General features: G+C 38.7%; 3 protein-coding genes and 1 pseudogene across 4 annotated transcripts; 2 read left to right on the top strand and 2 right to left on the bottom strand.

The window, feature by feature from the left end:
- Positions 1-22,314: 22,314 nt before the first annotated feature.
- Positions 22,315-35,952, top strand: LOC116286925 (adaptin ear-binding coat-associated protein 1). Its single transcript, XM_031693520.2, has 8 exons — positions 22,315-22,438; positions 28,339-28,439; positions 30,496-30,603; positions 31,955-32,036; positions 32,457-32,568; positions 33,227-33,257; positions 33,879-34,140; positions 34,847-35,952. Exons 1-8 carry the CDS (start codon positions 22,347-22,349, stop codon positions 34,878-34,880), a joined length of 822 nt encoding a protein of 273 aa, XP_031549380.1. The 5' UTR covers positions 22,315-22,346; the 3' UTR covers positions 34,881-35,952.
- Positions 35,953-42,889: 6,937 nt separating this feature from the next.
- Positions 42,890-43,750, bottom strand: LOC116286924 (serine/threonine-protein kinase mos pseudogene; annotated as a pseudogene).
- A 1,787-nt stretch (positions 43,751-45,537) lies between these two features.
- LOC116286926 (uncharacterized) lies at positions 45,538-59,612 on the bottom strand. 2 transcript variants are annotated; one of them, XM_031693521.2, is made up of 4 exons: positions 59,342-59,612; positions 57,832-57,903; positions 52,905-53,529; positions 45,538-52,118 (listed from the first exon to the last, which is right to left on the bottom strand). In XM_031693521.2, the coding sequence occupies exons 3-4, from the start codon at positions 53,489-53,491 to the stop codon at positions 48,626-48,628; spliced, it is 4,080 nt and encodes a 1,359-aa protein (XP_031549381.1). In that variant the 5' UTR covers positions 53,492-53,529; positions 57,832-57,903; positions 59,342-59,612; the 3' UTR covers positions 45,538-48,625. The 2 variants fall into 2 exon arrangements, with proteins under 2 accessions (XP_031549381.1, XP_031549382.1); XM_031693522.2 differs by lacking the exon at positions 57,832-57,903.
- Positions 59,613-60,239: 627 nt separating this feature from the next.
- Positions 60,240-61,258, top strand: LOC148911209 (uncharacterized). The gene has a single exon (XM_089029912.1). The coding sequence runs from the start codon at positions 60,240-60,242 to the stop codon at positions 61,095-61,097; it is 858 nt and encodes a 285-aa protein (XP_088886038.1). The 3' UTR covers positions 61,098-61,258.
- The last annotated feature ends 1,935 nt before the right edge of the window (positions 61,259-63,193 follow it).

Raw genomic sequence — 63,193 nt, 5'->3', positions numbered from 1 at the left:
TACAGGAGCAGCCACATCACGACAACCGGGATTACTGGAACTTAAGGGCCTTCAGGAAGATGTTTCCGCACGCGGATGCTAGTAAGTTCGAAAGGAGGCCTGATGGGATTTACTTCAACGGCTCCAGGATGTACAGCAACGAGGATTTGAAGCCTACGCTGGTTAATCAAATAGACGATCAACTGAAGCATTCGCCAACGCCAACATATGTCGAGCATAAGCCAACGCCAGCGCCAACGCATGTTGAACCCGGTTGGTCAAAGGAATTATTGCTGGGTACCAGTACTTATCCGATACCCGCAGTTTCATTTGATAAACACCCAAGCTTGGGCCTAACGCTGAATATGCGGATCTCTAACAACCATTCCTTTCCGTTAAAGGTGCGAGATATCTTCAAAAACGTGCCCATTGTTCATACCACCGCTAAGGAATCTCATGAATGGTTAAGTGGTCCTAACATGCGTTATTGGCCGCAGCAACTAAACTTTGCGGTTTGGTGTGCCACTAGCGGTTGTGGTGTGAGTGCGAACTTGATGAAGAATTCGATATTTATGTTTCATTTTCACTTCACGGTTAGAAGAATACTGCATGAGATGGGCGTTACTGCATTACCAGGAGATGCTGCGTTCTATACAAGAGATAACAAATACGACGTTCCAGCCTATGACAGGCTTTGTAAGGAGTTCGGTGTTGTAGGGAAGGATTTTAGATGCACTGTCGGTGCTAACAATGGTCTAGGGCACATTTGGGCTTATTGGGGGATTGGTGGACACGAGCTAAGTGATAAGGAAGTTCATGCATTGAATCTACGATGGAACACTGGGTATCATAAAGAAACTCACGACAGTAGCACCTTCTTTGAACCAAATGCTAAGACCACTAAGGAAGTCAGAGACGGACCTCTGTTCAAAGACGAGGGTGGTAAGTATGCAGGGGCCAATCCACTGATTATTAAGATTACCAACGACGAGCAAACGAAGCAATATCTTAACTTTATACCCCCAGAAGGTAAAGGACTAACTAGAGCCGGCCTTGCCCGTTTGAACCGCAGCATAGAAGCTTACGTGTATTCCATTTTGGGAGCTCAGGTAAACACCCGATCCAGCATAATCGGAAATACGGGCGCCGCAGAAGAAACGCGAGCCGAAGCTTTGATTCTATTCGAAAGTTCAATCTTGGAGGGCGACATTAGCAAGGGCGTACAGCGTTACCAACTAGCCATACAAAATTCTAAGGCGAGGTTGGACTACGCAGTAGCCCCGGGTTGTTGGTTAATGCCCAGTAATTTATCTATAAATACTGGTTCTGTAGTAGGATACAACAATAAACTGCAGCGAGCTACCAGGGATATGAAGTTTGGGGCGAATGACGTGAACTCTGACACTCTTAGGAACATTCCTCACTTCGTAGAGAAGCCAAAAAAGTCACACGAAACGAAGCTACCCGTAGTTAAGAAACCATCAAAGAAGGTCCTGCCTGCGATACCTGAGGAATATGACCATAACTTACTAAAGGCCGGCTTAGCAGCTGCAAGCATTGGTCTGAGTTATTATATATGGCGATGAACAACCCCTACGTAGCTGGAGTAGATTGTGTTTATACGACTAACACAGGCGAGAAAAAATATAACCAGGCATCTTGGGTTGATGTCACGGGCATGTCCGTGAATTTGAATTACTCAGGAAAGAAATTGATCCTTTGTAGTATTTGCATTGGTACGAGCAGCCATGCCAACGTGGGCTTTAGGTTCCTGGATGAGAATGGCGTACTGCAGCCTATGAGAAATAAGACAAACAACAGGGAGCCTGCGCATTTCTCCGTAGAGCCCAACCCAATCAGCGCTGAAAATCATTCCGTTTGGACTTTCCACATGGTTGCCGATTGCCATGGGAAGGTAAAGCTGCAAATGCGCGTAGATGACACCGGGAGCGTTTGCGTAAATAGTATAGAAAATCAGAGAGATACGGTTTATAATCACAAGACCATTAGCACTCTTACGGTGATTAGCCTCTAGAAGGGAATTTATTCCCTGAAATATATGAACCCACACGTGAAGGAAGATTGGTTTTGTTATTATTTGGAGGAGAAGGAATACTCGGGTGATAACTGGCATGACACCAACTTACAGGCGAACGTTGGAGGCTTAGGAATGATTATGTGTACTATTAGCATTAATGGGTGGCATACCTGTAATGCCGGGTTTAGGATCGTCGATGAAAATGACTGCCCATTATTACCTTACAGGAAAAAGATAAATAACAGGGCTCCAACTCATTTTTCGTTTGAGCCTCCGACGAGAATCGCGGAGAACCTAACGTCGGTAACTTTTCATATAATAGCTAATTGCCAATACGCGAAGCTTCAAGTACGCCCTAGTGATGCCGGCGGCGGACAGGATAGCATTATTGGGATTAATGGTGTCGATCGTTCCGGCCCGGTGAATGCTGCCTGGAACCATAAGACCATTAGCACTATGACTGCCATACCCCTGATACCGCATTACCAAGGCGGCGCAAATACCATCTTTACTTATCCCCAGTCGAGGATGCCTCGGATGCCTGACGACGATAAGCCACCAGTAATACACAAGGATAAGATTAACCCTTCATCTTCTTCAGGAATACCACCCCAATAGCTACTACGAGGATCCACATGTTATTCCCCACGAACTTCAACAGTTCACCACCGGCCCTAAGTGCCAAGGAAACAACCGAACCCAGCAGCCCAGGAAGACCGGCTGCCATCTTTTTTCCCAAGTCCGTTAGTCCATTGCCTAATTTCTTTACGCCCGCGCCTGTAGCCTTAAGCGTGGATAGGATAACTCCTACTACGCTCGAAATAGCAACCGCAAATGCCAGCGGAATACCATACTTCACCAGAGCTCTTTTTACCTTTTCCTTGGTGGTAAGCCCCAGCTCTTTTTCCAGGTTTTCCTTTTGAGCCCGCAATTCCGCAAGGCGTACCTCTAGGTCTTCTGTTTCCCTTTGGGCAGCCTCCCTTTCCTCTTCAGTACGAGTTTGGTCCTCGATTACTTCCTGCTGCCGCTCTATTTGCCCCTCTAGGTCTTCGATGGCCTGATCTCTTTGCCGGATTTGTTCCTCCTTAGTATTGATTTCAGCCATTAACCGTCGCCTTTCCACCAAAGAGCCAGCTATGGTAGTTTGTAGGTTATCGGTATCGTCTTTAATTAGATCCAACTCCTGCAGGGCGAGGTTAAGAGCCCTTTGAGTTTGATTTCTTTCACGTCGAATTCGGGTTCTTTGGTCTACCAGCTCACTTATTTCTTGATTTTTAAATTCGACCTCCCTCCTATGCGCGTCGGCAAGCCGCTGGTTTTGCTTCATGTATTCCTCCTCCCTTTCTTCCAACGTTTCCCGCAGTGCTTCCACTGAGGCGCCAGAGCTTTGGGCTTCTCCTAAGTCCTCCCGTGCTTTGTCTAATTCGCGCAGGGCCTGATCCACCTGATTTCCTATTTCTTTTATTCTTTCATCTTGATGGGCGGACTTCTTTTCAGCATCGGCAAGTAGCTGACCTTGCTTTGCATATTCTACATCTTTTTCTCTTAACTCCCTTTGCAGATCCGCGGCACGTTTTTCCGCGTTGGTCCTTTCGGTTAAGTTGTGCAGCCTTTCTAACAGGCTTCTAGTAGCACGCTGAAAGCCTCTTAATCTCAAGACGTCACCCCTAACGTTGCCCTCCTCATCAAAGAGGTTTTGCGGTTTTGTCCAGCGGTCTTTGTCGGGAAATCTTAAGTCTTGGACGCTTATGAGGACTTTGTTTCCCTTTTCCGTGAGCTTTACGTCGTCAGCATCAAAGTTGTCGTAGCGCAGCTCTAGCTCCCGCGCTGCCCACTCTACGGTTTCCCGCGCGGCTGCTTCCGGCTCGCCCATGTTTTGAAGCTCTATGTGCTCACGCGGAAACGTGTACTTGCGTGCTTTGGGATGTCTTAGGGCCTTTGCAATCCTATCCCTTAGGGAATCGTCGACTTGTTGGGTGGGAAGCAGCGGTTCTTCATCACCGTCGTTAATGTCAGCCTGACCTTCCTCAGTGGTGGGATCGAAGTCGGGGTCTGTTCCTTCTACTTCCATTATATATGATAAGCTCAAAGTTAAATCCCAACGTATTACCTAAGCAGGTTGGCGGACTGAAAGCAGAACGCACCTTTCACCGGGTCACCTTTACCCCCAGCAGCGCTAAGCCAGGGGAAACCCTGTACGTAGGCGTGCCCCGCCTAACGGATAACCTAGTCTTAGTTCCTGGCACATTGGCTTTGAGGTTTGACCTAGCGGTGCAGTCAAGCCCCACAGATGAAAGGATTATCGTTAACAACGTGGGTCGCAACATCGTTTCTAAGATGAGAATCAAGTTTGCTGGGGAATCCTTGCTGGACTTAAATAGGTACGATCTGTATACCACCTATAAGGATCTATGGTTAACAGCATTTGACCGCGCGCAAAGGATAGAACAAGGAATTGGTAGTGTCATTCTACGTAAGGTCCGCACACCTACGAAAACGCAACCTACTGACGGCAGCGGAGAAACCGCAGTGGCAGACGCAAAGCGAATAAAGACCGCCTATGGTAGCAAGTATGTCATACCGCTGGACTTTGAAGTAATCACGAATCACGGTGTGTATTACCCAAGACAGTTATCCGAGTTACAGTTTGAAGTAACTTTAGCAGATGCTAATAACATCATTGGTGGGCTAAGCACTGCACTTACCACAATAACCCCATACTCTATTACCAACTTAGAGCTACAGTACGAAACGGTGTACAGCGAAGATTTAGCACGTAGCGCTGGCATGGAATACAGCGCCGGAAAGGCATTCCTTTACGACCACGTGGTGATGTATAAGACGTTCAGCTTCCTGGATAAGACGGATGAGGTTATCAACCAAAGCATTAACCTCCCACGAAGAAGTCTCACGGGGTTGATGCTGGTGTTTGCCAAACCCTACGAGGCCGGCAAGCGCGACTCCGAGGCCTTTCACAACCCCAACATTACTAACGTAGGGGTAAGCGTTAACGGCGTTCCAAACAAGGTCTACTCGCAGGGAATAAAGCCTGAAGACGTCTACAGGGAGGCAAAGCGCAAGTTTGGCGACCAAATTAGCCCCGAGGAATTCTTTAAGGATAAGTATGCGCTGTGGATTGACATGCGCACCATTAACGACGAAGACCTACATGGTCAGGGTTTACGTCTAGTAAATACGCAGGATGGCATAACATTGGAGATCAAACGCACCAAGAACACCGATGCCGGCGACGGCGACAAAATAAACTGCTACGTCTTTGTCGTGTCTGACGCGCAACTGAGCGTAGAAATGAATCAGCTAAAGAGCGTTGCCTATTGATCCACTCGCTCATCCTTTTGATAAAAAATATCGTTGGTATATAATGCTTCGCGTATTCGAAAACAACGAAACCAAACTGCAATGCATAGTGCAAGGCGATAAACTATACTTCAAAGCAAAGGAAGTGGCGCTGGCGTTGGGTTACGAACGCCCAAAAGATGCAATTAGGGTGCATGTTCGTGAAAAGTATAAGGTAAAGCTTAGCAAACTTAGAGTGGAGGTGAATCGCCTCCCCTCGTATTCACAGCCTAATTCCCTGTACGTAACCGAATCTGGGTTGTATCAACTAATATTTAGCTCTAAGATGCCAACGGCAGAGACATTCCAGGATTGGGTCCTCGAGGACGTTCTTCCCTCATTGAGAAAGACAGGTAAGTATGAAATAGAAAGGCGGTTCGATAGTCCTAACAAGTTAGTCTTCAAAATGGAAAATGAGTTCGACCTGCATAAGAAAGTCGTGGACTACATACGCCGCTTCTACCCACAGATGCTCATAGCGCCCGGCTTAGGGGAATTGCAGGATTCTGACAGCAAACGCATAAAATGCTGGCAGAAGGGTTATCAAAGGGGTCAACCCGACCTCTTAATACTGAACGCGCATTTAAGGTATGAAGGGCTTTGCATCGAATTAAAGACGCCGAAAGGAAATGGCATACTCTCCGCAGATCAACGCAAGATAATTTCGCAGTATGACGCGAATGGTTACCTGACCATGGTTAGCGACGATTATGACGTCATCTGTCGTGCCCTTAGCAACTACGCGGAAGGCATCCGTATTCCCTGTCGGTGGTGCTGCAAACGCTTCAAGACTACGGAGACAAGGGCAACGCATTTAAGAATATTTCATAGATATAATGATCGTCAACCAAATACACTGGCGTGACCTGATTTGCGGTAAAGCATACGAAATAAAAAATTACGTCGTCTTCGAAGACATCGACCGTTTACGGTTAGTCCTCAAAGACTTAGAAGGTAAGGAATATTCCCTTTGGGCGCCGGATTGCGTGCGGTACGTAATTCAGGGCGAGGAATTCACCCACTTACGCAGCTATGGTAAGGTAAATGGCCGATGGAAGTTTGACATTGAAAGAAGAGTCACTCCATCTCCTCTTTGTAGTTAAGCGCGTCTGCTAAAGTCCGCTGCGCTTTAGGATCCGCGGAGCACCAATGCCCCACAAAGGATCCTTCGGAGAATACCCTGTCGCAATGAAGGCAGGTGTATTTTTTACGCGGTTTGGGTATCGGTGGCTTACGAGGGGTAATGCAGTCGGCAGGTAGTTCGCAAGTAATACAGTCCATATATTGAAAGGGTAATTAGAATGCCTCCCAGAAAGGCAGCTGCGTAGGCTAGCATATATCCTACAACCTTCCTTAAAAGGGGGTTCCTATTATTCTTGTTGTTTTGTTAAATGTTGATGATACTTAACAAACAACAAGAAAAATAAGATTAGGATTTGAGACTCTTTGCGCAAACCCTGCTTTAACTATTAAAGGCCCAAGAAATGCTATTGCGTATCGTCTCAGAATGTTAACAATAAGGTTAAATCTTTGTTAAGACACCCCGGAAACTATTTCAAAAGTGTCTCAGAATGTTGACAATAAGGTTAAATCTTTGTTAAGGATGCCTGGAAACTATTTCAAAGAGTGTCTCAGAATGTTGACGTTTAGGTTAAATCTTTGTTAAGGATGTTAAATGGAGGCTAAGATATTGTTAAGTATATATGGACTGCTTGTTGTGTAAGAAGGCGTTCAGCACCAAACAAAGACTTCAATACCACGTTCGTCGCGGCGTTTGTACAAAGAAACCCCTTAGCCGCGCTTGTAAGGATTGCGGTAAGGAATTCAGCACCGTTCAAAAGATGCAACAACATCAGGATAAACGCATTTGTGGGCTTTGTAAGGACTGTAATAAGGAATTCCACAACCCCTTCGAAATGCAGCAGCATCTGAAAAGGGGCGTTTGTAATCGAACCAGACAGTGTAGTTTCTGTAATAAGATACTTAGTAGTCGTCAACGTTTACAGACGCACCGGAGAACGCATGAAGTGAATTATAGGTTTCTCTTTGGGGCGTATGACCTAGAAGGCGTGGATTGCTACCAATGTGCGGATTTGATGTGTCGCTGCCCGCATAAAGAGGATTACTTAAGGAATCGCATAGATTACCATAAGAAGATAGTCCGTACTTTCCCCTCTTTTGAACGCGCCGAAGGCATTCCGTGGACTAAAAGGGAGTATTGGAGGCAGGAGTGCGATCGTTGTGGTTGTGTTAGAGAAGAGGAACATATCTTCAACTGTCTTAACAAAGATTTAACCTTATTGTCAACATTCTGAGACACTTTTGAAATAGTTTCCGGGGTGTCTTAACAAAGATGTAACCTTATTGTAAACATTCTAAGACACTCTTTGAAATAGTTTCCAGGCATCCTTAACAAAGATTTAACCTTATTGTAAACAATCTAAGACACTTTTTAAATAGTTTCCAGGCATCCTTAACAAAGATTTAACCTTATTGTTAACATTCTACGGGGGATATCGCATGAAGTCCTTAACGGACTCCTTAGCCCACGTCGCCATCGTCACCAGCGCGCCAAACCGTTCTGCACGCTTCAGACCGCACATTTCATCGTACAATTCCTGCACGCGCTCTTTTAACCGGTCTATCTCCTCCCTTTGCATTTCTATGGTGTCTTTTTTATCCTTTGCGTCGGCGGCAATCCTTCTTACTGCGTCCACTGGGTCCATCGTATATATAATGGATCCGAACCATATTCCTTGTAACGCTCTGATCGTAGGACCCACCGGCTGCGGCAAAACGCAGTTCGTGGTAGAACAGCTATTAGGACCCTTTAGATACCGCTTTGACTACATAGTGCTGCTTTGCCCCACCTACGTGAATAACCGCACCTGGACGGGCATAGGAGTGAAAGACGACGACTTCTTCGTAGATATCTTAGACCCTAACGAGTTATCTGGGCATCTTAAGTTTTGGCATCGACAATTCCCTAAAGATACACAGACTTTACTCATATTGGATGACATTGCCTGTGGGGACGACGTAAAAAGACGCACTTCCGAGCTCGTTAAACTCGCCTTCAGCGGTAGGCATGACAATATCAGCGTTTGGTTGCTTTCCCAGCAGCTTACCAGTGTCTCTAAACCCTTCAGGGAAAACATAGGCTCTCTCGTAGTATTTTATACTCCAAGTAAGTCTGACCTGGAAACCATCTTAAGCGACTACGGCGGTGAGATATCCAAGGAACAGTTACACGAATACATGCGGCACCTAAAAACGCACCAACATTCCAAGATGATCTTCTCTTTGAGGTTTCCGTATTCCATAAAGATCGCAGATCTTTAAAGTCTTTGATTCCTAATGTATATGGACATTGAGCAACTCTTAGATGAAGTCCCCACGCAGTTAGATGAAAGTAACCTCAAGGAACAACTTAACATCCTCGTGTCTTCTGGGAAGTGTAAAGAAATGATAGGCAAGGAACTTACCCATGAGCAGGTTAATAAGTTGTCAGAAGAGGAAGTCAAAAAGTTCCATAAGAGGTACGAGGCTGCCCTTGCAAGTAAGACCACGGACGCCGTCGCAGACTCCGCCATCCGACTTGCCACCAAACTCCTTGGACTTGCGCTGCCCATAGACGACGTGGAGCAACTACGGAAGGACATAAGCGAGGACTATGTCATCGCCCAAGAACTTAAGATAACCTGCGGGTGGTTGTCTTTGAAGTGCGGTAAGTTAATGGCAGTCGCCTCTGCGGCACTTCACGTAGCTCAGCACGTCGACTTGAAGGAGGTACTAGGTTCCTTTGGAACATCTTGGAAGGACTTCAAGAAGGACAGAGAAGTCGAAAAGGTCTTCCAGGCGGCACTTGCTGAGGTACCTGATCACTTAGTCAAGTCGTCCTCAGGAATTACCCAGGTCGCCTCAAGTACTTAGTCAAGTCGTCCTTAAGTACTTAGTCAAGTCGTCCTCAAGTACTTAGTCAAGTCGTCCTTAAGTACTTGCTCAGGTCCTATTAAGTTACTTATCAAGTCCTTCAAGTCCTTAGATATAAATGGAACCAGAGTCGAAGGTAGAGCAGCCCCAAGAGGAGCAGAAGATTACCAAGGCTAAATCTCCGGGCAGAGTCGCTGCCGGAAAGAAGCTCGCGGAGATGAATAAAAAGAACAAAGCCAAAAAAGAAGAAAAGGTGGAGGAAAAAGAAGAGGAATCCTTCATTAATCCTGGGTACGTCATTGGCGCGTTAGGAGTTGCTATAGCAGCAGGCAGCCTTTACTTACAATGGCGGGCTACGAAGCCAAAAGTAGAACCACCAACATATCACGCGCCCGTGCACGCACCTGTGGAACCAGCTGTTAGAAAAAGTAAGATCCCTGAAATGGAGTAATAACCTTCTCGCTTTGTAATATAATGTCAACCGCGTTATTGAAAACTGTTGAAGAAGCAGCTATCATTACTTCCATCGTTGCGGGTATTGGTTGGGTAGGTAAGAAAGTGCTCAAAGAAGACTTTACTGAAGACCCAAGCAAGAGCTTCGCTAACTTTGCTAAGATGACCGCTGCCGTAGGCGGGGCTATCATGGTAAAGGATTACCTACGGAAGGAAAAGTACCTACCGACAACATAACTCGTGAAAATCCCTGTGATTTTCTAATATATAATGGCTAGCGTGGTCGCAGGTGGAGTTATTGCAGCTTTAGCATTCACTGGAGCCAATTATGGTGGTCAATATTTGGATAGATTAGTCAGAGGCGACAAAAGCGGAGAATTAGCCACCGAAAGGAAGAGACACGACTTAGCGCTGGAGAAATATCAGCGAGACGTGGCGGCTTGGAATGAAAGAAGACAAGCTTACAGGGATTGGTTGGACAAGAACTACCAAGACAAGATGCAGGCGGATAAGAACTTCGAAAACACAGAAAGCACACCCCGCGGCATTGACGGGGTTAAGAAAGCCTCAGTTTAAGAATTACTACCAGCCTTCTAAGAAACAAAAAGACAATGAGCTGGTCTTCGTAGGAGTCGCAGGGCTGGCCGGAGGCGTAGCTTTGGCGTATCTGCTCTAACGAAGGAAACTGTGTTTCCTGAAATATATGATCGTCTTTTTGGAAAGCGACAAGAATGACTTTACCACTTATCTGAATCCCCCCATCAAAGCCCATAAGGTTAGGCTGGTTAGTTGCTCTTTGTACAATTCTTGGTATAATTTAGTCAATGCCTTGATCACTGAGCATAAAGGCAGCGGCAATTATCAAGGCGTAATGCTGCCCGATGGACATTACACACCAATCACCCTTGCTAAGGAATTAGCAAAACACGGTTATACGCTCACCACAGGATTGCCGCACGAAATGACCCTCAAACATAATATGCCAAACTATTCAGTAACTTTTGGAAAGTCTGACCCATTGGGGTCATTATTATGTGCCTCAGGCAAGACAATTACCGACGCGGCCATACCCGTGAAATGGAAAGTCGCATCCTCTTACGAAGTCTATTGCGATTTAGTCCATAGTTACAACAATGGAGAAAAGTCTTCTCTTATGTCCAAGTTTCTGCCCAAAGGTAATCCATTTGACCTGGTAGAATACACCCCCATTTCTTTAAGCTATGACTTGTCCAATTTGGTAGAAAGCATAAACATCACCATTAAGGTGGACGGAAAGACGGTGGATTTTAACGGGCGAAAGATCAATCTTGTTTTGGAATTCATATAATGGGCCGCGTAGAGGACAAACTCAAGAGAATTTACTATGGGCCTGAAGGCTATTGGAGAGGAGCGTCAGCTATCAAGAAACTCGCGACCGCGGCCAGGGTATCAGAAGAAACGGCTAAGAACTGGCTAAGAAAACAAACCCTCTGGCAGGTTTATCTTCCTGTGCCTAAGTACATTCCCAGGCCCAGCTTTACCGTAAATGCCCCCAATGAAGTTCATCAGGCGGATTTGCTTTTCTTGCCGCACGACAAGGTGAGAAAAAAGACCTATAGGTACGCTTTGACCGTAGTTGATATCGCAAGCAGATACAAGGACGCCGAACCCATAACCAGCAAGGATTCTGGGGAAGTCGCAGAAGCCCTAGGTAGGATTTATAAGCGCGTTTTGAAATGGCCTAAGCTGCTGCAAGTGGATGCGGGGACGGAGTTCATGGGCGTAGTTACTAAGACCCTGAAAGACCACAGCACTAAGATTAGGAGAGCCGAAGCAGAGTACCACAGGGGTCAGAGCATCGTCGAAAAATTCAATAAGACCCTGGCCGAGCGTCTCTTTGGGTACCAGTATTGGAAAGAGCTGGAAGATCCCTCCAAACACAACAGGGAATGGACTCAGAGACTCCCCCAGGTCGTCGCGGCTTTAAACAACGAGGCGGCCAGGGCTACGGGAATGAAACCCAAGGATGCCATAAAAAAGAAACACGTGGAACACAAGTCCTACGTCAGAAGTTCGAGGGCGGTCGGACTGAAGGAAAAAAAGCTCCCCCGCAACATAGTGGTCAGATACCTCTATCAGCCGGGGGAACTCGAAGGTGGCAGTAAGAGAGCCACGGATCCTAACTGGTCCCTGGAAACGTATGAGATTTCCAAGTCCGTCACCAAGGAAGGGCAACCCGTGTTGTATTACCTAAATGGCTCAAGTCGCGGATTTGTCAAGGAAGAGCTGCTCATAGTCCCCAAAGACTCAGAGTAGTGCTGCTCCACGCGCCCGATTACACTCTAGGCATGTCAGTCTTACGTTACCCCTGCAATGCCCGCGTTTATTATTTATGCGATCCACGGAGAACTGCTGATCGTCATTTGGGTCAAACCTCCATAGTAGAGGTATGTTACATTTGGCACACCTTGCCCCTTTCTTATAGACGTCGTCCACGCATAGGTCGAACGTCATATTTTTTTCTTCGTCGTGCCGCTTGTAGCGAAGGAGTTTCTTAGCAATGTTTTCTTTGGCTACGTCTTCTAGGGTGCGGTCGTAACGCAGTTGCGGCCCCCAGGCTCTTTTTAACTGTTTGGCATATTCTACACGGCTTACGGCGGTGTAGATAAGGTTGCTCCAACACAGCCGCTGGTCTATGATCCATAAGGTTTCTTTTATGGTAAGCCCTTGCGCGCTGTGGACTGTCATGCAATAGCCCAAGCGCCAATCTGGATGGGAGGTTATTTTTTCCACCTTTTCTATAGGTACTCAGGCTTTATCATGCGTTACTGCGTTCTGCAGTTGGATGTCAGTACCAGGTACCCAGACGTCTCTTTTTTGCATGCGGGTGTCGTGGGGTTTGTAGCAAACAGGTACGGGATGCGTAGGGAAGCGCTCTCGGTGTATATTTAGCAAATCCTTTTGTATGCGAGACTGTGCTGCGCGTTTGCTGCTCAGCACCAGATCCTTTGGATGCCATGCGTAAAGGAAGTCCTCGTATTTCTTCGCTCGTACGCGTTTGCGCAGTGTTTTGCATTGCTCGGCATCACTAAGGCCCCTTAATTCCGCTTTCAGGTTTCTTACTTGATCCTTACTGCGGTAGTCGGTGTTAATTTCTTCAGAGTAGTCTACGAAATCTTTCAGCCACTCGTGGGGCACCTCTCCGGCTATTGGAGGAGGCTGGCAGGGATCTCCGGCGAATATTACTTGACCCTTTCCACGGAGGAATTCTATGAATTCTTTGAGGATTTCAGAAGGTACGGTGCAAATCTCATCCCAAAGTATCACCGGAGGTATGTCGTGGATGGCTTCAGGTACCCACTTTTGGCCATTCCAACGGAAGAAGCTGTGGTACGTTTGAGCGTCGTGGCCCATTTCGCAGAGTTCTCTTTCCAAACGGTGCGTTGGCGTTAGCACCTTTATCTTAGGAAAGAGTTCTAACACACGCGTCGTCTTACCGCTGCCTCCCGTACCGTAAAGGTAAGAGAAGCGTTGGTAGGAAATAGGGTCGGCAACTGAGGGCAGTGGCTCTTCCGTCGGCGTAATGGAACCGCGGGTGTGTTCTCCGTGATATTCTACACGTGCCCTCCAGGCTTTTATTTCTTCATCTTTGACGCGCCATTGGCCACTTTCTGCAAGTTCATCGGCAGTGTAGAATTCCTTCATCTTTTCCAATACGTGCGGTTTCACATATAAGGAATCCGTGGCTACGCGTGGAATGTCTTCTTTGTCAAACCGCAAGAGCATTGCGAGAAGGTTAATGTGCGCATATGCGAGCATGCTGGCACGCAGATGGTAATACTGCGGTCGATGGTCCTGGTAATAACACAGCGCATTCCATTCGTGTAGCTTATCGTCGACAATGTAGTCCCATTTCTCTACGGATACCATCGTTCCTTTGTCATGCGCACGTTTTATGAGGAAGCTTAACTCGCCGGCGTCCGTTATTAGGCGCCGCTGCATGTGTTTCTCTCCCTCCTTAGCGCCTTGCGTGAATTTGCCTATGACCACCCGCGCCGTGGGGTTGTGCTCCGGTAACCATTGCGTGAAGGCGCTGTGACAAAGTATGGCTTCGTGCGCCGTGTAGGTAAGCAGCCCGCGCTCTTCGAAGAACTTCAATAGCGGTATGGGTATCCATTCTTTCTCCTGCAGGTGCTTTCCATACCACGCGTAAATTATCGGATGTAAGCCTTTTGCAAGCTTCCAGCTGGTTAGCCTGACAAAGCCTGTTGCTGGGGCGTCGTAGCTGCCGTCTAAGGCCACGCGGAAGGACTGCGAGTCAGGATGTCCGTAACGGTCGTAATATTCCTTGCAGTCGCCGAGGCCTTTAAAACTGGCGGGGTAACAATGTTTCATATCCAGCGACACGTATTCGTCTTCGTCGTACTCCATGTTCCACAGTCCACCATGACCATGCTCCACGCAGGCTTTGGCTATGTCTTTGAACTCCTCCGGTGTGGATTTCCACCCGTTTCTTTTCTTTGCGGCTAAGAAGTCCAAACTGCGACTACTAAGGACCTCGTCGGAGAGGTCTTCTCCTAAAGTCTCACAGGCGCTTTGAATGCGCAGCTGTTCCACTTCAGGACGATACAAAGTACCATCTTGGGTCATAAATTGACTTCCCTCCGCATCCATTAACCAAATAGAATTCTCGGGCATTAGTTCTGCAAGCGGCGACTCCTTGTAAACGCGCGTCTCCTTCTTCTTTGGGAACCTTAACTCCCTCCACGCATGTGCGTTATGCTGGTAAATTACGATAGGCGCACCCCGGCCCCCATACTTGTGCGTCCCGGAGTAAATGAAGCCGTCGGTGATGTCTTTCACGTGTATGCGCCTTTCTAAAGCAACCTCTAACTTCTTGATGTTTTCAATGGTGGCTCCTGCCCTACGAGTAGCATGCTCCCATTTCCTGATGGCTTCTCTTCTCTTCAACGTAAGCTTACCTCCCCTAGAGGAATCCTCGAAGAACTCTCTAACTAACTTACCCACGCAGTTACCCGGATGCCGCATTGGTTTGAGCTTCTTAACGTCCGGGTTCTTAATTTCATACGCACCGTAAATAACCACGGTGACCGGGTAAGCAACTTCGTAGAACAACATGTCGATGCCCACCAGCGCCCCATGACGTGTGTCCTTGTTTAAAACGAACAGGTCCTTCTTGCCAGACGCCCGTATTGGATTCCTGCCCTTTTCTATTATCCACTCGCCGTCTAAATACTTTATGAACGTCAACTCCAGGCGGTAATTACCTTCGGGCATTAAGTCAATTATCCTTTCTGCTCTTTCCTCGCTCATCGTCTCATCTGTATCTCCCTCCATAAACGTTGTGAAGGCAAAGTCGGCGTCTAAGCGGTCCAGCACCTGAGTTCGCAGTCGGCGCACAGTCTTGTTACTAATGCTTTTGATGGTGTCCATCTATATCTAAGGAATATTTTATCCTCCGTTTGCGACACAAATATTTTAACCTTCGCAAACATAGCAGCAGTAAGGAAATCTTCGCGCAACATATAACAGAACACGGGTAATTCCCGCGGGGGACGCTAGTGTATAAACACGGGTTATTCCCGGGCAATTCCGAATGGTGACCGCGAGTCCCCCTTACTGCTGCTCTATGAAATATCTTAACCCTCATTTGCGACCTTGCCCATCGTTTCGGCTACCTTTGATTCCTAACATAGCAGCAGTAAGGGAATTGTCGCGCTACGTACAATGGGACACGGGTTATTCCCGCTGCCGACCCGTTCCTTAAACCGCCTGTAAAACCCGTAAATCTTCGACATTGACCGCGAGTCCCCCTTACTGCTGCTTGTTGCAACATTGTGCGCAACAAATGTTATCATGTGAACATCTCTGCAACATTACCTGCAACATTTTGAAATTTAAAGCGAAACAGCTTGTACCAAATTTATGACTGCGGACCAAATATCTTAACATAGCAGGCTGACACAAGCGATGTTGCATGATTTTATTCCAATGTCACTCCGATTCAAATTTGCTGCTTGCTGACGTTGAGTGCAATGTTGCACCGTGTTTCAGCAACTTAAACGCCATTGAAATCTTGATGATAACTTAAAGACCATAACTATAATAAGTATAGCTGAAGTTACTTGCACTACTTCAATCGTTTGTTGCATTGCACTGTGTAAAAATACCATTAAACGTCAAGGAAACAAAACACAACCAAACACTGGGTATCACTAGCACTAATAATGACTTCTAAAGTAATGTAAAACTTAGTTAAAAAGTACGATAGAGGCCAAACTACTTTGTGGCTGTATTTATTTCGATAAAAAATATTGTAGTTTTTAGTCAAAACTCTGCGCATGGGCAATTGGTGTAAGATATTTGTTATCAGTTTCAAAGAACATCATATCAACACAAGACTTAGTGAAAGATTACAATAGGCAACTATTACAGCGAGTGGTTGTAATACTATTTTTTAAATCGATTTTAATCCCGGAAAAACATTTCCTAAAAAGAAAACAGTAAGATAATGGTGTTCTCTAATCATTCCGATCCACCATATTGCACTTTTTATTTAAAACGAATAAAGAGGAATGACAAAAAATTGAATGAAAATATAGAGTTACATAAGGGAACTATCGAAGTAACTGGTTTTAGTACTCTTTTTATAATCGATTTTTATCTCCAAAAAACTTTCTCAGAAAGTGAACAACTATGATAATACTCTTCAAAAAGCATTGCGATTTACCATATCACCTTTTTTATTTGAAATATATAAAAAGAAATGACAGAAAATTGAACGTGAATGTTGAGTTACATAAGGGAACGCCTTGAGTTACAAAAGGGAACCTCCGGTTACATTAGGGAGCGTGTCAGGTTACATTGGGGAACATCAAGTTACATTAGGGAACTCGTGAGGTTACATTAGGGATCGCGATCCCTTTTGTAACCGTAATGAGTTACAAAAGGGATCAAATGTTACAAAAGGGAGCGTGTCAAGTTACATTAGGGCCCCATGAATCTAACTGTCTATTTATCTATCTATCTATCTATCTATCTATCTATCTATCTATCTATCTATCTATCTATCTATCTATCTATCTATCTATCTATCTATCTATCTATCTATCTATCTATCTATCTATCTATCTATCTATCTATCTATCTATCTATCTATCTATCTATCTATCTGTCTGTCTATCTATCTATCTATCTATCTATCTATCTATCTATCTATCTATCTATCTATCTATCTATCTATCTATCTATCTATCTATCGACGTTGTCGAAAATGTGTAAGCCTGCGCTGCTCGGCGGTCTGCGGTCTGCAAAGACTTTGGCAAACTCTCTACAGCATAACTGCGATATATTCAAAAAAGCTGTACAATTATCTGTATTTGTTCATCCCAATAAAGTGTCATATTTATCAAAGGAATGCAGGTCTCGTTATGCTAAATTCATTAATCATGTTGAGCACAAGCCTCGTGTTGTTTCGCGTGATCGAGAACCAAATAGAGTTCCAGTCAAACAGCTCACTGGTCTTTTGCACAAAAGCAGAAAAATAGCTTTTACGTAATGTTTAATAAACGAGCAGGAGTGTTTTATCGGGTATAAAACACGAGGCGCAGCCGAGTGGTTTTAGACCCGATAAACCACGATCTGCGAGATTATTGAACGGCTTAGAAAACTTATGATGTTTGTTCTCATTGTGTACCAATTTTTTTACGAAATGAACCAAGTTTGATAGAGAAAATCCAAGTTAAAGTTTATGCAAATGAAGACGAATCTTTATCAGATATAAAATCACCTTCATGGTCATGATTTCTATTGTGTTTTCTTCATGAATTATTAATGAGTTTTCTAATGTTAACTAATCCAAGTTCACAAAAATGTACTTCATGTAGATTATCCCATGTTTATCCCAATTTCTGCTCCACGACTTAAGGTAATATTGCATTATTTGGGCCAAATGCTGGTCGTCAATGTGTAGCCATGTCACTGTGTGCATTAATATATAAACATAGGAACTCAATAAGTTCTTCAGCAGATTTAGTAAGCATTATGTATACTGGGAATGAGTTATATTCTGTCCTGTCAAGATTGCACAACCTAGACTTTTTACTATTGACAGAATTGCCTCAAATGGTAAGAGTATTAGAAACTAATTACCAGATGGAATACAGCCCAAGTTACACTGGTAATATTCATTTAATTCATAATTCTTGATACGACTTCTACTTCCGTTTGTGTTTATGTCTCACATTTCATTTTATCCAATTGTCGTTTATATATTATAAACTATAAATGTGTATCGATATTCATTATAAATAACACTTAATCATATCTATTAATTGCAAATATTATTTTCCTTTTTTGGTCTTTTTTTGCACCATAATATTGTAATTATTGTAATTATAGATGTTTGTCTTTCCTTTTAACCTGCCTTGAATAGTTTTAAGCTACTTGCAGGTAAAAGTGTAAATATTAATGTATTAATTGAAAACAATAAATGTCAAAATGTCAAATGTCAAATGATAGCGGAGCCCCATAATTTAAGAAAAAATGCTAAACCATCGAGTTGATTTTTCATGGTTTGGCTGACGTCACTTCCGTCCGTACGTCCTTCCGTCCGTCCGTCCGGGCGTGTACACAACACAGGAATCCCGCTTGTTGTGAAAGCAAAACTACTCACAAATGCGGTTCTCAAATGTACAGAAAAAATCGCTTTAGGACAAGTTATAGACCAAAAACAATTTAAAAAACCCTTCCATGTAGTCAAAGATGGATCAAGAAGTGTTCTTCATGTTTTTAGCAAACAATCGTATATATATATATTTTTTGACAAGCATTTTTCTCGACGAATCGACAAATCAAAGACTTTCTCTCAAAACTTTTTATATTTCTATAGATAAGCTTAATTTATTTTAATGCTGGAGGAAATATAACATGAAGAGCATATTACAAAAAAATATTCGTCCTTTATTTAGCTTTGTAAATCTTTAACAATTCGGTCGTTTTTAACCAGCTATCGTATGTTTTTCGTTCAAGTAAAAGCTTTGTTCGCCTCCTATCGCGGGTCCATGCCAGTCGGCAAAACAAAGAAGACTTTCATTCAATAATTTTATATTTTTCTACACGGATAATTTATTTAATCATTAGATGAAATATAAATTTTTACCAAATATTCAACTGTTTATTAAGCTGTTCGAGCAAGTATGATTATAAAAATGAGCTTAAATTTGTGTTCTTGAAAGATGTGAAGACCTACTAGACTTTCACTCTAAAAAGCTAAAAAATATTTATTTTGTATTTTACATTATTTTTTATTTTGTCTCAGTTGTTCTTGTCAACTGTTTAAATGAATGTAAGCTTTGTTTTTTAAGTAAACCTCATTTTTTGCTCACCTTGACCAGTCTTCAAGTCTGTTTTTTGGTCTTGATTTGTCCTAATTTTCGATCTCAATGAAAGACATCCGAGGTAAATTTCACTAAACTTGATATTGTATTGGATTATCTTTAGTTAGCTTTCGTTTTTCTTTAAGTAAAAGAGATTCAAAGCCTAAAACTGTTAGCCTCCTTTGCAGCCGCTGTGAGCACAGGTAGCCCAAGCTTGGTTTCTGTGGTGTCCTGTTATAAGGAAATGTATGGAGATTCATCAAAAATTTCAATAAAATCATTGAAAGGTGAAATAAAGCCTCGAAATTTTACCCGATCATTGAGAAATAGCACTTCTTTCGCTCTGCATGGTCATTTTTTGAATTTAGCCCGTTTTAAGATTTTTTTCCCCACCAGTAAGAAGTAAGAGAAGGTTGGAAACTCGGGATCCAAAAGCGAACCATCACGGGTCTTTGAAACCTCGTACGTCTTCGAATTTTCTTTCCAGCGCCAAATTTGAGTCATGACCCTTCTCTCACATCCCTATAGAACCGAGAAAGTCGCATTAGAGATTAGTCTTCGCGTCTTTAAGCCATGAAATTTGCCTGTATTCACATACTACCTCGCTTGTTCTGACCCGTACTTGGAGCTCACTGTACACCAGTTCAACGGATTTCTTTCGGCAATCGACCCGAGGTCACGCCGGAAGTCTTCGTATCGTAAATGCGGGTTGGATTTGGATATAGTCTTTCTTCGAAATTATGGTGAGTGTATTTTTAACGGCCTAAGATACAAAAGTATTTAACTTATAATTTATAACTTTATGATCTTTCTTCGAAGTTATGGTGAGTGTATTTTTTATCTTAGGTCGTTAAAAAATACACTCACCATAACTTCGAAGAAAGATCATAAAGTTATAAATTATAAGTTAAATACTTTTGTATCTTAGGCAGTTAAAAATACACTCACCATAATTTCGAAGAAAGACTATATCCAAATCCAACCCGCATTTACGATACGAAGACTTCCGGCGTGACCTCGGGTCGATTGCCGAAAGAAATCCGTTGAACTGGTGTACAGTGAGCTCCAAGTACGGGTCAGAACAAGCGAGGTAGTATGTGAATACAGGCAAATTTCATGGCTTAAAGACGCGAAGACTAATCTCTAATGCGACTTTCTCGGTTCTATAGGGATGTGAGAGAAGGGTCATGACTCAAATTTGGCGCTGGAAAGAAAATTCGAAGACGTACGAGGTTTCAAAGACCCGTGATGGTTCGCTTTTGGATCCCGAGTTTCCAACCTTCTCTTATTTCTTACTGGTGGGGAAAAAAATCTTAAAACGGGTTAAATTCAAAAAATGACCACGCAGAGCGAAAGAAGTGCTATTTCCCAATGATCGGGTAAAATTTCGAAGCTTTATTTCACCTTTCAATGATTTTATTGAAATTTTTGATGAATCTCCATACATTTCCTTATAGCAGGACACCACAGAAACCAAGCTTGGGCTACCTGTGCTGTGAGGCGCTTCCGGTTCCCGTCTTCCCCCCACTAGCGTCTGCTCAAACTTGAACAACATTCCTTTCTTCATTGTTTTCTATTAGCCAATCAAATTGCTAGATGATATGCAAATTTTCTATTTTCCCGTGCAAAATGTCATAAGAAAGTTTGCAGTTTGCGCATGTATCACGTAAATGCGGAAAATACGCCCAAAAAAGTTTCGAATTTTAATGATATATGTTTTATATGTAAGAAAGAGGAATCTAAGAAAAGCCGTATAAGAATATTTGGTAGAAGTCAGTTGGATATTTCATGTATATTAGAAAGACTTGGTGGATTGAAAGATCTTCAAGACTACGCCGAATACAGTACCAAGGTCAAGGTCATACCCACAAGATTTTGTAGGGCTCTCTCTGATTGGTCAATTTTGAAGAAAGGAATGTTGTTCAAGAGCAGACGCTAGTGGGGGAATGACGGGAACCGGAAGCGCCTCACAGCGGCTGCAATGGAGGCTAAAAACTGTCGGCCTTGGAAAACTTTTTGTCGAACAATCTTCCATGAACAAAACTAGCCCCTGGCGATGGTGGTAAGTTGTGTACAAAATTCCTAAGTTGGAGAGTATACCACAGGTAGCCCAAGCAAAAATTCATCAAAAATTTCAATAAAATAATTGAAACGTGAAATAAAGCCTCGAAATTCTACCCGATCATTGGGAAATAGCACTTCTTTCGCTCTGCGTGGTTATTTTTTGAATTTAGCCCGTTTTAAGATTTTTTTCCCCACCACTAAGAAATAAGAGAAGGTTGGAAACTCGAGTCCCAAAAGCGAACCATCACGGGTCTTTGAAACCTCGTACATCTTCGAATTTTCTTTCCAGCGCCAAATTTGAGTCATGACCCTTCTCTCACATCCCTATAGAACCGAGAAAGTCGCAAAGTGCATTTCGAATAAAAAATAATTGAAGATTTTTTCGCCGATCTTATTTTTACCTTTCAGTTTCATTCAAATTGTTCTCCCTGTGACTTCCGTATCGGGAGCTCCGCTTTTAGGCAGTGCCCAAATATATATTATTTTATCTACTGTCGATTTCCTTTACTCTAGTGCATGCCCTTAGGTAATGCTTTGCAAATTTTAATTGAAGAAAATTACCAGTCATTTCTGTTAACTATTCAATGTAATACAGTAGCTATTTGCTGTAATGGTGATGCGAGATTTAGGATATTTTACTCTCATGCTTGTAATCCATCAGGTCTCCCCCATCCTCAAGGTACTTGTGTACTCCTCGATGTTGATGACTTTAATAAATTACTTCCAAAGTTTATATGACAATAATTTAACAGGTTTATTTGAACTCAGAGGAGTGTGTATTACTGAGACATGCATACATGGCAATGCTACTGAAAATCCTTTTAATGCACAAACCCACACTAAACAGAGTGAAGTGATTGGCAAAGTTGCAGATGATAATCATCAAAGAAACAACAGTAATATTACAAATTCAAATGCCAATGTAATGGTATTCCTTTGAGAAGTTGCTGTTTCCCATCATGCAAACCACACACCAAAAAACTTGGCTGGGGCTCCAAGTGCTTATACTTCATCAAATACACTATGGTAGCCCGAGTTCACGCCACGAAGGGCGTCTAGTTTTTCTTTGTTTTAAGATAGCCAATCAAAATGCTTAAACGAGCGGGAAAGCGCTAGAGGACTCTGGGTACGAGATTGTAATCAAAATGGCTGATGCTGAGTACGAGAGCGTTCTATGCGTTAAAAATGAAGTTTTTATCTACAGAATACCGCCACGTACTTCGAGTAGAGGATATAGGTAAGTTGCATACGCAATTTTGCTTCACCTACTACCCATAAGTAAACATAATCTCCTGATTCATTATAATTTAAAGTTGTCTCTGACTAGCGAAATTTAAAGTATAATATATCTCCTGATATAAGTTATGGCCATACCAATCCATCGTCTATCCTCATGGTGATCACCTCTTTGGAAAACTTCAAGCTTTACCACTTTGTTCATGATTACGTTCAGTTTCAGTTTATATCGCATTGAATATTTGGCTATTCTCTTTCGTCAATCAAACCGTTCGGATTTATTCAAGTTGGACGTTTTGTCTTTATTTAGAAAATTGACACCAAAGTAGTACAACTGCTTTATTGTTTATCGGCTAGTTCTTTAATTCATATATCTTGTTTCATGAAAATTATAAGCACTTTACACGTGAATATTAATATTTTGTGAACTACAGTCGACTCTCTTTGAACGACCACTCTAGTAAGCGACCATCTCCCGTATGTGATCACCTTTTGAAATTCCCGTTTTGATCCCCATATAAACTCTTTAAAAAAGCTCTCTCGTAAGCGACCGCGACCACCTTTGGGGTTAAAATTTGGAATATTTCAGTGTTTTTCCTCTCCCGTAAGCGACCACCTAAGAGAGCTAGTAATGGTGACAGATCCTTTAACAATAAAAAATTTAAGAACATAGAGTCATTGGGTATTAAAAACCTGACGAAATATTGACAATTACAGTACTGTAAACATATGACACATTCAAGGTTTTGATTAAAACAGTTAATCGTTAATACAGTAGTTTTAACATGTGAGTTACAAATTATAAATGGTTTAGGCTTCCTGTGTTTGGGATTCTCATTGTTTGGGCTTCCTGTGTTAACTCTCTCATAAGCGACCACTTTCTCCTGGCCCCAGGGTGGTCGCTTATGGAAGAGTCAACTGTAGTTATGCTAGAAAAATGATTTGGAAGACAACTAATTAAGTTAATTAGTGCACGAAGTGCCGCTAGGAAATTTGATCTGTAAGTTTAATAGCAGAAACTTACTTATTCATATCTTAAAGGAAAGCTTAAATTAAAATGTAAGCTTACATATCAAGAACACAAGCTTATAATCATAGAAGTTGTGCATTATGACTGCAGTTTTTTCTATGTTTTGGTAGAAACAAAATAAATAAACTACCCTCCAACTTTGGTGAATTATAGTAGATACTGTAAACACAAAGAAACGAGTTATTGTGAGGGATCTGAATATGCAAATGTGTCACTTATTCACTCACTAAGATATTAACAGATCGATAATTAAATGCTTATCAATATACATGTACCATTTTCAAGTTCCAAATTACTGCTGTGTTTATTATCAGAATCATCACACAGGGTTAGCCTCGATTTTGTGCAGAACATTCATGTTTTCCAGTCACTGCTCATTGAGTTTCAAAATGTTTGTTTTGTTGAAGTTGTGCATTCTTTACTTCATGAATTTGTGAATATTTAAGGTTTTAGGATACGTTTACGACCACTATGCCCGCAAACTTAAATAATGCGCTGGCTTTATAGTATAACACAAACAAAGCATACATTTTCTGAAAGCTGAGTAAACATAGTTTATGAAGAAATCTTCAAAAAACGATTTTTTTAATTGTTGTTCACATTATTGTCCTCGAAGCAAAATTTGACCATGCCTCAGTGTAAACACTAACGGACACATACATTTTAAGCTATGTTTGCGAAAAATGGCTTAACATACTCAGGAGATAATAAACTCAAAAAGGGTGTCCCAGATTTTGGATATCTGTTTTATATCTCTCGCTATTTTCAATCAAAGTTCAGTTATTGCTTTTGGAGTGTTGTTTAGATTAAAAAGCATCATAACTTTGGAAAGAAATTAAATTGCAAAAATCGGAGACACCCTTTTTTGGATCATGAGTTACTTTATAAACTCTCCAAATTTTAGAAAAATTGAATGAAATCCAAGGGACTTTTAGCTTTTTGAAGTTGAGGTTTTAGAGGCAAAAAAAAAATCGAGAAAAATGCATTTCTTTGTTTGGAGCCGGAAGCTGCAGGGAGCCACGATGGTGTTGGCCAAAACACCTTGAGCCTTCCATTTTGTCAACACTTGTCAAATTATCTGTTGTTCTGGACGATCGCAATGGGGGATCTTTTTACAAGGACAAAGGAGCATTTGGACTCAACGTTATTGCAAGTGACAGAACATTTCCGGTCTTGATAAAGTCACAATTTTGATTTTTCTCAAAATTTTGGCTTTTCCAATCAAAAATTGCAAGAAGTTACACAAACATATGAAAGACAAAAGTTTAAAGTTACGAAATTTTCAAAAAAACATTTTCGAGCAAATAGTCATTTTTTCGTATCCTAATACCTTAAACACTGATACAAGCACTACTGCTGTAAAACCCTATGAAAGCCTTATGAAAAGCCCATGAAATATTCATAGGCTTTTCATAGCCATTTCATATGGAGACCCAATGGAGTTGAATGACATTCATTGGTATTTCATAGGGTATTTTCATAGTATTTTCATATTTTCAATGTTCGCATGGGGGCGTAGCCCTTACCTTACCTGTGAAGCATCAAACAGCATGCAAAAGAAAATCTGTGAACTCATTCTTATATCCCATAAATGTGATTTTAATAAATATATAATTGTAAATGTGAATAAAATAATTATAAATATGTATTATACCAAAAAGTGTATAATGTATAATAATGTAAATCATAAAAACTATATTAATAATATCCCTTCCAAACTATAGCATGCATGTGCAATTTGGCACCTTTTTGTGCGTGCATGCAAAACTTTGCATGTCTGAATTGCATGCAATGGAAGAATAAATTTTGCATGCATGCACAAAATGAAATTTGCATTCATGCACAAAATGAAATTGGCATGCATGCAAAATGAAATTTGCAAATTGAAACTTGCAAATGCTAGCAAAATTGAAATTAATTTGGTAGTCGATAGAAAATGGCATGCAAAATAACAATTGCTGTCCAAAAATGAGATTTTCATGCATTTAGAATAGTAGTTTGATTTGAATTAAATGAATGATTTATTAAAACTCACAGTTATTAACGAAATTAAAACATTTTGATGAAAATAAATGCTTTGATTGGTGCCAAGAAAATTGTAAGTTACAATAAATGGCAATATAATTATGTTGACCATGAATACTAATTTTGAAATACAAAAAGTGTAAAAAAAATTGATTTAATGAAAATTGACTTATGAAAATAGAACATTTTTAGAAAGAAGCAAAATAGATTAATTAATTGAGTGCAGGAACTTCCTGGAAAATCATTATTTAATTAGACAATCAAGTCGCTTGTCGGATGCCGTCCAGCCCTGGTTTCTATTGCCACCTGTCCAATCACCCTGTTGATGCTGAAAGCATCATAACTTTTGGGGAAAATCATCCTTAAGAAATCTGTTCACAAACAACAACATGGCAGGTCCACGAGTGCAGTATACAGTACTGGTTGAGAACCTGTGAAAATCCTGTGAAAAAACTGTGATCTGTATTTTTGAAATTTTACAGGTTTTTTACAGAATTTTCACAGGATTTTCAAGCATCCAGACCTGTGAAAATGAACAGTTTCACAGGTTCCAGAACCTGAGAAAATTCTGTGAAAAAACCTGTAAAAATCTAACCTGTGAAAAACCTGTGAAATTTTTTTGCAGGTTTTCACTACCTAGAAAACCTGTGAAAACATACACTTTCACAGGTTTCAAAACCTGTGAAAAACCTGTGAAAAGAATCTTTCAAAAGCCTTACATTGCAAGTTTTGAGAAAACCTGTAAAATCAAATCCTCAGCTCAAAAACATTAAGTCAGAGTTCTTTAATCAGAATCTGATTAAATTTTGGCACATACAGGAAGCCCTTCGAATGCAGTTCTTGTTTGACATGTGCTGTCAACTTTACTTTTTGTTGCTTCGCCTCTTTTTAATCTCATGTGCCTTACCATATAATAAATATCTTATTAACCTCATTTGCTTGGTCCGTACCCTAAGTTATGGATCCTCGTTTTTTCCACTTTTTTATAGCCCGCGCACTACGCGCTTGGGCCATAAGGCAGTGGAAAAAACTCAGTCCATAACTTATGATACGGACCTGGCTTTCGGTTAATAAGAGCTATTTACAGACCAGTTGGCATTTTAGCCATATAGACCAGAGCCCATAAGTGGTCATCATTATCTAAGATCCAGGCTAAGATCCAGCTCTTTTAAGCTGAAACAGCAGAGCTAACCAGCAGAAAAGTGAAGCACAAGTCTGTAGTTTTCAAGTCAATGTGGTGACTTTTCATCAGCATTTTGTGGCTGTGAAATGAGGAAATGCTATAATTTGGATTCAAATGCTGCAAACTTGTAATTAATCATAACAGAATATGATCTACAGAACTCAATATTCAAATAGCTTTTAGATTTAAAAAACCCTGCTACACTGAATAATACTGTTTCCTTGAATTTTAGGATTTCTTATAAAGAAACTTTTATAATGTCAAGTTAAATTTACTGTGCAGTAGCTGTTGATTAGTGTCATAAGTATGATCATATGCCTTCAAAATGCTTTGAGGAAAATTATGATTATATAACTTTTAGGCATTTCAGCTGTTTTCACATATTTTCTATTTCAATGAGTTTTTAACATCCGAAATTCACAGGTTTGTCAGAGATTTCTCCACAGAAAATTAAATTCATGAAATATACTGCATGCATACCAATCATAGTATGCATGCATGAATTTCACCTTGCATGCATGCATGGAAGCACATAATTTATTCTGCATGCATATAGCATGCATTGTATACATGCAGTATGCATGCTACCAATCAGTATGCGTGTATGAATTTGACCTTGCATGCATGCATGTAGCATGCGTTGCATGCATGCATGGATATAGCATGGTTATATGCAATAATGCTAAGAAACTTTTTTAAATTGTAACTGGGAATTAATCGAAGTTCCATAGCCTCATAGTTTCATAGGTCTATGAAAGATAAAGTTTGTAGAACTATGAAAAAAAAAACATAATGTGGGTGGTGCTATGAAACTTTTTTCATAGAGAATAAATTTCCCAGAGGAAAATTTCATAGCATAGAGCCTAGTATACTCCTATGAATTTTTTTTCATAGGGTATCTGGAAAATTTCATAGCATAGCTGATGCAATGAACCTTATTTTCATAGGGTATATATTTTCAAGGAAAATTTGCTAAATGCATGGCTAAATGCTATGAAACGTTTTTTCATAGGGTATCTAAGAAATAGCCCAAAGCATTTCACAGGTCTATGAAAGAAAAAAATTCATAGCACTATGAAAAAATTTCATAGGGCATTTCATAGGTTCATCCTATTTCATGGGCTTTTCATAAGGCTTTCATAGGGTTTTACTGCGTAGTAGTGAAGGCTAACCCTGTATCAATGAATCTGTGACGTTTTATGTCATCTATTTCATCGCTCTTGACTTACAAAGGAGAACAAAAAACAAACAAACAATAAACAGAAAAGCATTATGATGGGCAGCAAACTGGCTACAGGTCTCAGCAAGGCACACACTTATACAATTACAAAAAAATAATTACAGGACAACATTAATGCATTAAAAAGCTCAAGCATTGGAATAGTCTTCAAAGTGGAATTGTGCAGAACTGATCTGGGAAACATCCCTTCCAGACCTCATGCCACCCTGGTAAAGATCAACAGACCAACACTCTTACCAACTGAGCAAACAGGGTAGAGGTGCTGGAAAAAATAACCTTTTAACTGTAACCTTGTTCTTCTTTAAATTGTTTGTAGCACTACCAATTACCACCAATTTATCTGCCTAGATTTAGATTGGGCATGTTGTAGTTTTGCAAGTATTTTTAATCATTTTAATCATAGACTTTTTTCATCATTCTCAGGGCTGCTGACTGGAAACTTGAAAACCCAGATTGGACTGGAAGAATGAGGATTTGTTCTAAAGGAAAAGAATGCTATATTAAAATAGAAGATAAAGTTATGGGTAAGATTTTTATGCTGCAAGATTAATATATAATATACAAGTAATACTTTATTTCAGTGGCAGCCCAGTCATAAAATGCCTTTCTTTTTTTAGGGTTTTTTCTGTAGTCTCCTTCTCAGGAATGTTGCATTCTTGCGCCATAGTACCCATATTTGGATTTGAATGACGTGTTCATAGATTCTGGGCTTATAGATTGGCTTTGCAGCTGAGGATGTAATTCTGGGCTTTAGAAGTAATATAACTGAGCAGTAAAAGAAGATTTCTAGGATCGTAATTCAGATATTTTTTAGTATTAATACAGCTACTTAGTCGGCAGTATTCTGGCTTCAATCGCAAGTTTCATTCCACTTCACTGGTTTAGATATTTAAAAAACTACATTATTTGAAGAATACATATTCAATAATGGAGAGATCCAGAACTTCAGAACAGTAAATGAAAACAAATAACCATTTAAACACATTTCTAAACAAATTTAGAGTTCCTGAAATTATGAATTTATTTATGTTGTCAGACACGACAAGTCTTAGTCACGTAAAAGTCAGGTCAAGATTCTTGTATAATTCAAGATTGAGAGTATATTAAAACTTAGTGATGTCAATAACGCAATGTTTTTTCTATGTCTACAAAACCACATTGCAGTAGTATTCGGAAGTTCTAAAAAATATACACCTAAAATGTTCCAAAGTACCCCTTCCTTCCAAATAGCGGTACATAACAAAGATTAGGTGTTAAATAAGCTCCAGCATACCAGCATATTGGGCAACCCAGTGCAAGCTCCAAGTGTGTCTTGTTTTTTAATGACTAAAGGGTTGTTTGAAAAAATAAGGGCCACTGAAATATATTAGTATTACTATTTGCTTTGAGCATAACAAGCAGTGACACCCTTCTTAATAGCTTTCAGGTTCAGGATCCCTGTGTGCTAAATGCCAGAAAAAATATTAAATTGTGTTTGTCTTTCTTTCTTTCATTGACAATGATTTTTGGAGCATATTATATACATTGCTTGTTTACAGTGTAGCTGGTTTTGCATTTTTTCAAGAAAAGATTTTGAAATGTAGAGAAATATATTAAAAATCAATTTTTTATTTTTCTTGTGCTTTCCATTTTTTTGTTTAGAACAAGTGCAATGAAATAATGTACAATTACCACTTTTTCTTTGTGAGCTTTTTCAAACTTTTTCAGAATGTTTTTGCCAATTTTGTAAAGCAAGCTGAGACTTTGTTGTGTGTCATGTTTATGAATTTTATATCATCATCATCATTATGTACTCTTTCGAAAATTTAAAATTTTGGAATTTTGTCACGTTGAAGTTTAAAACAAAGATGGATCCTCATAAAAATTTAAACAAGGTTATTAGCAGTTTTAGTGTGCATGCACATTTTGGCCTCAAATAATGTGTAATTGTCATTGCCTATAGGAGCATGGTCAGTGGCTTCATTTTTCTATAGTAAGCTGCCACCTTACTGCTATTCTCATAAACATGCAAAAGCTGAGTTGCCACTAAAATTTGTTTTTTTTGCTGCCACCAGTCACAAATATGAAAGGTACCAACTGATTAGGTTTGATTGACAGCAGTGAAAAACCAAATTTAGGCATGCAGCTCGCAGGCACAGAGTTTGCATGTTGATAAAAATTGCAGTAATATTTTAAGCAAAATTTCAAAACTCAACTTATACTTGTTCAAGAAAATATATTTAGGCCTTAGTAGGCCTTGTCAGTTGCTTGCACTATACTAGTGTTCTTGCATGAATCAACAACTATTATTTTGCTTGTGAATCCTTCTTTGGAAACTAGGTGAAATATATTTTCTAAAACAATAAGCCTTTTCATAGCTTAAGAAATGATTCCACTGCGCATGCAATTTTATATCGAATTTCTCACCTTCTTTTGTTTAATTAAAAACAAAAGAAGGTTTAGACAAAAGAAGGTGAGAAATTCAGGATAAAATCGCAAGCGCAGTGGAATTGATTCTTAAACTATGAAAAGGCTTATTAAGTGCCTGATTATGCTAGTTCTGAGCTTATAAACAAGCAAATGCTTTGTGTTGTGTTTTAGGTGAATTGTTTGCAAAGTGCAATGTAGATGACTATCCTGGAATTGCAGTAGAAGCGGTCCTTGACAGTAGTAGATATTTTGTCCTTAAGATTGAAGATGCAGACACAGGTACTGTACATGAACATAGTATACTTTACATGTAACAAATGTCAAATTTCTTTTTTATTCTTCCTTCTCCAGTTACATGTATATATGGCCTTTTTGTCATGAATACAAAATATGACTAGATAATTTAGCAGTTATTTTTACCTAGTAATGACACACAGGGTTCCCAGATTTTATTTTTGGGTTTCCTTTTGAATGTTCAATTATTTGCTTTCAAAGAAAAAGAAAAATATTGCTTCTACAATAAGCTTTTTTTGATACCTTTCCTTCGTTCAGTTTCACTTGGGTGTAAGTCAGGAACGGGTTGGGGCTAGCATTGGTGAGTTTTTCAGACTGCAATTCATGAAAATATCTCTGAAAGAAACAAGACTTAATTTGATTAAATTAAACCAACTTTTTTGCTTCCCAACCAAGCCAAACTGTACCATTGCCGCATTTCTGCAAAAAAATATTTTGTCCTCTTAGAAGTATAATATATAAAGGGTCCAATAGCTGGTTTTTAATCATGGAGTCAAATATCAATGTATCTTTTTTTAAATTCAACCAAGATGGCAGCTATGATGTCATGTGCAAGCAAACATCCTGGTCTTAAGCACCATTATAAGGTGCATTGTAACAGCGTCATAATAAGGTTTTGTTTGTTTCCTTTCTTCAACTATGATGATCACTTTACATCTGAGTTGGACACCTGTGCGAACCAAGAAAGCATGATTCATAAAAACTTTTGGTAAATTACCAAGCTTGTTACCACATACCCCATGCTGAAAATTTAGAAGAGGGAGGCTTAAGATTCTTCTTGGGTTGTAGCGATTTACAATAGGTTGTAAACTTCTTAAGATTATAATTACAATGTACTAGGATTACGATAAAGAAGCTCCTTATACTAGTGTGAGCAAGGCTTTTTATAGAGTAAATGTAGAGTCAAATGATCTTACTCTCAGTAAACATATTTTAATGCTGCACCAAAACATGACAATTTAAGGCAAGCTATAAGACCACCTTTTGTGTCTAGTTTTAAAGTGCCTATCAATCCTACAGGATATCTCATGAATTTAAGGCCCTTATGAAATAAATAAGAATGGCCTTACTTTCTTTTTGATATCTCTTTTCGCTGCCGAGATATTCAATTCTAGAAATCAAGAAATGAACATTTAAATCTGTATCACATTATGTAATTTAAACAAGCAAAGAGTCATGTTTCCCCCCTCCCCCCCCCCCCCCCCCCCCCCCCCCCCCCCAGATTTTAAATCATGAGGCATAGAATAGAGTGGATTTAGGCCATATAAATATTTTTCTCATTCCTATTGCCAAGAGATTATTATAGTTGTTTCAACCAGGCTAATTGATATTGTAGGTCGCCATGCCTTTATTGGTCTGGGATTTTCTGATAGAGGCGATGCATTTGATTTCAATGTTGCATTACAAGATCATTTCAAGTAAGTCTATAGTTAAGAGTAAAGCTTGGGACAGAAAGGTCAACAAGTCCCAATAACACTGGGTCACTGGGTCAAGAATCCTTTGTTTTCTGAGTGTTATGGGATGCTCATACAGTAAGTTTATTTTGTTGTTGTAAGGGCAGGTCTCACAGTTTTTAATTTTGCAATGGAAATTTCACTTATTTTGAACCCACGACATGATGCACAAATTCTGGTTTGATTTCTTCGATCCTGCAACAGAAACAAAATCCTCCTCTTGCATTGTGTCCTGGGGACTTGTTGCCCAGTCTTCTCAAGAGATTCTGCCCACCCACCCCCCCCCCCCCCTCCCTTTAAGTTTTAGGGTATTTATTCCATTATCGTGATGTTTCATACTGATTCTAAATTGTACTAATCTGATTTTTTTTGCTTCTTTGTCAGATGGGTGAAAAAAAGTGAAGAAATTGAAGCTGAAAAAAGTTTCCCTCAACCTGACCAACCCAAGCTGGACTTGGCCTTCAAACAAGGACAAACAATACACATCAATATAGGGGTACACAGTGGTTAATGTAATTATGTACTATTAATCCCAATGAAATTGATCAGAAAGTTTTGTTTTTCTAAGGTTGAGTGCTCATAGAAACAGAGGAAAATTAAACTTGCTATCTAGTTCCTAAGGGGGGGAAGTTACGTACACCCTGTAGTGTGTAATAAACGATTAGGGCTGCTTCTATACCTGATAAAACATGATCTGTGAGTTTATTGAACAGCTTAAAAAACTCAGGAATAATTGCACAAAACTATATTTTGAAATTTACTTTGAATTTCTTCACGCTTCTAAAAAATCTTCTTCTTTGTTTTATATTTGGATATCAAACAAGATATTTTCAACATTGTCTGATCAGCCTTCAGCTAAATAAGTGCAGTTTTTCCCTTGGTTACCCCCAAAAGCTGCAAAATATTATGGGTATGGAAAAGTAGAGAATTGGGCCGAACCTGGCTTATGAATTATTGTAGGTTTTCTTAATACGGTCTAATTAAGATACTCCTGCTCGTTTATTAAAAAGTTATTTAGAGAAATAACTTAAATATTGTTGTTGGCTGAGGATGGAGGTGAATTTCGAGATAGACAGGTGTTAAAATGATTGGGTTTTGGTGGTGCCTTGACAACTTTTTATTAATTCATGATTATTTAATTATTACATTTTTAGAATAAATCATCTACAAGTAAACCGAAGGCTGGTAAGGAAAAAAAGGGTTATTAATTGTGTTTAATAATGTTTTTATGATACATACAAGGCTATAAAAAAACATTGTAGTTAATACATAGATTAATATTCCCTGCTAAAAGAGAATAATTAATATGAATACCTCCAAATATCTACTGGAGACACAAAAATGAAAACAAATCCTGAAATGAAAAATCACCAAAAAACATATCTCTATCCTAGATTCAAATTGTATCCAATACATAGTACTGAAGAATATCTTTTGACACTCAAACCATTGCATCAATGGGTACAGATTTATAAATCAAGATTTTGCATGATAAACATACAACATACTATAAGTAAAACAAGCTAAAATTCAAGTCAGTCTCTTACTTCAAACCATTGTTTCGTGGCCACCCAATCAAATTCAGGAAAGTTCTATTATGCATTAAATATATAAATATGATCCCATCATCAGATTTTTTAAACAAATTCCTTTAAAATTATTAGACTATGAGCTCATGCTTGGTTCTAGTTCATGAAAAATAAAAAATAGTATGCACTAAATGTAGTTCAGGTAATTAAACAAATGAAATAGTACACCATCTGTTGCATTTTATTAGCTGACATTTTTATTTATTTATTTTTTTAGCTGGTGGCGCATCTGGCATTCTTGTCCCACCTCCACCCCCAGGGATTACTGCCAAACCTCCAAAACTAGCCCCTCCCCCATCATCTGGTGGTTCAGCATCACCGTTGTCATCCAGAAAAGTTCAACAAACACAACCTCAGCCTACTGTCTCAAGTGCTCTGTTCTCGGAATTCTCAGAGTTTGCTCCACCAACACATAGCCAACAGCCAGCATCTAATGTAAATGAATGGGGGGATTTTACGTCTGCATCTACGTCACAAGGGTAAGCAGTTTTTTGCATAAGAAAAAAACCCCGTCCTACGATTCTCAGTACCCGTGCTTGACAGCATCTGTCAGGGGTATTAAAGTGCAAGTAATACCTGTTACAATACTTTCAGTATTGATTCTATATAAAGTAAATAGTTGATTAATGTAAAAATATTTCTTAATTTGAATGTTTCCTGTTTAAGTTTCAAAGGTTTATACTTCCATTATGTTCGTCCAATTTTGGAAGTCCTCGGAATTTTCCTCGTCCAATTATTTCTTAATTGGACAGCATGGAGTCCTATTACATATACTAATTTTGCGCAATCTTTTTGTCGCGCTTATTAAAAATAAATCGCGAAAATGGGAAGCACGGGTGGAGCACGGGTGAGAGCGCTCGCCTCTCATCAATGCGACCTGGGTTCGGGTCCCACTGAGCTCGGTGTCGTATGTGAGTAGAGTTGTTTGTTGGCTCTCTCCTGTGCTTCGAGGGTTTTCCAGCTTTCCTCCCTCCGCAAAAATCAACTCCTAAATTCCAGTTGGACTGACAGTGGATGAATAGCTACTCTGTAGAAATGCCACTGCTAAATCCCATTTATTTTATTTTATTTTTATTTTTTTAAATTAGTACTCGCGGATATTAGTAAGATAAATGTACTATTTTGTGGATATAGTGTTTGCCCTCTACTTTTACTGAGCTGTGTTTTTATTTTTATTTTTGACAGTTCTAATAATTCAGGTGACTGGGTTCAGTTTTGAACAATCAAGGATTCCGGGACATCCAATGAATACAATGTGTAACGCAAAAATGGAATCTTAATATGCATATTATTGAATGATTTTCTTAAAAAAAGCGCACACAGCCATCTTAGATTTTCACAGATACAAACTCACAGACACAAAAATAATATTGAATTACGTAGAAGAATTAAACATTTCTAAATATTATCATTATCTAAATGAGCTAATTATACACAAGAGTCTTTCAAGTATACTTTTTAGTATACATTTTAGTCGATAGGTTTTGGGTTCTTTTTTCTTTTTTTAAATTTATTTTTTTCCCCTGCTATTTTTGTTTGTAATTCTATTGGCCACATTTCTGCTAAAAATTCTAAGGTTTTGGCTGGCATGATCATTTCAAAAGGGAAGTTGTATTTCCGTTAGCTTAAGAAATGGCGAAGGATAGGATATAAAGACGGAACGTTCCCTTGCGAGGCTCCAGTAAAACAATTTCCATATATGCATTAAAATAGTGTTAGAATCTTTTTAAATTAACAGTACGATAGATTTCACCTATATGGAACTTGATTTACGTTACCATCAAAGCTAAGTGATTTTCAGTTTTGCAAAAGGGTGGCTGTTTTAGGATTTTCCAATCTAAGGACCCAGTCTAAACGGCGATTTTCACGTGTGTGGAGTCTGAATTCAAACAATAGGTTTTGCTCATTTGCATTGGATAAATGGACCAAATCCTAGACCTGTCACTCACACACTACCACTACATTTGATATTCTATGCACACAACTCAACTCGGGTTGATTTTTACGGAGGGAGGAATACCGGAGAACAACCCTCGTGTCAAGGTAGAGAACAACACATTAAACAAACTAAACTCACTCAGGGCTCGAACCCGTATCACAGCGGTGTTTGGCGAGAGGTAAATCACTAAGAAACCCATGCCACACGTGAAATTCAACGTTCAAACTCGGCCTAACTTACAAATATTTTTTCGTTACTTGTCCTAAAAATAATTATGTAATACACCAATATGTTGCATGTTGTAGACACGATTATTTGACCAGAGTTTCAATAAAATATAACGAATGATGAATGGGAGATTTTTATTTCCTAATCCTACTTCTAGATGCTACATGAGACAATTGCAATGATGGTTGCGCGAAAAATTGTTCTCGTGTAAGCATAGTTAAAGGAGCTACATTAACTAAGGCGTAACATGGCGATTGCAATTGTTTAACGATATTTTGATGCGGCAACATGTTGCGGGTTTTTGAACGACCTTCAAAAGTCATAAAAACCCATCATTTTCAAGCAGAAAAAAGAGGGTGGGTCATGAGACTTTATGCAGAACATTAGGGGTGGGCCATGCGTTATCATGCAAAAAGGTAATTCCATCTTGTAGGGTTCATAACTTACTGACACACAAAAGAGTGTTAAACATGATGATATAAAAGCCTTTTTTAATAAAAAACCCACATTAAGTACAAACACTATAAGTGTGCAAAGTAAATACTGCTAAATTATGCTTATCCTATTGTTTAATTAGCACTATTTACTATTAAATAGTGCAAAGTGTTGCACACTTTTAGTGTTTGTACTCTACAACAATTGAAAAACAAATACTAAATAGTAGCAACAATATTTTGATCTTACTTTTCGAAATTTGTGCAAAAGATTGCAAACTTGTAGTGTTTGTACTCTATTTTGGAACATTTAGCTAAATATATTGGAGATGGAAATAGGGGTGGGTCATCATTTTTTTTGCATTGCTAGTAATAATGCGTAGCCTGAAGGGTGGGTCACAAATTTCCGGTCCCCCTCCCCCTCGCCCGGTACTTTATGAGCAGTCCCTTAGTTTCCATGTACACATCCCTCAGACTTTTGAATCCCCGTCCACCTTTGCGCAGCATATATAACCTTTAATCACTTGAGTGAGTTCCCAGCATGTGTTTATGTATTAGGGATCTCACCGAACTGTGGCGACACACCAAAAATTTGTCTCGCTACCACACCCTAATTCGTCTACTGTCACGCCTACTTTTGTTACATGTATTACAGTGAATACCTTACGAATTAGGGTGTGGTAGCGAGACAAATTTTTGACGGGTCGCCACAGTTCGGTGAGATATTTGCAAGGTGGCTGACTACTTTGACAAATAATAAACAAAATTGAAAATTGAAACTTCTTTTACCTGAAAAAATGCAAAGAAAAATGGGGTGTCCCGAGCTTGTTTTTGAGATAATCAACCCGGAATGACATGTGTTTGTACAATTTTGGGAGAAAAATAGCGTAAATCAAGCTCTGTACAAAAAAATCATAAAACCAAAACTAAGGAAGAAACATGAACACTTAACATACATTATATTTATAAAATAGTGATAAACGTTGTTTTGATAAACTATTGTAGACAATGGAAAACCTTTTTTTGTTCAGGTTCTACGGTGTGCAAGTTATCGTAAAAATTGAGCACAAAACAAACAGAACGATTTTTTACATTGTTCTAATAAACCGAATTGCCTTAAACTTTGAAATATAACAGGATATTCACCTGTTATTCTGGAAAATAACAAAAAAATGTAGCGTCCCGTGCAAAATTTGAGGGTTTTGCCCTCTTGAAGTTCAAAACGTGCATGGTTCTGCAATAAAATTGTGAAGATTATTCAGCGCTTTTTGAGCGCTCGCACATCCTGGGCTCAAATCGAATGGTGAAAAGTAGTCAGCCACCTTAATGATCATGTTCTGTTCTTTCTTTGTTAATTTAGATACATCTATTGCATACGCAGCTACGTGTATTACTCTGCATTTAATAGCTCTTATCAGATTCTTATCGTACTTAACTCCAGCACAGTCAAGTTTAATAGCCTTCTTTTCATTTCAGTTGCTATTTGTGTAATTATCATTTCTTTGTATATCTTTTCAGTTTGTTCAATTCCTTGTACCATTCAAATAACTTGTACCATTCGTTTTATTCAAGGTCTAGTAATTTCATTCTTTCTTTAAGTACATCACCTCCTTCTCCATTAATAATCTTTCCTTGTTTGAACATCTTTTCTGCACACTGTTTTCACTCCATAACACACACCAGTATCATTGCTTGCTTTCATGATGATCTTATTTGCACAACAAAGCTGGTCATGACTTTCTTTGTAAAACTTAAGATCGTCTATAAATAAACTGTGTGTCTTCTTGATATTCTATTACCTGCTTCACCCATTTGATATCCTTTTCGTTCGCTTAACAAAAGACAGATTCTCAGGAGATTGGAATTCTTTTGTTTTGACTCCCAGATGGAGCTGCTTTGACGTCACATGCAAGGGGTCTACACCCATGTGCATCAATATTCGTGTACAGCAGTTTACCACGTGTACGCAGGTTGTCATTTTGTGTGAATGTATTAATAATACCCACGAGCATCAGTCAGTCGAGTACCGCAGTTTATCATGTGTACGCATGCTTGTCTTGTTGTGTCGTGTGTGCGCATCTTCTTATTTTGTGGAGAACTATTATGATACCCATTTGCGCACCAGATTTATTAGAAACCCTACGTATACAAACAAGAAACAATAATTAGTCAAGGAGCTGCTGCTTTATTTTGGTATTCATAACAACAAGCGATTAAAGTTCGGTAATCTTCCTTAACAACGAATCCAAAGCAATATATCATTTCGTTGACTTGGTTGATTCTGTTAGAGCCGGTTAATCATCACAGTGAATAAGCGATCTAAGCGAACGCTGCAAAGAAAGACCTGAAAAAATGATTTCAGGCTTCAACGGGAATCGAATCCACGACCACCGCGATGTCGGTGCGGTGATTCTCTCGAACAGTTTTTGAATCATTTCATCTTTACTCTATTGTCGCGATTCCATTAGAAGAGTCTCAGCCATGGAATGAACAGCTGTAATCCAGTTCTCAAGGTCGGTTCGATTGGCTGCCTGAATCAACGTATTTACTTCATGATATCGTACATAATATCTGACACCTGTAAAACGGCTGAAAGGAAAGATAGCACCCCAGTTTCTGTCCTCCTTTGCCTCTTCCTTCCATTATTGGCTTCTCTCTAGCTTAGCCCCTCACCCCGAAAACAGTTATAAAGCTGAAAATAGCAAGCCTATCCTAGCCTTATACTAGACGCATATCTGCGTGAACTCGGGCTTCATAGCAGAAAATCGAAAGAATTCTTCGTGATCCTTTTAGATGGTGCAAAGTCTGTTAGACTTTCGGTAAGGTATTTGTCCTTGTAAATCAAATATTTTGAACCTACATTACCATTACCATTACAATAGATAGCAACTGCAGTACTCCCTATTGATAACACAAAATTGGTGTAGTTTTCAGCTATAAGTGATTCAAAGGCTCTTTGCAAAGAAGTACAGCACTGATATCCTTCTATGGGAGCCTCTTGATGTATAGTACCAGTGTAGCTTTCACTGTATTGAAGTTCATAGTCAGTGTGAAACACATTTAGCATTGGTGGTAGTTCTGACTGCATTAAAAAGGACTGTCTGGCTAATTGAGATAAACTTTAATACAACTGATTTCCAATATCTATAATTAACATGAGGTCATTGGTAGAATTAACTCCTTGCTTGTTATTGTAAATCAAAGAGTATACAAACTCATTGCAACACACTGTTGTCCAGAATTTTGTCCAAATACTAGTTCATTACCTTGGCTATAAGATACTGTTAGGCCCAGGTCAGACGCCGTAATTCACATGAGCCGAACCTAATTGTAGTTTGGATCGACTTTTGGAATTAGATCGGCTGGGTTGAGTCAAACGTCGAACTTATTACGAGTATTTACAGTCGTACCAAAAGCAATCATGTTTGAGTGGTCAGCGGCAAACGCATCATAACGGCGTCTTCCATGGCAGCTCGCCGGATATTGCTAATAAAAAAAATTTGAATTCAAGAAGAAGACGGGCTACCATCAAAAAAAGCATCATACTTTTGCAAAAAAGAAGGGTGGCACTGCTACGTGTATGTTTTGTTTCTGCTCTTCTTCTGCTTTCGCGAAATGAAACGGACGTACGTGAAAGAGCATGTAAACGCTTTGCACGTAATTTTGGTTGGTTTGAAATTGTCTGGAACAATTATGCAGATGAACGGTTTAAGAAAACATTCAGGGTTTCCAGGGGAACATTCCTTTACATTCTCAGAAAAATCGAAAATCAGTTATTACGAAAGGCAGTGACAGAGCAGGAACCAATTTCACCAGCAAATCGGAACAGAGCAGTGGATACAACTATATTTCGTACTCGCAAAGCAAGACGAGCAGCACTCCACATCATCCGCCATCTTTGAACAATGCTCAAGTGCGCATGCGCTTTAGTGATGGTTAATGAAAACGAGGCCAAAACATGCATTAACATAATTAATGCATTTGGATCGGCCCATGTGAGGTACGGCGTTTGACCCGAAGTCGATCTTCAGTCGTTCTTCACGACTGACCTAGTCGTGAAGAACGACTTAGTCGGTCCAAATTGAATCAGTCGGACTTAATTGGGTCAGACGCCGTACTTCACATGACCTTATTACCCTGTATTAGGTTCGGCTCATGTGAATTACGGCGTCTGACCTGGGTCTTATTGTTTTGCAAGGGTCAATGTACATTGGAGCAGGACCAAGGGTTCTTCTCTATGTCTGTACTCAGTTTAAATTTACAATAATTTGACATAGGGATCTCATTCTTGTAGAGACACATCAAACTATTACAAGTAAACAATGATAAATACCGACTAGCTCTATGATATTTCGACTTCATTATTCCTTTATAAACCCCGTTAGAGCAATTAAACAAAAGCTTCTTTTCATGTTGTGTGACTTTATTCAAGCTTATTCTCTTAGTATTCAGCTTACATTCATTTTTTGTAAGTTTTCTAACCTTCACATAACAATATAATGAAGCTTGGAGGACTTCGGTATACTTGGACGAATACGTTTGAAGATAAACTCTTTCAGCTTTCTGCTTTTGTTTCTCAGACTTTTCAGAGTTTGTACTGGTATTCTGCTGGCTTCACGATCACGTCTACGTAGGTTTACATGAGATAACTGATTTGATATAGCATGATTTTATAGTCAGCGACGAAACCTTGAAAAAATCCGCCATTCCTCGTCCATGTGCCTATGTGGCGCATACTACGCATGCGCATAGAACTTAAGCATGCGCTTTGAACGCAACTGCGATTTGTGACTGAACGTGAAAAACGAAGCCCAATTTATATCTCGGGCATTTCTTTGAAAGCCCGAGTAATGATGCCCGTGAGTTGGAATCTCTCACCTTTGTCGTGTTGCGTCTAGGTTAGAGACACGGATAGACTTCGAGTACAAGCAACTACCATCAATTGCTTATGCGTTTCCCCCTCTAAAATCTGTTATGTTCACTTTCTTTGCGTATCTTTTCAAAAATTGAAAGCCTCACTGACCGCGCGGATCACAAGTTCAAATTAATACTGAACCGGGTGGTAGTGATCCTCACTCGGCGGCCGCGACTAGATACACATGACTAGGGATTCATAAATATACCAGACGCCTTGCGATCGGAGTGCAAACACCATGGATACATATATTAAATATTAAGAACCATCAAATTTCTCATTCAGATTATTAATCATTATATAAATATCTATATATATACATATATATATATATATAATCTTAAAGAATAAAATCTTCAAAATTTATTATAACTTCTCATCTATATAGTCCGAATATATTTATATCTAAAAGTTGAATGAATATTAATATAGTTTATTCAAACTGACCCGTATTTTACGCTCTCCACAGACATTGTCCAAATGCTTCTGTCATATTAAAATGAACCGTTGGTAAGATAGAGCTAAAACAGAAATTCTCATAAAACGTAAGAAAATTTCAATACTATCTGAGAATAGAGAGGCTAGCAAGAAAGTAATCTAATTAAATGAAACCGAAAGTTTTGAATAAACCGGTGGAAATGACTTTTTTAGGTATTATTGTCCTAGGAAGGATGACTAAAAACAACTTTTTTCTTTTGGGTATTTTAAAGTAAGGAAATGTTTTTTGATTGTTTTACTTAATAGTTCTGTATTGTTTGAATATTTTTTGATGCCTCCTTAAAATGAATTATAATTTAGCACTATTTAGTAATATTTCTCGGTGTCAGGGAAATCACTCTCAATTATTTGTACTCTATTTATTAGCCCTTAGAAAGGGTTTATTAAAGTGGAGGCATTTAACCCGTGAAATAAAAATTATTAGTCAACGTGTAATAGTCAAATAGACACAAAAGAAAACAATGGAATTAAGGTCTACCAATGTGTATTAGTCTAATATCTATTGCACGGGTTAAATGCCTTCACTCTATCTACGCTCTAAGGATAATTAATATATATATATAGCTATAATATACGACAGACATTTTATTTATATGTATACAATTGTATTGCTGTTCAAACCGATGTCCTGTTGATTTTGGGGGGAGGTAGTGGATGTTGAGTGTATGTGTGTGGGGGGAAGGGAGGGGGGGGGGGGGGTGGATGGAATCTTCTTTGTTTTTGTTTTAACGATCCCTATTTTCATTACATAGTACATTTGATTTTTTTTGATTCGGTAATGATATAACTATGCTCTTGCAGTCTTACAGTCACTTTAAAGCCAATTAAATATAAATGTTAAACATAACAACATTATTATCTTATAATATTTATGTAGAAAACAAGAGTGTAAGGGCATGATGAATAAAAGCGGTTTGAAACCAAGGGACAACTAAATGTGAGTTAAACAAACAAATTGCATTCTGGCGTAGAACATTAAATTACTAGTCAATCGAAGGGTAAGGCAAATTAAATGCGTCATTTTGGTGCACTAATATACATAAGGAATAGTTTTTGGTTTTGGTTTTGGCATTCCTTGAGGAGCGATAAAAACAGTGAACATCCTCTACCCCCCTCCACACTAAGGACATATTTTTCCTCGTCTAAACAGTTTCTAAAACAAATTACAGAAATTTAAATAGTTCTTACTTTTGTACCATTTTCTTGGTGATGCATTATCTCCAGTTTTCGAGTATATCTGAAACATCTTGCATAGTTGGACGATTTTCAGGATTGCCAGACCATGATGAAGTCATTAGATCAATGTATCTATTATCAATCTCAAATCCCGTGGGGAGAGGTGGCCGTAAATTACATGACACTACCCGGAAAATAACAACTTGATGGTTTTGAAGCTTGTACGGAATTTCTCTGGACCACAACTGCCAAAGCAATATTCCAAAAGAGTATACATCTGCTTTGTAGGTAGGGTCTTCTCCTTTTAGGAGTTCTGGTGCCCGGTATGCAAAAGTGCCGGTAAGGTAAGATCTGGTTGGAGTGTTAGGACTGTCTTCTATGTACTGACAGCATCCGAAGTCTGCAATCTTACAAACACCATCATTTGTCATGAGAACATTGACAGGCTTCAAGTCAAGATGAACTATACCATTTTGGTGAATAAAAACCATTCCTTTAGAAATTTGATTTGCAAGTTCAATACGCCTCCACTCGTCAAATACTTCGTCTTGATCATGTAAAAGATGTTGAAGGGTTTTTGTGCTTACAAATTCCATAATAAAACAAGGTTTGTCATCCAAACTGGAGGCACTCGAAACTCCTAAAGTCTTGACGATATTCCGATGACTTAATGATAAAACCTCAGGTCTTGTTTCTGCTCTAAAGCTCTGCATTGCTGCTTTCTTGTTTTTGGTGTTTGTGTGCAACTGCTTCAACGCGACCGTTAAGTTTTTGTATTTTGCTTCATAAACAGATCCAAAGCCTCCAGATCCCAACAACTGAGAAATACTAACTTCGTTAATGTCCAAGCTCCATGTAAAAGGTACTGTTAAGCTTTCTGAGTCTTCTATTATACCCATATTTTATACTTCCTAGAATATTTCGTTTCACTATGCTTGTTAACATATTCGCTTCATGTATTTGAATTGAATGATGATATTCCCGGAGGCAGGACATTCAAGAAATCAAAGACAATGAACAAGACTATCTATATTCCCACGTGCGTGCACTTTTATATTGTTCAAAAAGCTATGACACATTCTCAAAGCAGAGCTGCATTGATCACGGTGTATGTTGACAAAAGATTATCGTTCAAAAACATTTAAAAAAATTATGCGGGGGGATAGCATTACTAAGAAGTGCAAAAAGATTGGATGGCATTGTGCACTGTTCGCCCGCCACTCAACAAACGAATAGTGCTCCGAATATTTTCTATATTTTTGGATTCTTCAATGAAGTTATTTATAAGTAGACTTGGAGCAAGAAAAGATCAATCTCGTACCCAGAATCCTACCACGTCTTCCTATCGTCAGCCAATCGTACCCAGAGCCCTCCCGCGCCTTCCTATCGTCAGCCAATCTCATACTCAGAGCCCTTCCGCGCCTTCCTATCGTCAGCCAACCTCGTACTCAGAGTCCTCACTCGCCTTCCTATCGTCAGCCAATCTCGTACTCAGAGTCCTTCCGCGCCTTCCTATCGTCAGCCAATCTCGTACTCAGTCCTTGCGCGCCTTCCTATCGTCAGCCAATACCTTGTACCCAGAGCCCTCCCGCGCCTTCCTATCGTCAGCGTGGAAAGACTCTCGAAACAAAGGAAAATTGCCGGAAGTAAATCCATTTCACCAAATAATTTTTATTTTTCAGTAATAATTCTAAATAAAAATCGTTAAAAGCCCAAAACCAATTTTAGGCTACGTACTTTAGACTATTAAATATCATAAGGAATTTGAAAGTCAAGATATTTTACGTAAATAAGTAATCGGCGACAAAATTGGTGATGAAACTCAGCAGAAGCTTACAAAACTACGAACTTTTAAGTGAAATACACATCTTTTTTTTTTTCTTCAAAAGAACAGTTTTACAGTTTCCTTAAGTTAAAAGGTTATCTCTATAACTTGAAGCTTACAACGGCAAACTTTCAACTTATCTTAATCTGATTCAATCCGGCAAAGAAACAATGAGTTTTTTCGTTGACTCGATGCATCCTTTGTCGAAATAAGTATCTATATTTCATAATATTTCATTGTCAGGTGAATTTGAAGGTATTTGTGGACAGGAGTTGGCAGGTTTTCAAGTTGAAAGTGAAGGGTTTTACTTATTTTTTTATTTGTACTTATTTTTATTTGGCTGCCTTAAAACTCTTCAATGCATATTAAGGAGAATATTTGTAAAAGATACATCTTTAAGTGACTTCATTTATAAAAAAATCGTTCGACGGTTTTTTGAATGCCACTTTCATCGATATTTTCTATCGCTTTCCACAACAAATGGGGTCATTTAGCTTCATATCAAAAAATCCATAACGTTAGAAAGAAAGTCACAATTTAATTCATACTCAATAAGGACAGTGTCTATATCCGTACCTATATTCTAGCTACTAAAAATATTGAACCCACTAAATTAAAGTCCCGATTTTGAGGGTATAAATTTGACACGCTGGTAATAATAGTAAAAGTCCATGAAAATATTCATCGCGTAATATTTGGAAAACGCTCTCAAACATTTTTTTCACATTGCAATATGTTGGGTGCCCTGATGAACACTATCGACTGGTGAAAATCGCTTTGAAAGTTTAGGTCTAGTTTTCGAGAAAATAAGCGGTAAACGATTTCTATGATGTCACCATTACGTCATAACGAAAAGGCCGCTTTATCATTTTTGAAACCTTTAATCCTTTCCTGACATTGTGTGAAAAGAATTAATTGAACTGAATGGAGTGCAATTTTATCTAGTATGAAACGAGTGATCACAAAATTGCACAGCCGCGTTGATCACAACAGTTTGATTTCAGACCCAAATTGCCTACTCCACTCAGTTCAATTACCACTTATTTATACCCATTTTGAAATCTCCTGCATTAATGTAATACACATTTTAAATTTTACATTTACGTAAAACTGTCTTTCACCTAGAAAATCCCCTTCAGTTTTTTTGACTTTTTCAGTTCTGTGAACTGATTGGTCAAATGCCATTAAATGGTTCTTCAAAACAGTGCGATTCGAAACTCGAAATCGTGCGATTATTGATTATATCGCACTGTTGATAGCCAATCAGATTGCTTCAGAAATCACCAGTGATTTCAAGATGGATATAATCAAGACAGTGCTGAGCCTGCAATAGAACTTCCCTCCTAGTGTGTTCTAATAAACACTATCGCAACTTTGATTCTGCTTTGCGCTTCTTTAATTCTTGCATCAAATATATAGATACTTTGTTTGTAGTGTTGTGCTGTTTGGGGCAATTTGTCCCATTAACTACAGTTGCCATTCTGCTGTCTGCAAAAAGGCGCCAAAAGCATACTTTTTGTTTGTCTCAACCAAACATTTCTGTGTTTTCTCTTATGAAAATTAAATGAAATAATTTCCATTAAAAATGAAGAAACATGCTAAACTATAAAATATTGAGCTATGAACAAAAGTTCGTTGATTGGCTACCGATCCTGCATTCATTATTCTACCTCCCTAGTTACTGTTGCTACGTCGAACAAGCTAAAATGAGTTTTTGATACAAAACATGGAACAGACACCGATTGCTGAAAATTGTGAATGTCTGTCTTAGAAGCTATTCATACTAAAGGTACATTAATAAAAAAATCGATAACTACCAAAAAAACCTTGGAAAACTACCCATTGTTTGGGTGGACACTCAAGCATATGAAATCACCTGGGTTAATCATATTTGGCTATATACAGCTATTCCAAAGGAGGTTGATGAAGGTTTTGTTATGGTTTATATTCATATGTAAATAATTTCAGTACAGAAGAAAATATGCTGGAAAAAGTGCAATTTTTTGTAAAATTTTATATCGTTGCGACCTTCTCTAATAGACCATTTTACTGATACGTCGGCCATCTTGAATTATGGGATGCCGAGGGAGCAAACACGAGGAAATTTATAAAGCAGAGATTTGCGGGGTTATCAAATAAAAGTCTTCGTTTGTCCCAACAAATAAACGATGAAACAGTATACACCTAATTGAAAAAACGTAGTCGGGTTCTAGAAGGTCATATCATCGAAGCTAAGACCGAAAAGGATTTTGGGTACTCCGAAATGTGTATTATATTTACATATAGACAAGTAAAAATGCACACTAGAGCAAAGTCGGCCGACCTAGATTAACAAAATGCCAAAGCCATGATGCATAAAATGTGCACAGGAAGGGAAAACTGCAATACGCATGAAATTAGCATAATTGTTTGTCTTCCCATGCTGCCCTTCGGTCTTAGCTTTGATGATATAACCTTTTTTTGAACCCAACAACGTTTTTTCAATTAGGTGTACAGCTATTTCGAAAAAGGTTGAACACTGAATACTGTATACTGAATAGTGCATTCCAAGACCAAAGGGCATTGTGGGTCTCGTTAATTTGAAATAAAAAGTAAAAATACTTAGCAATTATTCGCCGAAGGCGAAGTGAATATCGGGGAATATCGGTAAATAATCTCCATATTCACTGAGCCTGAGGCGAATAATTGTTTTAGCATATACCAACTTGTGCACAGAGTAACTTATTTTTATATACAATAATTCAATAAAAACAAACAAACAGAAACTTTTAGTTTGCGTGACAAATACACGCAAAACTTTTAGCAAAACTTTTAGGCCACACTTCGTTGCCTTTTTAGTATTGATAGGAATGGCATTTACTTTCATTTTTCTCATCGGAAATTGTAGCAAAACGATTGCCGGCGGATGCCATTTTGCTGCCGACTCAATATTCCGAGATTCAGAGGTGAATATCGTACAATATTCACCTCCAATTAACCAATGAGCGCGCGCGTTCTTAGGAAGTACACAAGTTGGTATATGCTAAAACAATTTATTCTCTACATTTAGTTAGTATATTGTTTCAGATGGAATATACTAAAAAAGAATAAATAATTATTAGTAATCCTTCTTTGGAAAGCACGGGTGGCGTAGCGGTGTGAGCGCTCGCCTCTCATCAATGCGACCCGAGTTCGAGTCCCGCCGGGTTCGGTGTTGTATATGAGTAGAGTTGTTTGTTGGTTCTCTCCTGTGCTTCGAGGGTTTTCCGGGTTCTCCGGTTTTCCTCCCTCCGCAAAAATCAACTCCTAAATTCCAATTCGATCATGGAATGAGGGCCACAGGTTTGTTAGACACTGGCTATTAAGTGCTACCCTCGTGAAAAAAGGACGATTTTTTTACCCAATAACACAATGACCCACAATGTACTTTGGTCTTGGAATGCACTATTCAGTATTCAGTATTCAACCTTTTTGAAATAGCTGTATATAGCTGATATTGACTGTATGACTTTAGAGAATGCAGTCGGTGGTTTATCAGTAAATTAAGGCCCCGTCCACACGTATCCGGAAATTTTTGTATCCGCAAATTTTTTTTGCGGATACGAAAATGTTAGCGTCCACACGCAGCGTATTCGAATCGTTTTCACTGTACACACATATCCGGAAATTTCTTGATTCGCCCTGATGCACGCTAGTGCCTAGTCCCTTTGACGGATAGTCTTTCTTATTGAGCATGCGCAAAATCGTTTTTACGTGAGCGTATTCGAAAATTTGCACTCTAGAGACCGTTTTCGAAAATTTCCGGATAAGGATACAAAAATTTCCGGACACGTGTGGACGCAACCCGTATCCGCAAAAAAAAAAAAAAAATTTGCGGATACACAAATTTCCGGAAAAGCGTGGATTGGGCCCAAGTGATATGCAATGCTGTCCCCATAATTTCGATGAAACTACTTCATGTACTTGAGGTTTAATGACATCCTTGATTTCCTCTTGATACTGGCTGAGCATGCTTTCTACAAAGCCACATTTTCTCTTTGTGTCTTTCACTGTACGTACAAACTAGAGGGCCAAAATTTCTTCCTTCGGGAAATATTTCAAGGAGACGGGCTAGCTTGGCGCGGCTTAGATCTTTGCCAGAGACCAAATACTCAACATCTTCGTAGAGAAAGGAAGAGCACCCTTGGATCAGATTAGGATAAATATTACAGTAATGATCAAGAATTGATCTGATATCTTCAATCATTATTTCTTTAAGAGATGGATCTCCAATGACTATTTTAAGCAAAATATCCTTAAGGGAAGCGTAGGTGTGTGTCTCGCTATTATCTTCACCAGTCATGAAGATCAACTTCATCAATTTGCAAATGCGAGGACCAAATATTTCAAAGAACTCATTCAGGTTTCGTACGCGATAGCCAGGGGCTGCTATCAAATGCCAATACCCAGGGCATTCACAGAGAAAGTGAACTGCATGGCCATCTGTCACGTGATCCATAACTATGCAATCACGAAATGGAGGGCTTTTGAATCCGATTGGCAGGACGATGAAGAGCTTGGGACAGCACCAATCATCGAGGACGTTGCGACTATTCTCAACTGCTGCTCCAATAGCTGTCTTTGGTTTGACGACGGTGAGATGGACTTCTAATGGTATCCGACCACTCACAATATCAACTTTACTACCGACTGAATGTCCTCTGTCACAGATGTTTTCTTCATCTTTCATTTTCAAAATATACTGCGGTTTCTTGGATGTTATAAACTTGGTGATTTCGCAAGTAGGGCAGACAAATGTCTCAATAAACTTAATTCCCTGGTAAAAGACGTCAGATACGGACTTAATAGCCACCCGTATTTCTGGCATAACACAACATGGCGATGGTCCACGTACTGTGGCTCTAATTGTTCTATCCTGTGGCAAAGACTCCAGGTGGACAGTATGCTTCTGGTCAGAAGAACTGTCTTGTAGTGGATTGAGTTGGGCTTCCTTATTATGTATCATACAGCCTTCACAGGCTTTAAGGTTCGTGGCAAATACCAAGTTGAACCTAAAATACGACGGTTCTGCAAGATCTGGACAAATTAACTCTCGTTTGTTTGCTGCAATGATGAGGTCACTAAAGAAAGACGGGGGTAGAAAACTAAAGAAAAATTCAACAGTAATCTGATAGCTGCCTGGTAAAGGCTGTTTAGGCCAGCACTCTCTATCAGGATAACCGTGAGGAAGGAGGTTGGGAAACAACTCTTCTACATCTGAGCACGGAAAAGAGAGACCCAAGCCTCTGAAAAGTGAAAGAAAAGGAGCCGTCTCGCTTTTGCTTAAATCAGGCCAAATCTTTTCCAGATAATCGGTCCTAAGGATCCCGTCGTTAATGAAGTTGGATCCTTCATGTGGTAGGTATAGTGATCTTAACCTGTCAGCAAGCCATTGAGGTTTTACGATAACAACATCATCCAGCTCAGAAATGTCTTCAAACCAAAGAAACTCTCCTTGATTATGAAAATACCTCAGCATTGCCTTGAGTTTAAACTCGTCTTTCATTCCACATCCAAGGGCGATTTCCCGTACCCCTGTTAGGGTAAATATTGGTTGTTCTTGCAAGTGCTGATCGCTATTCAAAATCTCTAGAATTCTGTCTCGAATGTAAAGACATTTGTGCGGAATTAAGTACCCAGTGCTAAGCAAAATATCCATCTTCATCGACAAATTGCATTTGTACTTTTGTAGACTGATATTCTTGGTGCCCAATAAGACTTTAGGATATTGTTCCTTACAACTCACCTCATAATATCCAACTATGTGAGGCACACAGGGCTCAGGTTTCGCTGATGGATAAGTACTTCGGGAGCTGTTTTCTTCAATATAGAAATGTGAGGAACTGACATCACACAAATGCGTTCCATCACAGAGCGCGCACTGTGCAACAGATTCGCCTTCAAACTGCTTCTTGTGTTCCTCTCGGTATCGGGAAATCATTTCCTCGACGTCCTCTCGGACACGATTACGAAGATCATCGGTTAGATTCGGGTGGCCCACATTAGTGGCAACGATTATCACGTGGGAAGCCGGTGCTCGTGAGTGGATGATTTCCAGCCATAACTGCAATCTTCCAAGTTGATTTATTGTTAAACCTGCGGCTTTGCTGATGGCGTATTGACTCATATCGAAACACACTTGATACAAACTGTTTTCCGTAATGAATAATGAATGTGGGACTAAAAACGCCGGGTCACCACAAAAATCAAACACTTTCATTTTCAATGCATGATGCAACTCAAAGTCAGAAATCTCAATACCATATGTCTTATCCGTTGACGTCAATACACTGGATTTCTTTGACCTCAGAACTGATATCAAAGTGCTCTTACCAACTCCTTCACCGCCCACAAATGTAACCTTCACTTGTGTGTTTCGAACGGGTTCATCAAGGAATGTATTCAAAAACTCTAATACTTCATCTGAACCTTGCTTTATTACTTCTGCTGGTGGAAAAATCAAGCGATTGTCAGAATACTTCAGGCACTTCAATTTCGTCAGTAGACCCAGCGATACCGACAACTTTTCAAGCTTATTTTGTGATATATCTAGGACTTCTAGATCTCCGAGGCATCCTATTTGGTCTGGTAATCGTTCTAGCAGATTATTATCACAGAAAAGGAACCTTAGCTTGACAAGCCCGCTAATGGCATCAGGTAGTGATTTTATTTTGTTCCGGCTTAACCGCAGGCGTCGTAGGCTTTTGAGCTTTGACAATCCAACAGGCACAGATGTGATGCTATTGTCGACCAATGAAAGAGCTTCCAAATTCATGATCGAGAAAATCGAATTCGGAATCTCCCCTCCAATATCACAGTTTGTAATGGTGAGAGTGCGTAGCGAGTAATTCAGATGAGAGAAATTTAAACTGCAAGAACCCTGACAGTTGATAATAGCTATAGTCTGGATTGAAATGAAAGGTGCTGATTTCATTAAAAAGTTAGAAACCTCGATCCCATGCTGACCAATCACGATAAGATTTGACTGTAACGGATCTTGTAAACTTGCATACAAATTCAACAGCTTTCCTGCGAGCTCGTTTATATTCTTATGAACTTTGTTCAACCTCTCATAATTGTCAATCCAGAATTCACAACGTTTTCGCCAGTCCTCGTTAGAAAGCCCAACTACGCAGCCATTTTTGATCAAACACCTTGCTGATGCAGTGTTGGAATTGCGAAGTGCAAGATCTAAAGGAGAACGACCTGCTTTGTCTTTGACGTTTATATCCATGACATACGCAAGAGCTTCGACAGAAGGCTCATGATTGACCTGCACTGCTTGGTGAAGGAGCGTAGTACCAAATCTCACGTAGTCTGGGTGAAGCTGCGAGAGTTCCATGCGATCCATGAAACAGAAGCGAACTGTTTCGTTGAATATATACCTGACTGCAGCACTATCGTCTGTAGAACATTCCATATACCTATCACGTAAATAAACGATGACATGAGAATAGCATGGAATCTGATGGCCTGATCACAAACTCGTAAGGGGGTTGAAACAAGTAGAAGCCATTTGTACGATGTTAAGGAATAGTAAACTCTGTTTTTCTGACAACTTATTTTCAGTAATCACGTCCTCCCAGTTCAAAAATTCTCCAGACTTTCTGTTTGCCAGAAAGATTCAGTAAATTTCCCCTGAAGCACAGTAAATTCTGCAAGAAGTTTGAGATGTGAGAAGTGGCCATCTAATTGAAACCAAACTCGCAATTCCAAAGTTATCCGAAAACTCCTAATTTGTATATTCTAACTCCCTTATAAGTTTTTGGCCTGATAAAGCCAGAGACATATGAAAATAGAAGTCAAATAATCTGAAAACCAAACATAGCAATAGTTAGCCGACGAAATTGAGGTTTCATCGCCTTTCTACTCAGGACTTTCTAACCATATTTTTTAACCTGTGTAAATCGAGGCCCCAGGGATGTGGAAAGCTTGATACTCAGGTTATTTAACAATTATTCGCAAAAGGCGCAGGCGAAGTGATCATGGGTGGAATATTTACCGAGCCGCGAGTCTTCGATAAGTCTTCGAAAAGTCTGTCAATAAGTGATGCTTACATGAATAAAACATGGCCCTCTCCCTTCCCACCCCCCCCCCCCCCCCCACCCACCCCCTTGTAAATTTCAAGGACTGACCCGCTCTTTCCAGTAAACGAATGCGGTATAATCAAATAAAATGAACTTGTAATACGAATCATAACTCCAACATACCTTACAGCACCAACTTTCTCGGCATAGAGAGCTCCAGTCTCTGGGGAAATTGGACGCTGTGAAGGATCAGTAGGGTCAAAAAGTTCTCTCCAATTAATTTGAGTTCCAACAAGAATAAAAGGCGTAACAGGACAGACTTCTCGAATTTCAGGAACCCACTTCGTAACCACGGCTTCGAGAGAATTCGTAAATAGATTGGAAACAGAAAAACAAACAAGAAATATGTCTGCTTCTCGGTAGAGAGACGTTCTTGACTGTTGGAAGGCATCTTCACTGTTCGAGTTTATCACAGAAAGTTCATAAGATTTTCCCTCCACACTTATCTCTCCTTTCCAGTGATCAGGAATTTCTTCTTCTTCGTCGTCATCAGATTGCACATTTTGCTCATTGTGCAAAACCTTAAAACGCTCGATCTCTTTCCCCTCTTCATTGATACACGAGGCCGTCGAATCAAGCACTTTTTCGATGGAACTTTTTGCAGATGTTTCATTTGGTTTCTTTGGAGATAAATCAGTTGAAATTCTTATTAATAATTCCTTTTTGTCGACATCCTCATTCCCGACGATTACGCACTTGACTTTTTTCATGTTTTTGAGGTGATGTGTTTATCCATATTCTCATCTACCTGCAAAACGAATAAAAATGAAAAACTAATGGAGGAGCAAACAAAAACGATAGAGGAGGAATCCGAAAGTTATTAATTCATAATATTTTTAGTAGTTTATGAAGAAAAATACCTATATTTAACAATTATTCGCCGCAGGCGCAGTGAATATCGCATAACTATGTACACGATTAGAAATCTCAATGTTCATGTGCTTCTTAAGCCTTGTTTTGAACTTAAGTTTTAGTTTTGAACTACATGTATGAGCACGACGACAGACCAACAGAATGACAAATTGCTTGCGCAGAGAGCCAGCATGCACTTGAGACCGTCTTCCTTTGAACTCTTACTTATTTTTAGATGTTTCCTAATTTTATTATTGTAAAAAGACAAATCGCTCATAGATTTCCATTGACTATCCTCTTATTGATCATAAATTTGCCAGACTTACTAATCTTGAGATACTTTCTCAAATGAAAACGTTTTTCCTAATAAGATCACTCTTGTACCCAGAGTCCTCCAGAGCCTTCCTGCTCTTTTGTCAGTGCCTGGTAAGAGCCAGCACGCTGACCAAAAAGCCAGAAGACTCTAGGCTCTCTGAAAGGTATGCTGGGAAAAAATGGTAATCAGTGAAACGTTTTCTAATAATAATAATGAGGATGATGAGTTGCAAAGCGACAGTGACAATTTCAAAACTTTGAAAACACAAGTGAAATTTAATCCTCAATTTTAGTCTGCCCCATACGATTACCCGTTTATCAAATATAGAACAAAATTCAACGAAAGAAATCCGTCTTGAAGCCAATATGTGCTTAATGCCTGCACGCTGTCATTAATCCTGCACTATCAAATAAAATGTAGTTATGGTTCAAATAATTTTATTCAGAATTCAAACATAAAAAATCAAGTCAAAAACCATAAAAACATGCTTAAAACTAGATTCCTACCAACAAATTTCTTAATCTGAATCAGAATCCAAAGGAAAAAGCTGATTAAAGTGGCGTTTTCACTGATTAAGTCCAGACCAAGATGATTGTGCCGAATTATTTCCTTTCAAAGTCACATTGCAGCTGGTGAAGAGTTAACATTTGGGATGACTTGAGTGGTCTTTCCGAGACTCATTTACCGAAAACACATATCCAGACACCTGGAATCTTTCTATTACTCTCATTTTCACTTGAACGTTTTAGTTTTCTTATAGTTTCTTCGCCTACCACTGCAAAACATGAAGCCATTTTGGCTTGCAAAAAAGAAAAGTTTACAGTTTGCAAGCTGAACTACCAATCATAATTTAGTAATTCGGCCCTGCGAATTATAGAACAAAGCCCTCCTTCATAAGCCAATCAGCAAATCAGTATTTTGCCTTGTATGTGATCATAGTTAATCTATTAACTATGATGTGATGATAACAATAATAATAATGTAAACTTTATTATGTTTTCCAAATTCAATCGTAAATCTCGCTATATATATAGTATAGGCAATTTACGATCAGCTACTCAAATCTTTTACACATAAGTACATGAAAAATACTTACAGTCAAACTACCTCAAGCGTGAACACGTAGAGGTCATTAATGACTTTATTTTTGGATTCTTGATTTCATTATTGGATTCGAACGTTCATTAATGAAAACGAATCTTCAATATTCAAAAAAATAATAATTTGAAAATTAACTTGGCTTTTCTATATGCCAGGCTTTGAAGATTCGTTTTTAATAATGAATGTTCGAATCGAATAATGAAATCAAGAATCCAAAAATAAAGTCATTAATGACCTCTACGTGTTCAACGCTTGAGGTAGTTTGACTGTAAAACATATAATTACACATTTTTTTCACATTTAGCTGTAACGAAAAGTTAAAACTTCATCAAGTCAGGGTCATCTCAGACTTTGTTTCTACAGCAAAATATATAATAGGTTGTTCTAATAGCATTGTTCATGATTTTCCTTATTACATATTTATGTTGGTTTTTGTCAAAATCTAAATATTCTAACATTTCAATAAATGTTGTACAGTCACTAGAAAATACTCCGAGGGAACTTATTTAAATATTAACAAAGTTTACATGGTTATACAGCAATCACTATTTATAAAACTCATGAATAATTAATGAGGAAAACACAATAGAAATCATTGTCCGTGGAGGAGGTTGTATATCTGATACAAAATCGTCATGAATTGCATAAACTTTAACTCCAATTTTCTTAGCCAAATTCAATTTTATCTTTAAATTGTAGTAGAACATGAATGTATACACCTAGACGCTTCATAAGTAATACACAATATTCGTGTCCGTGTTGTATCAGATATACAATCACTCGCCTTTGGCTCGTGGTTGTATATCTGATACAACACTGCCACTCATATTGTATATATAACTTAAATCACTAATAAGTCGTTTATATTTTTCCTTCTTACAATCAGCATTATTCTTAAGGTTTGATTCAAAGCCAACAGTAAGTTCCAATTTATAGAGTGTACTAGATTTTCTTAAAATCAAGTCAGGGCAAAAACTATCGCCAGTTATAATTGAAGGACTGTGATAATTATCAAGGTCAGCATAAAGAGTAGAATTGTCAACGGGTTTGAGTGATGAGGCGGTAAATTTGAGGACAGAATTGTGGCACCAGGAATAATAATAATAAAATAATAATAATAATAAAATAATAATAATAATAATTATTATTATTTTTTAATTATTTTTATTATCATTATTATTATTATTATTTTATTATTATTATTATTATTTTTTAATATCATTATTATTTTTATCATTATTATCATTATTATCATTATTATTATAAAACACAAGACGCAAGACTCGATATACATGTATGCGCATGGATTTTGGGAACACCAACGTTTGGCCTTCTTTGACGTGAGGGTATGTCACCCCAATGCCGAATCGTACCGTGAACTAGAACCACAACAGATATATCGACTACATGAAAATAAGAAAAAGCGCCAATACTCAAGGAGAGTCATAGACATCGAGCATCCAGGGCTCATTTACACCATTGGTATTTACGACTACAGGGGGGATGGGTAACGAGTGCCATGCATATCATAGTCATTTGGCCGACAAGATATCACACAAGAAAGGAGAGCAATATGCAAAAACATTTCTCTTGGATTCATGCCAGAACATCATTTGCTCTCTGCGTTCTGCCCTTGTATGTTTGAGAGGTTCAAGAACAAAAAGGCGAACACCTTATGATGTACATAACTGTGATATTGACATTGACACTGTCCAAGGAGCCATTAAGTCTTCTACTAGATTAACTTTTAAATATATTAATTTTTTTATTTTACAAATATGTTTTTATCAATAAATAAGTAATTTGTACATATATTTGTTATTTTATATTCATAATCTCTTTATTAACGTTATCATAAATTTTATTATTATCATTATTAATAGTTAATTGAATTCTATCATTAAAAAATATATATATATATATAAATTATTATTATAATGGCATTGAGATTATGAACTTTAAATCCTGTAGTTTTTCATTTTATTTTTGTTTATCATTATCTTAAAATATCAAGCATTGGAACTTTAGTAGCTTTGGAGCGAGTGTATTTCTATTTCTATTAAAACATTATTATTATAATTATTTTAAAATTTAAATAAATAAATTATTATTATTATTATTATTGTTGTTGTTGTTGTTGTTGTTGTTGTTGTTATTATTATTATTATGGGATTAAAAGTGGATTCCACAGTATGGCTCTTCTTCCAGAGCACAAAATCAGAGCACCTGGAAAACCTTTGAAGCACAGGAGAGAATCAACAAGCAACTCAACTCACATACGACACTGAGACCAGCAGGACTTGAACCCAGGTCGCATTGGTGAGATGCAAGCGCTCTCACTGCTACACCACCCATGCTTCCCATGTTAAAAGCCAGCATGCTTTCTGTCAGTGCATTTATCTAAGCCAGCTTCTATGTTCTGTTTTTTAAACCCAACATTGATTTTGCAGTAGAGTGTATACAGTCATAATAGATCTTATTAACTGAGCGAGAGGTCTGTACGGGATAATCTTGACGGAGGTCTGTACCCGACCAAGGTCAAGATTATCCCGTACAGACCGACCAAGCTCAGTTGATAAGAGTTTTATTATATGACCACTTTTCATTGAAAAGGACAAAATGTTTTCGCCGTAAGATTAATATGCGATCGGACCGGTTAATAGCAGAGAATCTAGACCAGTCCGCGATGCGATCTATCCAATCAGATTGCTCGATTTGCTAGTGTCCTGGCTCTAAGATTCACGGTCATATAATAAAGCATTATATTAACATTGTACTCACTGTCTCTTTTCTGTTTGGAACCCGTAGAGTTTGTAATTACCAAAATCAGCCTGCCAAGCAAGACTGGAGGACCTATATGGTACATTTCAATTACACTGTGATTATAATAATGTCAAATGCAGGAATTTGAGGCAATAATGCACCTACAATCTATATTAAATAATGATATTGTTAGGTTCATGCAGTGCATGACTGTGAATTTTTATCTTACACTAAAATAAAAACAAGTGTTTGTTGTGTTAATTAAATCAGCTAGTCGTAATGTTGTGTACTGGTTAACCAAGTATGTCATAGATTACCAACACACAAGTGGGACTTTTTTCTCGCATAAAGAAGAAAAAAAATTCAGACGAGATTCGAACCCAGCACCCTAGGTGCAAAATGATTATTTTAAACCCTCACCCTAAACCTAAGAAAATTCCTTGGTAGTCTCCATTAGTTTTTCATATTTAAAATGATGCTTCATCAGTATATGCATTGGACAAAAATATTTATTGTATAATATATACGCTATCGTAGGGTACGAGTTCTAGCTGAATGAATTTCTATATCAAAATTTGAATAGAATTCAGACGATTCCCATACACAACGATATTTCCAAGCAGCTGTTTTATTTTTTCCTGTGATTATATATTTGCAGAATTATCAAAGTTTCAGTAAAAGAATTTGTAGATATTTTTTAAATATATATCCCAGATATTACAAATAATTTGTTAATGTAAACACAAGCATTTGGAGTGTTAAAATCAGCTGTTAGATTTATTTTTTTCTTGTGATTATATATATTTATGGAATAATTAGAGTTTCAGTATATATTTTCTGAAATATATCTTCCAGATATATATATCACAAATATTTAAATTCATCAATGATATCTTTATTGTTGAAAATATACCAAAGAACCTGTGCTTTTTCCAACCATAATCCTTTGATGGCATATAGCTGGAAGTATCTCAGCCACAACAATGATACATACTCATAGCTAAAATTTAGCTAATAATCTTTTATTATTAAATAATAATCTTATTATTACTATTGCCATAATGCATATCGTAAGAATTTGTTTACTTAAACAGGATTGTTTGGCTAAAACAAATAGAATTCCTACCCACAACAAACCAAAGGAACAGAATGTTTTGAATATCACGAATATAATTTTATGAATGACCGAATTAAGATGCCATGCAGTCTGCACAGAACAAAACGCTAAACATTTATATACTAAGCTTAATAATAATTATGATAAAACCTTCAGTTGCAATAATTTAATGAAACCTATTAAGGTATATGCCAGGACAAATAACGATTATTAATATGAAAGAAAGTTAACTTGATCACTTAATACATTCATTAAGATTGATGGCATGCAAACGTTAATAATATCCCCACGTTCAGAACATCATGCAAATAAATGAGTATTACGAAATATTAGAGCAAATATCATAACTAGAAGTAATGAAATTAAACTACAGATATCTCTGACATAAAAAACCTCAGAATATTAGCATACCTTCTAACTTGATGGTGCTCTCTTTACATGACTGAGTACAAGTCAAAGTAATTACATCTTCATTCGTACGGCAGCCAACACGACAGCCATCTTATAGTCTATTAGGATGCATATGGTTTGGGGCACGGTTGATGGTCGCTGTGTGTATCGAAAGTTTCATTTACAGAGGATCACGTCTCCTATTCCTCATATAAAATACAAGTCAAGAAAACTCTAAAATGTCTTGTGACTAGTTAGTGTTGAAACGAGGTCAATCATTGAACTCCACCACTCCCCGAACTCATGCAGTGCAATGCATTCAAACTTCTAGTCACAGGGAGCCCAACCTATATCGATGTGTCTGTTACCAAAGTTAATGTACCGTACATCGTAATGGCAAAAACAAAAACAAGAAAGTTTGAAGTTCGAAGGTAAGAAGAAATTCAACTGAAATTACTAATTACTAGCTTGCAGCTTAGGATTTAGAGTCAAGAAAAGCGGTAAAATGTGCATTTTTAGGCAATTTTGTATCTAACCATTCTGTGGTTGGTTGGTTGGTTGGAGGGGAGGAGAAGGAGGTAGCACTTTTTAGCAGAGGGGCGTTAAGTACGAATTGCAAAACGGCTCAAAGGGGACGCTGTTTTAGAAAATTCAAATCCACCCCCCCCCCCCCCCCCCATTTATGCCTTTCCTTTGTGTTCCGATTTTAGCTAGAAACTGCAATGCATACATTCCAATCACTGCTGTTAGAATACATTGGGCAAAACAGGTAGTCTAACGAGGGTTGAGGCTATTTTCAACTCCTTACAAGCCCCGAAATTAGAACCTCTGGAGCTCAGGATAGGTTTGAATAATGATGATAATAATAATGATAATAATAATAATAATAATAATAATAATAATAATAATAATAATAATAATGCACATCAAGAAACACCTTAAGAAAGCTGTAAATGAAAAACTCGTGGGGAAGGTTGAAGATCAACATTGGCAAGGAAGTCTACTGAAAGCAAGATGGCAGGATGATCAGTTAAGTCATGAAGGTTGCTTTGCATGGCTTAACAAGTGGGTAAGCGCTCCTACCCATTGTGTTGCAGGCATTATGGAATTGTACGAACAGCTAACCCCAACGAGAGTCTACTCCGCCTACAACACGGGAACAACAGACAAGAATAATGTCACATGCAGAATGTGCGGCGAGGGTTCCGAATGTCTGGCACATGTACTGGCTGGATGTCCGTCTCTTGCACAGTCCAAGTACCTGGATAGACACAACGCTGCTTTGAAAGTGTTTTTCTTTGAGATGCTAAGAGATCTCAAACTGGCTGATAGTACACCCCCATGGTTTTCTGATGTCAAACCCAAACCACTCTACAAATCAACTGACGCTGAAGCATACTGGGATGTACCTGTATATGCTGACCACATGTATGTACGATCTAACCGTGTGGACGCGCGTTTCATCGACCACAATAACAAGAAAGTACTCATGGTGGAAATGAGCTGCCCGTGGGTTAATAACCGAGAAAAGAAAGACAAAGAGAAGACGAAGAAGTATGGAGCACTTAGACTTGAGCTCACAAAACAACACCCAGGATACACGATCTTGCAAGTGAACCTCATTTTGGACGCTCTTGGAGGATGGTCTAAAGAGATGGAGCCTGAGATGAAGAATATGTTTGGAGCAAGATACAAAGATTTATTACTTAGAATGCAGAAAGCGGTATTAAGCTGCACAGTGAACATTGCAAGAACATTTAAATTAATCACATCTTAAGACATTTCAAACATTCCAAGTATTTAAACTGCATCTTAAGAACATTAATAATTGGTTTTAAGTGATTGTATATATTATTAATCCTGTCATGCTGGTAGGTTACGAAATTACGCCCTATCTAGCTTACCTAATTAGCATTCAAACGTGTTTACTGCTGATAATAATAATAATAATAATAAAGCTACCCTATGGTCAGCAGATAAAGAACTTGGACGGTAATGATCACTATAGATATCTAGGAGTGTTTGAGAATGAAGATATCAACCATCAGAAAGTGAAGAATAGCGCCCAACTAGAATACAAAAGGAGATTAAGACTGATTCTTAGGGACTGTGCAATAATTATCGGGAGGGGGGGTTCTAAAATCCTCCAAATTGGGCTTAAATTGAAGCTAAACCCCCCCCCCCCCCCTGTGCTAAACGTAAAATAACTTTCACCCCTCCCCCTTTTGAAATGAAATAACTATCAACCCCCTCCCCATACATCGCCACCAACGCCTCTCGGCAACAGAACATAGGAAGAAAAGGGCATGTGTTATATTTAATTCCTTAGGAGGAAATCCTCCAGCAAAAGAATACAGCCCTGAGATATATGGCATCCAACAACTTGACAATATTGATGAGGACACTACTAATATTTATCTCAATATTTTATTTCATACTGACAAATCCTGCCCCTAAGGGATCTTCTTTCTTCGAAATGTTTTGTCGGGGAAGCCAAGGAGCTTCTGTTTTTACCCTTGACATAGCACTAAATATCGTGAACATAAAGCTCTATTAAATATTATAAAAGGAATCAAATAAATAAGTTTTTAATCTTGCTTTAAAAATGCCTACAGATTCAGCCTCCTTGATAACTGATCGAATGAATAGCATTCCATAGACGTGGTGCACAGGCCATAAAGGCACGGTCTTGGTTCTGGTTTTCACAGTTTGTAACACAGTTTGGTTTAGCTATCGTTATAAATTAATTCAGATAAGTAATCGCTATTGCTAGAACAACACAAAATACTTAGAGTGCAACACTATCACCACGACCCCAGTATATAATACACAAATGCCAACATAACACACGAAAACCACTTTTCTAAAGAACAAGCTACCATGACGTCCTTTTGTGATATATTATTTTTATTTTTATTTTTATTTTTCAACAGCTTTATTGGCCTTCAAATTTCCTCAATGAACAAATTAATTAACAAACATACTTAAAAAGAAAAAAGAAAACAAAAAACAAAAAAACAAAAGAACAAAAAAAAAAAAAAAAGGAAAAAAAAGAAGGACCAAGAGGGTGGGCGCGAAACGGGACCTAGAGTCCCATGCGATGGATTTGCGAATTTGCGGCAGCTTTTTGTATTAAAACGGAGAAGTTACGTGTTCAAGACCACTATTCGGGAGCTATCGCGTTGTCGCAATAGTACGGCTCATGTACGATTTCTCAGTCTACTAAAACTATAGCTATGCAAAAACAAAATGGAAGAATTTTCAACGATTTGCTACACGGATACAGCATTCCTTGTTAAGGAAATAAAACAGACGATATCTACAAAGACACGACTAGTGCCTCAACTGCAATGACTATTACGAATTCAGCAACAATACCCTATCGACCATCCACTGTTCGTCAGGAAAAACAAGTACAAGCAGCAGTAAGGGGGACTCGCGGTCAATGTCAAAGATTTACGGGTTTTACAGGCGGTTTAAGGAAGGCGCCGGCAGCGGGAATAAGCCGTGCGCCGTGTCCTTACTGCTGCTGTGTTGGGAATCAAAGATAAGTGTTTATAAAAATGTACGATATATATACGATGCACGAATGTAAGAAGTTCGTTAACGACTTTTGCATAATTTGTCTAAGACCTAAAGTTATCATACCTAAGCCAGAACCCTTTTGGTGTTGTGGTAAGAAAATGCAAATAGAAGACGACACGTCAGCACAGTGTTACGAGTGTGGTAAGAATATTCGTAATGCCGTACCAAATGCTACCAGAGAGCAGTATTACGCCAATGGAGGTCGTAAGAAAACGCCATATAAGAGAATAAAATACTTCAGGGACTGGATGAGTCATATCCAAGGTTTACAACCGGTATATTTAAGCG

Source organism: Actinia tenebrosa, unplaced genomic scaffold, assembly GCF_029948245.1.
Source record: "Actinia tenebrosa isolate PJP-AT-01 unplaced genomic scaffold, QUT_ActTen_1.0 PGA_scaffold14__42_contigs__length_11649687, whole genome shotgun sequence".
NCBI classification, from domain to species: Eukaryota; Metazoa; Cnidaria; class Anthozoa; order Actiniaria; family Actiniidae; genus Actinia; species Actinia tenebrosa.
This window is presented reverse-complemented; position numbering and strand designations above follow the sequence as displayed.

Excerpts from the sequence above, each read along its gene's own strand:
- LOC116286925 (XM_031693520.2), top strand. The coding sequence starts at position 22,347 with ATGGCTGATGCTGAGTACGAGAGCGTTCTATGCGTTAAAAATGAAGTT. Across the intron at positions 28,440-30,495 it reads AATAGAAGATAAAGTTATGG|GTGAATTGTTTGCAAAGTGC; the intron begins GTAAGATTTTTA and ends GTTGTGTTTTAG. Across the intron at positions 34,141-34,846 it reads TCTGCATCTACGTCACAAGG|TTCTAATAATTCAGGTGACT; the intron begins GTAAGCAGTTTT and ends TATTTTTGACAG.
- LOC116286926 (XM_031693521.2), bottom strand. The coding sequence starts at position 53,491 with ATGAAAAAAGTCAAGTGCGTAATCGTCGGGAATGAGGATGTCGACAAA. Across the intron at positions 52,119-52,904 it reads GAGAAAGTTGGTGCTGTAAG|GTATATGGAATGTTCTACAG; the intron begins GTATGTTGGAGT and ends TTTACGTGATAG.
- LOC148911209 (XM_089029912.1), top strand. The coding sequence starts at position 60,240 with ATGCACATCAAGAAACACCTTAAGAAAGCTGTAAATGAAAAACTCGTG.